The sequence below is a fragment of the Rhinolophus sinicus genome, linkage group LG17 (genome assembly GCF_036562045.2).
Source record: "Rhinolophus sinicus isolate RSC01 linkage group LG17, ASM3656204v1, whole genome shotgun sequence".
NCBI classification, from domain to species: Eukaryota; Metazoa; Chordata; class Mammalia; order Chiroptera; family Rhinolophidae; genus Rhinolophus; species Rhinolophus sinicus.
The window spans coordinates 22,591,797-22,663,885 of record NC_133766.1 but is presented as its reverse complement, the minus strand read 5'-3'; the positions used below and the strand labels follow the sequence as shown (position 1 = coordinate 22,663,885).

At 41.5% G+C, this 72,089-nt stretch overlaps 1 protein-coding gene across 3 annotated transcripts; it reads right to left on the bottom strand.

Moving 5' to 3' along the window:
- Positions 1–36,431: 36,431 nt before the first annotated feature.
- On the bottom strand, positions 36,432–65,204 carry NUCKS1 (nuclear casein kinase and cyclin dependent kinase substrate 1). 3 transcript variants are annotated; one of them, XM_074322358.1, is made up of 7 exons: positions 64,958–65,204; positions 47,831–47,880; positions 46,006–46,111; positions 42,851–42,906; positions 40,806–40,958; positions 39,359–39,508; positions 36,432–38,400 (listed from the first exon to the last, which is right to left on the bottom strand). In XM_074322358.1, the coding sequence occupies exons 1-7, from the start codon at positions 64,972–64,974 to the stop codon at positions 38,201–38,203; spliced, it is 732 nt and encodes a 243-aa protein (XP_074178459.1). In that variant the 5' UTR covers positions 64,975–65,204; the 3' UTR covers positions 36,432–38,200. The 3 variants fall into 3 exon arrangements, with proteins under 3 accessions (XP_074178459.1, XP_074178460.1, XP_074178461.1); XM_074322359.1 differs by having other exon boundaries at positions 37,219–38,400; positions 39,359–39,505; positions 64,958–65,199; XM_074322360.1 differs by lacking the exon at positions 64,958–65,204 and adding an exon at positions 60,203–60,225 and having other exon boundaries at positions 37,219–38,400.
- Between the last annotated feature and the right edge of the window lie 6,885 nt (positions 65,205–72,089).

Genomic DNA, 72,089 nt, shown 5'->3' with positions numbered 1-72,089 from the left:
TTTGACAAGAAGGGAACATTACAGGTGGGAGACAGAGAACAGGAGGTGGAGGCTGGCCTTGGGGTGGGGGACCCAGTTGTGTCTTTTCTCTTCCATGGAGTTTTATTAGGGTAGAAAGAAATTGCAGTTGCTGTAGATTGTTCACTTGACTACCACAAAAATCACAAGAAGACACCTTTGAAGGGAAGACCTAATTGGCTGTGGCCCTAGACTGGGCATTGGGGCACTGGGTTCCAATGCTGGCCCTGCCACTCACCAAGTGTGACGTGGAACAAGTCCCTGCCCTATTCTGAGCCTCTGTAAAAGGGATTGGCCTGATAATCTCTAAGGACACCTCCAGCTGGGAGACAGAGAAGAAAGGGAAATAGAGAAGAAAGGCAACAATGGAGCCCTGGTGGCCTGGGGAAGACAGAGTGGGTGCAGGAGAGAGCAGAGAAGAGAAAAATCAAGAATCTACCTTCTGAGTTACTAAACAAGTTCAACTTGAAAACTGGGAGCACGTACCCCTTCAGCAGGTGACCCTCTAGGACCCCAGGGGCTTCCCAAAGCCTTTGTCATACCCATTTGTGGCCAACAGAGAGACTAGGGTGGAGTCCTGGGTCCCTGAGCTGATGTTCCCCACCGCCCCAGAAAAGAGGGCTGGAGTCAGGGGGAGTTCCAGGTCAACTGGAAAATTACAGAGCCAAGACAGAGTGAATGGTGGTATTTTCCGGGCTTGGGGAAAGAGCACTGAGAGTAAGAGGGAGTTGTCCCCCCTCAGAGGAGTAGGAGCCCCCCTCTCCCCTCTCTGATTTTTTTGTCAGAGGCCTACATGCCTTATACCTTGTGAGCAAACAGTGTGGTCTGAGATCCTGGACCCCACCCAGCAGCCTGGCCACCTGGATAAGTGCCAGGTTACACCTCCCCAATGCAGTGACCCTTCTCTACCAAGCCAGGTGGATATGCTCTTCAGGCCGTGCCCCACACAGGGTGCTGTAGGGCCCTCTGCTAGGCAAATGCTCCCTCCCCCTTTTTCTGCTGGTATAGCCTCCTTGAGTAATAATAATGTGTTTCCCGGAAAATAAGACCTAACTGGAAAATAAGCCCTAGCAGGATTTTTCAGGATGACACCCCTGAACATAAGCCCTAATGCGTCTTTTGGAGCAAAACTTAATATGAGACCCAGTCTTATTTTCAGGGAACCATGGTAATAATTAACTACTACTGATTGTGCCAGGCACTGTTCTAAATGTTTTTCATGTATTAACTCATCTAATCCTTACAATATTCAGGCGATGGGTACCATTTTCAGGTAAACTGAGGTAGTCCCTCAGTCCAGTCATTATTCCCCCCAACACACACACACACACACACACACACACACACACACACACATGAGTCTCTGGGCTCCAGAAACAAGGCAGAGGCAGCAATCCTTCATTTAGCCTGGCCAGTGACTTCAGAGCCTTAGAGAAAGTCCCAGCACCCATAATGCTTCTTACAAGGTTGGGCCCTTCTGGGCAGGTAACAGCTTCTGTGGGCCTCGTTTTCCCACTAAGTCAGTGGTAGGAAAACCACCACATCCCTTTCCCTTCCTCTTCTCTCCCTCCTCTCTAACACACACACACACACACACACACACACACACACACACACCCCTACTCCCTAGCCACTTCCCATTTATAGGAAATGGAGGATGACGTGAGGAGCAAGGCTATCCTTGGGGATCTGCTAATAGTCTGGCTGGATATTGGAGAAACCAAAGATGCTGGCAAAAACGCATTAGCAGCTTCTGCTCTACCCTCCCCCCACAGCCCCTTACCATTATCCTTGGGATAAGAGCAAGTACCGTTCTCTTTCTACAGAATGAGATACCTAGCTGGGGCTGCTTGTTAGCCTGGAAGAAGGCTGAAAAGCCGTGCAGGACCTGGAGTTCCCATGTCCTCTCCTGTCTCCGCTACCCAAGGGCTGTGGTCCCCTGTGAGGTTTCTTTGCTTTTTTCCCTGCCTACCTCAGGGTCAGGGGTGAGCAGCCTTTTAAGTGTAAAAGCCAGCAGCAGGGCCAGTTCCTGGCTATGGACTTGGAAGGGGCAGGGATGGGTCCCTTGAACACAGCAATTCCATTTCTGGGATCAGAGATGTGTATGCGCAAGATGTTCATCTCATCATTCTTTACAGAAGTGAAAAAGTTAGGAACAATTTAAATGTAGAACAATAAACTATTGGCTAAGCAAATTATGGCAAATCCATATAATGGAACGTTATGCTGTGTGCTTTAAAAATGGCGATGACAGGGCAGATGGGTGGCTCAGTTGGTTAGAGCAAGAGCTCTGGGCAACAGGGCTGCTGGTTCAATTCTCACACAGGCCAGCGAGCTGTGCTCTTTGTAACTAGAATGAAGTCAATGAGCGGCTGCTGAGCTCCCGGGTGGCCAGATGGCTCAGTTGGTTGGAGTGTGGGCTTTCAACCACAAGGTTGCAGGTTGAACTCCTGCAAGGGACGGTGGGCTGCGCCCCCTGCAGCTAACAACGGCAAGTGGACCTGGAGCTGAGCTGCGCCCGCCACAACTAAGATTGAAAGGACAACAACTTGACTTGGATGGCGCTGATGAGTCCTGGGAAAAACACACTACTGTTCCCCCAATAAAAAGTCCTGGAAATACATACTGTTCCCCAATAAAGTCCTGTTCCCCTTCCCCAATAAAATATTTTTTTAAAAATGGCAATGACAGAAGAATTTTAATTGACTGGAGAAATGTTTATGATATATACTTACCAATGAAAATAGCCAGTTACAAAATAGTGGAATATACACAATGGGATATACATCTTTTTAATTAGGCATATACTAATGCAATGGTATCCTGAATGGGATCTTGGAACAGAAAAGGGACATTAGTGGAAAACTGGTGGAAACTGAATAAAGTCTACAGTTTAGTAAACAGTACTCCACCAGTATTAATTTCTCAGTTTTGATCATTGTACTATGGTTATGTTAACATCAGGGGAAACTGGTTGAGGGGTATATGAGAACTCTTTGCAACTTTTCTGTAAGTCTAACATTATTCTAAAATAAAAAGTTTTGTTTTTTCAAACTTTTATTTATTTAAGTGTGTTTTTCTAGGACCCATCAGCTCCAAGTCAAGTAGTTTCAGTCTAGTTGTGGAGGGCGCAGCTCACAGTGGCCCATGTGAGGATCGAATCAGCAATCTTGGTGCCTGAGCACCGCATTTTAACCAACTGAGCTAACTGGCCACCACAAAAATGAAAAGTTTTAAAAATTAGATTATGTGTTTATATATATAGAGACGGAGAGAAATAGAAGGAGGAGGAGGAGAAAGAGAAGGAGAAGGGGAAGGAGAAGAAGTGATTTAAAAACAAGACATAAGCAGAAGGTGAATACTGGTTTTCTACGAATGGGAGGATGATTTTTATTTGGGTGGCAGGGGTGAGTGCGGGGGGTGGGGAGGCCCTAGGGACAGGATCTAAGTTGCTTTTATAAACAGAAAGAAAAGAATCAAATATTATTTTTAAAGGGAAAGAATAAAATAAAATGAAGGAACGAGGAAGAAAAAGGATGAGAACTAGCACTGGGCTGCTCCCAGTGTGGACTCCTATACCCTATTTCTGTTCCAACGGCTGGAGTGAGAGCCGTCAGGAACCTGAACAGGAGAATTCCACCCCCTCCAGAGCCTCCTTAACTGAGAGGTTTAGAATGGTTTGGGTGAAGAAATAAGAGGAAGCAGCATTTGAGAAGGTGAAGAAAGAACTGGAGGGGTTATATCCACACATCTGACCATATTTCCTCCATCACCCAGCACTCCGTGGGCACAAAAGAGAAATTGAAACCACTGAAAGAAGACCTGGGTATCCGCATCTTCCCTCTCAAACCGCAAACTTGGGAATGACCATGGCCTCTAGTTCCCTGTGCTCCCACTGACTGTCATTCCTGGTAGGTGGAGCCTTAGAATTGCTGGTGAATGCAGCCCCCCACTAGGCGACTGAGGACAGGCCAATCTGAGTGGTGCCCCATGCAGGGAAGTTTTTAAAAACAATAACAAACACCTTCAAGGGTACGTCCTTCAGGAAACTTTCCTTTGACCATGAAAAACAGAAATCCTTCTACAAAGAGAACTTTCCTCTGGATTTAAACTTCTTTCTGAGTCCTACCCCTGGCCCCACTCAGGTCCGTGGGGAATCAGGAGAGAGATTAAAATTGCCCCCAAAGCAGAAGGATCCAGCCGAGCAGAGAGCAGAGGGTTTAGGGGTGGGAGGCGGGTGGTGGTGAATGCTGAGCTTGGTCTGCCGTGGAAAGCTGTTGGCTTTTCTACAGGGAACAGCAAAGTCAATGTCAAAAGGGAATGGCTTCAGGGGGCCAACCTAGACCAGAGGAGAGTCTCCAGGAGCCAGATCCCAGGAGAGTTCACAAGAGGCAGGTCCCAAGCAGCTTTAAACAGATTAAGCATGGGAGTGCGGGGCTCTTCAGGGCTTTCAGGCACGAGGTAAGGGATGAGCCTGGGTGAGCACAATAGTCTTGTCCAGCTCTGAGAGCCAGTGAAACCCATCCCACTCTCCTCTCAAAGGCCAGAACTGTGTTCGTTAGCCTCCCATATTTTGGGGGCAGCAGCAGAATGCTCTGAGTCAAGGAGCCTAGAACTGGAGCCACTCAGATTTAGAATCCGAAGTAACAGGAGGGATTGAAACTGGGGTTAGATACTCGATGGGATTGTTTTGGGGCATTGAGGCAGAGGCAAAAATGGTAATGCTGTGTCTCCCCTTTACGGGTTTCAGGAACGAACCAGACAATCTCCCTCCAAGTCTCTGAAAGGGAAAGACACTAAGTTAACGGGGCTAGGCTGTGAAATGCCTGGAGCAAGAAGGTGATTATGTGGCTGTGACTACCAGGGATTCTCCTCTGGAGCTGATGCCGGAGGGGTGGGGTGGAGAGTGGAGAAAGACAGCCAGAGGCAACAGCGCTCCCAGCTCCACAGCCCCACAGAGATCTCTCACCAACTAGTCAGTGAGAGGCTCTGTGCTATAGTGGAAAGAGTGTGGGCTCTGCAATCACAGACCCAGTGTCACTGACTATGCATCCAGGCATTCAGTTCTCATTCCCCAAACATTTAGTAAGTAACAGTTGGGAACCCGGCTTGGTGCTAAGACGTAGTAACTTCATGCCTGGGAGCAAGTCATTTAATCTCAGTCTCAATTTTTATGCAGAAAGCTTGTTGGGAATAATGCAGGTACTGCATCAGTAATACACTTAGGAGGAGAGTCTCAACGCATGTTTGTTCATTCTGTCTTATGTCCAGACTCCTGAATGAGATGCTGGTAGAGGATAGAGAACATACAAGGTACATCCTCAGCCCTCGTGGAGGTTACAGTCTTCTCAGGGAAATAGAAAGTGGTGCAAAAATATGATTCAGCAACAAGTCTGAAAGTGTGAAACACCAAAGCTACAAACCAACTCCAGAGGTCATACATGATTAGAGTTCAGTGGGACAAACCCAAGGAAACTGGGCAGAGTAGGGAAGTTCTGAGCCGGGGTTTTGGAGCAGGCATGCTGGTGACAGTGAATGATAATTACTTGTTTCTGTGCTATATACTTAGTGGCTTACAAAGCACTTTCACAGACATCATCAGGTTTTTTGTTTTTTTGTTTTGAATATCATCTCCAGGTTTGATTCTCACAAGTACCTCTAAGGTAGGCAGGTGACACCCCCCTTTACGGAGGGGGTAACTTGCCGAAGATGGCAGAGCCTGAGCCCTCTCATCTGGGTGTGCTCAGAGCCCTGCCGTCCCTGCCTGGCAGCAGAAGCCAGGGCTGGGCTCTCACTAAATCAGTGCTGCACCTTGGTGATGTGTTATTGCAGAGGCAGCAGGCCTGGGCAGAGCCCAGATCAGGAGGCTGAGGAGCTCAAAGGGGATTTGGTTGCTGCTGTGACTCCACAACCTTCAGAGTGGGGAAAATAGAGGGGTTAAGGGAGGGGCAATAGGGCGCAAGGGAAGAGGCTCCAAGGTCTTGCTCCCATTTCCCTGTAGCACTAGCGCGAGGCTGCAAGCCAGGATTGAAAGGGGAGGAGTCTTCTATACCCACCATCAAGTGCTCTCACACTATTTACTCAATCAAAGGCAAAGAGGGCCAAACAAGAGGGAAAACACTAGAACTGCAGCAAGAAGGGATGGGAGTCAGACTACAGGAGGGACTTCCTTGGGCATCTGCGGTAAGGTGTAAAATCTCTAACCTCCCTTCCCTAAGTGTCCCCCCAAACTCTCTAAGTTCAGTGCAATACAGCCCAGGGATAAGGGATGGGTGAGACGACTTGTGGTAGGCCCCGTCTTGGGGATTTCATGTTGGGGATCCTGCTGGCTGAGCAGCTTTTCCCATTCTGCAAAGGGTGGCCTAAATGTGCCAGGAGTTGTGGGGGATAGGCTGGGGTTAGAGTGACTTTTAGATAGGATTTACTAGTACCTGGGTATGTGTGTGTCTGGGGGTGAGGGGAGCTGATACTAATTTAAGTGGCTATAAAGCCATTCTCACGGTCCTGATGCAATGCTCAAGATAATAAGTAAGTGAGTAATTAGTAATTAGATTGTGAACTAACCTCTTGCCTCAGGCTATGGTACCACTTTTGCACAATCTGTCCCCAGGCCTGTGGGAAATAGAGGCACAGGGTTGAATCTAGGTATTGGGGCCCCCATCCCCCAGACTCTGTATTTCCAGAGAACAGACAGATTTGGTGGGAAACCCCCTCCCCCACCACTGGGCCCCAAGGCCAGGAAAGGGAGTAGAAACAAGCCACAGAATCTGTAGCCTAGATTTTGTTTGTTTGTTTGTTTGTTTTTCTTAATGAATTAATTTCAGAGTCCCTCTCAGGGCTGCCATGTTCAGTTGTACATGTTAGTGACTGAGTACTGTCTAGCCATGTTGGCCAAAAGATGCCTCCTTCATTCAGCGAGAAGTGAAGAGATAGAACGTGAGAACATCCGTCCCCCTGCCTGTCCAGAGCTGATGGTCCAGCAGGTGAAACAGCAGTGAGCAAGCAGTCACCCCGCCGTGCTTAACAGGTGGGTGGGGAGGACACACAGAGGTATCTGGTCTGGGTTTGGAGCAGGCAGGCAACGTTTTCCCTCCACCTCCCTTCCTGTCATGACAGCCCTTCTTGACACTCCTTCTATTTGTATATTTTCCTACCTTTTTTCTTCTTCTCCATCCCCAGTTACTCTTTATTGTTCAATTCTATTGTTTCCTAAACTTTATTTGGTTTTCTTTTCTTTACTTTCCATTTTAGAGTGCCTCACAAGGCTGCCATGTACAGTTAGTTATACATGTATTCACCTCACAAGCACAACCAAGCAAGGCTCCGGGCTGCATCTACCTTTTGCTAATTTTCATAAAAGCACTGTATGGGCTGGCAGTAGCCCTGGAACCTTTGGTGTACCAGGCACTGTGCCTGGCACTGAGAAATACTTCCCGTCTCTCCGTTCCTCTACTCAGTTGTCTCTTCTGCTCTTACCCCCGTGTTTATCCTATCCACACCCAGAGTAGGCTCTCTAGCGACTTGGTAGCATGTAAAGATCATGGACTCTGAAGTTACACAGACTTGGGCTTGCTGGCCAACTCTGCCCTTACTAGCGGTAAACTTGGGGCAAATGACTTAACTTTGCTGAGCCTAGATGGCCATCTGTAAAGTGGGGATAATAGTTCCCATCCCACAGGATTGTGTGAGAATCAGAGTGCTTAGTTTAGTGCCTGGCTCAGAACAGTAAATAATCACTGTTCCTTTTCTCCCATCCTCTGCCTCCCACCCCTAGCTCAAGACCATTGCCAGGTTCTGTTGCATAGCCCTGCCAGTCTGCGTCTGAGTCCCCATTGCATCAAAATAGCAGTCCCTTGTGTGTAAATGGCACCATTTGCAAATCACTTGCACAGACACCTCCAATTTGCCCTTCACCACTGAGTGGTGGACAGGAAAGATGTCAGTTCTGCGTTTTATAGGATGGGGATTACAGCTCTGGAGAGGTGACTTACCAAGGGCCTTGTGGCTCCAGAGTGACAGAGCTGGACTAGAGCCCAAGCCCATTCCCTTTGTGCTGGGCTCCCCAGGGGTCACATAGGGATTTCTAGAACTTCACCAACACCTTCTGAGAATAAAAACAGGGAGAGGCAGGTGCCACCTGAAATCCACACATTCAAAACCCGTCCTCCATCTTCCCAGCCCTGAGCAGATGAGGACGAGGAAGAGCGGTTGCACTGGCCTTGGCAGGAAGCAGACCACTGTCTCCATCTAACCGACACAGGAAGGCTGGGCCCTATCAGAGAGATGCTGCGATCAGACCACAAGCAGGGTGTGATGGGAGCTTGTGATGTGCGCCTGTGATAACATCTCCAAGTCCTTCCTCCCCTCACTCACATCTCCTAGATTGTGTATAACATCTTAGCGATAGAGACCTCCAGTCCCTCTAACTCTGCTTGAGACTTGCTATGTATAGGTTGTCTCAGAGTCACTCAGCCACTTTGGGCCCCGCTCACCATTAGTGTAATGGGCAGGCTCACTCTGTCCATTGGGACCATGTGGACACAAAGATCATAGTTCATTCCCATGAACGTTCCTTCCTGGGCTTTATGGTTTCAAAGTGGTTTCATGTACAGTGTGTCATTTGGTCCTCCCAATGACCTTGGGAGACAGGTGTTATTAGAGGGAAATGTAAACTTAAAGAAGTAGGAAGGGACTTGCTAGGGGCACATGGCCACTAAGTTTTGAAGCCTGGCCTTGAGCTCTAGTCCTCTGACCACATCTACTTCTAAGGGAGGTGACCCAAGGGGACAGAGGCTGCTGGGTGCTGGGACCTGAGCACATGGGAGCTAGAACAATACTCTGCCTCTGCTCCCTGAGAAGCCTTTGGTAAAACAGGACTTTTTCTTCCTTACAGGGAGTGGGGCAGTGCTGGGGTCTTGGCCCTGACCTTCTGGACTTCCCAGAGATGGTGGAGAAAGGACTGGGAGGAGGAAGGAGGCATTGGAATGGCACGCCTCTGAACTGTGCCCTTACCCTGGCTTAGGACAGCAGCTGGTGCTCCGGGCTTCCCGTTCATCCCCAGCACCCTGGCTTTGCATTTGCATTCTGATTCTTGTCCCTTCCTTCCACACCCTCAGGACTGTGCACACTATCCCCATCTCCAAGGTCACACAGCAGCCTCCAGGGATCTCATGGGCTCCATTGGCTGGCGTCTCTGCCACACGAAAGGAGAGCCTGTCAAGGTGATTATAATCTCCCCAGAGAGACAAGCCTATCATTAGGAGCAGACTTTCCACTTCCTCAAAGCAGCTAGCTCTCCTGTTTTTTTCTAATAAGACTACCAAGCTTCTGGCAGGCTGCCTCCTATATGGGGCCTGCAGTGTGGATGTGGAACAGCCTCTGGGAGGAGAGAGGGTACCTAGGGCTCCTCCCTTGGGTAGGTCATTGAGAGCTGATGTCCCAGGGAGATTAAGCCACTCTAACCACCCCACCTTACACCTTCTAGAAAAAACTAAGGGAAAAGAGAGGTTAGATGAGCTGCAACAGGGACTAGGGCTCCTATAGGAGAACACTCTGGGGGCTTCTTCCCCAAAGGGCTTAGCAGGGGTGCAGCTCTCCTCAGTCCCTCTCTGGACTCCAGGAGGCTGATGCTGTGTCTGGCCAAAAGTGAAAACAGGGCCTCCCAGAGCATACAGCAGAGACCCTGAAGAGGACGCGTGCCAGAGGCCACGCTGTTCTCCCCCTTGCCACCAACAGCCTCTTAGACAAGGCCTTCCACTTTTTAGAATAAACCAGGGGTCTGCACATTTTTTTCTATAAAGGGCCAAATCGTAAATATTTTCAGGGCCACACAATCTCTGTCACAACTGTTCAACTCTGCCCTTGCAGCACAAAAGGAGACACACAACACACAAATGAAAGTGTGGCTGTGTTCCAAAAAACTTTACTGATGGACACTGAAATTTGAATTTCATACAATTTCACGTGTCACGAAATAGTCTTCTTTTGATGTTTTTTTTTCAACCGCTTAAAAATGTGAAAAGCCTCATCACTCGCGGGCCATGCAAAAACTGTCAGTAGCCTGGAATTGGCCTGCAGGTGCTGGTTTTCTGTTTATTCCTCCATCAGAGTTGCCTTGTGTTTCAGCCTCCTTAAATGAAAAGAACGATAAGGTTGATTAAAGGAGTGGAGAAGAAAGTGATGTGTAATAGCACCCAGGCTCTATTTTACCATCTTTGGTAACCCTGTAGATTTATTTTTAAACCAGTGCTTATTCCATATTTATTTTGTGCTTTCACATAATTCTCTCATCCTCCCCACAATCTCATGAAGCCATCCAGAAGTACTTCTATTTGACATATGAGGAAAATTAAATTCAAAGAGGTAAAGTGACCTGTCTGGGGCTGCACAGTTAATATATAGCAAAGCTGAGATACAAACCCATCTTTGGTTTTCGTCTCTGTGGCTAGCGTTCTGCTCTCATTATGGGCCCTTTCTGCCGATGGCAACCTCAGGGGGATTCGTTAGCATCCAACACAATGCAGGGTAAGCCCCTTTCAGATGCTGGAGACACACCTGTAAATGGGACAGGCAAGGTCCCTACGTCTTGAAGTATATATTTCAGTAGGGAAACCACACAGTCTCATAACTAAATAACTTCACATGTCTATGAAGGAAGAAAAAGAAGATGATGAGTCAGAGGGCCTTGTGGGAGGAGTTGGGGAGGGAGATCAAGGACGGAAGGACCCTCTGAGGAGGTGACAGTTGAGTTGGATCCTGAAAATTAAGGAGGAGCCCATCCCAGGAACATCTGAGAGGAAAGCACTAGGAAAATGGAACAGCAGATGCAAAGGCCCCGAGGCAGGACCAGCCGGTAAGACAGGTGAGTGCAAGGAATGGAGAGAAAGCCAGAGCAAGATAAGGACCAGAGATGGGGTTGGATAAGTGAGCAGAAACCAGATTGTGTGAATTTCATTCTTGTGCAACAGGAAGACACTAGAAGGAGTCAAGCCTCTTGATCTAATTTATATTATTGTTTTTAAAAGAATTTTTATTAAAATATAGCTAGTGTACAATATTATAACAGTTTCAGGTGTACACCATAGTCATTCAATGTTTTCATACCTGAAGAAGTGATCACCATGGTAAGCCCAGCAACCATCTGACACCGCACCACATTATCGCAATATTACTGACTCTATTCCCTGTGCTGTACATTACATCCCCGTGACTTATCTGTTTTATACCTGGAAATTTGAACCTCTTATTCCCCTTCACCTTTTTACCTTCCCCACTCTTTAAAAATTTTCAACTACAGTTGCCATTTAATATTGTTTTATATTAATTTCAGGTGTACATCATAGTGGTGAGACATTTGCATAACTTAAGAAGTGATCCCCCTGACTAATAACCACCAAGCACTATACATAATTTTTACCATATTATTGATTATATTTCCTATGCTTTACATTCCCGTGGCTTGTACTTCTTAATCCCTTCTCCTTTTTCACCCCAACCCCCACCCCTCCCATCTGACAACCATCAACTTGTTCCCTGTACCTATGAGTCTCTTTCTGTTTTGTTTGTTGATTTATTTTGTTTTTTAGATTCCACATACAGTGGTACCTCGGTTTTCGAACGTAATCCGTTCCAGAAGACTGTTCGAGAAAGTAATGCAAAATGGATTAATCCGTTCCAGACCTTTAAAATCAACCCCGAAAACTGCAAATTTAGCATGAATTTTACTATCTAATGATACCATAGATCCATAAAATTTATGGCATTCGTAAACCGAAATGTTCGTCAACGGAGACGTTTGAAAACCGAGGTACCACTGTATAAGTGAAATCATATGGTATTTGTCTTTCTCTGTCTGACTTATTTCACTTAACATAATACCTTCCAGGTCCACGCATGTTGTTGCAAATGGTAAAATTTCATTCCTTTTTATGGCTGAGTATTATTCCATTGTATATATGAACCACATCTTCTTTATCCAATCATCTATTGATGGGCACTTATGTTGCTTCCATATCTTGGCTGTTGTAAATAGTGCTGCAATAAACATAGAGGTGCATATATCTTTTCAAATTGGATTTCTTTAGATAAATACCCAGAAGTGGAATTGCTGGGTCATAAGGTAGTTCTACAAGTATTTTTAATTTTTTGAGGAACCTCCATACTATTTTCTGTAGTGGCTGCACCAATTTGCAATCCTACCATCAGTGCACAAGGGTTCTCTTTTCTCTACATCCTTACTAAAATTTGTTGTTTGTTGATTTATTGATGATGGGCATTCTGACAGGTGTGAGGTGATATCTCATTGTGGTTTTGCATTTCTTTTTTTTTTTTTTTTTAAGATTTTTCTATTATTGGGGAAGGGGAGCATGACTTATTGGGGAACAGTGTGTACTTCCAGGACCTTTTCCAAATCAAGTTGTTGTCCTTTCAATCTTAGCTGTGCAGGGCGCAGCTCAGCTCCAGGTCCAGTTGCTGTTGTTATTTGCAGGGGGCGCAGCCCACCATCCCTTGAGAGAGTCGAGGAATCGAACCAGGAACTTTGTGGTTGAGAGCCCACAGGCCCATGTGGGAATCGAACCGGCAGCCTTCGGAGTTAGGAGCATGGAGCTCCAACAGCCTGACCCACCGGGCTGGCCCGTGGTTTTGCATTTCTGATGATGACTGATGTTGAGCATCTTTTCATAGTATGTCTATTGGCCATCTGTATGTCCTCTCTGGAGAAATGTCTATACAGTTCCTCTATCCATTTTTTTAAATTAGATTGTTCGATTTTTTGGTGTTAAGCTGCATGAGTTTTTGTTTGTTTGTTTTGTTTTGTTTTGCTGCATGAGTTCTTTATAAATTTTGTATATTAATTTATTATTAGATGTATCATTGGTGAATATCTTATCCCATTCAGTAAGTTGTCTTTTCATTTTGTTAAAGGTATCCTTTGCTGTGAAAAAACTTTTTAGTTTGGTATAGTCCCATTTATTGATTTTTTCTTTTGTTTCTCTTGCTCAAGGTGACATATCAGAAAAAATATTACTAACAGCAATGTAAGAGAGTTTAATGTCTATGTTTTCTTCTAGGAGTTTTATGGTTTTAGGTCTTCGTTTAAATCTTTAATCAATTTCAAGTTTATTCTTGTACACGGTGTAAGAAGGTGGTCTAGTTTCTTTTTTTCTTTTTGCATGTGTCTGCCCAGTTTTGCTAACACCATTTATTGAAGTGGCTGTCTTCACCCCATTGTATATTCTTGCCTCCTTTGTCATAAATTAATTGACCATATAGGCTTCGGTTTATTTCTGGTCTCTCTGTCCTATTCCATTGACCTATGTGCCTGTTTTTATGCCAGTACCGGGCTCTTTTGATGACTATAGCCATGTAATATAGTTTAATATCAGGCATTGTGATACCTCCAACTTTGTTCTTCTTTCTCAAGATTGTTGTGGCTATTTGGAGTCTTTTATGGCTCCATATAAATTTTAAGATTATTTGTTCTAGTTCTGTGAAACATGCCATTGGTATTTTGTTAGGGATTGCATTGAATCTATAGGTTGCTTTAGATAGTATGGACATTTTAACAATGTTAGTTCTTCCTATCCATGAACATGATATATGCTACCATTAATTTGTATTTTCTTCAATTTCTTTCTTCAGTGTCTTATAATTTTTCAAGTACAAGTCTTGTACCTCTTTGGTTAAATTTATTCCTAGGTATTTCATTTTATTTTTTAATGTAATTGTAGGTGGGATTGTTTCTTAATTTATCTTCCTGATAGTTTGCTATTGGTGTATAAAAATGCAACTGATTTCTTTTTTTTCTTTTTTCTTTTTAATTTTATTGGGTAACAGTGTGTTTTTTCCAGGACCCATCAGCTCCAAGTCCAGTTGCTGTTTTTGCAATTATTTTTAACCTTTTAATCTGCAATTACTTTTGCACCAACCTAATACATTCTGCTGCTGTGGGGTGAAATGCTCTAGAAATATCAATTAAATCCATTTGATCTAATGTGTCATTTAAGGCCACTGTTTCCTTGTTGGTTTTCTGTCTGGAAGATCTATCCATTGATGTCAATGGGGTGTTAAAATCCTCTACTATAACAGTATTACTGTCAATCTCTCTATGTTAGATAATATTTGCTTTATGTATTTAGGTGCTCCTATGTTGGGTGCATAAATGCTTACAAGGATTATATCCTTGTATTGATAAAGGGGTGGATCCCTTTATCAATATGAAATGCCCTTCTTTGTCTCTTATTATAGCCTTTGTTTTAAATCTATTTTGTCTGATATTAAGTATTGCTAATCCAGCTTTATTTTGTTTCCACTTGCGTGAAATATCTTTTTCCATCCCTTTACTTTCAGTCTGTTTGTGTCTTTCAATCTGGAGTGGGTCTCTTGTAGACAACATATGTACAGGTCTTGTTTTCTTACCCATTCGGCTACTCTATGTCTTTTGACTGGAGCACTTAGTCCATTTACATTTAAAGTGATTATTGATTGGTACATAGTTATTGCCATTTTATTATTCACATTCCCGTTCTTTGCCCCCCCCCCCGCCCCCATGAACCACCACTTCTTCTTCTTAAAGAAGTCCTTTTAACATTTCTTGTAATATTGGTATGATGGTGATGAATTCCTTTAGCTTTTTCTTGTCTGGGAAGTTCTTTATTGTTCCTTCAATTTTAAATGATACCCTTGCTGGGTAGAGTAGTCTTGGTTGTAGGTCCTAGCCATTCATCACTTTGAATATTTCCTGCCAATCCCCTCTGGCCTGCAAAGTTTCTGTTGAGAAATCAGGTGACAGTCTAATGGGAGCTGCCGTGTAGGTAACTAGCTGCTTTTCTCTTACTGCTTTTAAAATTCTCTGTGTCTTTAAACTTTGGTGTTTTAATTATAATATGTCTTGGTGTGGGCCTATTTGGATTCATGTTGTTTGGGACTCTCTGCATTTCCTGGGCTTGAATATCTATTTCCTTCATCAGGTTAGGGAAGTTTTCCATCATTATTTCTTCAAATAGGTCTTCAATTCCTTGCTCTCTCTTTTCTTCTGTCCCCCCGTGATGTGAATGTTCTTAGGCTTCATATTGTCCCAGAGGTCCCTTTATTCTAATTTTTAATTTTTTTTTCTTTTTGCTGTTCCAATTGGGTATTTTCTGCTATCTTGTTTTTTAAATCGCTGATCTGATCCTCTGCTTCATCTAATCTGCTATTGGTTCCTTCTAGTGTAGTTTTCATTTCTGAATTATTCTTTTTAATTATTTCTATGTCCCTTTTTATACATACTATCTCTTCATTGAAGTTTTCACTAAGTTCCTCAAACATCTTTATAAACAGTATTTTGAACTCTGTATCTGGTAGATTGCTTGCCTCCATTTCATTTAGTTCTTTTTCTGGGTTTTTCTCCTACTCTTTAATTTGGGACATGTTTTTTTGTTTCCTCATTTTGGCTGCCTCTCTGTGTTTGTTTGTTTTTGTTTTTTTTTCCAAGTCAAGTTGTTGTCCTTTCAATCCTAGTTGTGGAGGGTGCCATTCAGCTTCAAGTTGTTGTCCTTTCAGTCTTAGTTGTGGAGGGCGCAGCTCAGCTCCAGGTCCAGTTGCCATTGCTAGTTGCAGGGGGCGCAGCCCACCATCCCTTGCGGGACTCGAGGAATTGAACTGGCAACCTTGTGGTTGAGAGGACACGCTCCAACCAACTGAGCCATCCGGGAGGCAGCTCAGCTCAAGGTGCCATGTTCAATCTTAGTTGCAGGGGGCAGAGCCCACCATCCCTTGCGGGACTCAAGGAATTGAACTAGCAACCTTGTGGTTGAGAGCCCACTGACCCATGTGGGAATCGAACTGGCAGCCTTCAGAGTTAGGAGCACGGAGCTCTAACCGCCTGAGCCACTGGGCCGGCCCTATGTGCTTGTTTTTATGTATTAGGCAGATTTGCTATGTCTCCCAGTCTTAGCAGGTGGCCTTATTTAGTAGGTGTCCTGTGGGGCCCAGTTGCTCAGTCTCCCTGGTCACCTGTGCTGGATGCTCCAGGAGTGTCCCTTGTGTGGGTTGTGTGTGCCCTCCTGTTAGAGTTGAGCCTTATTGCTGATGGCACATCAGTGGGTGGGATTGATCCTCAGGCTTACTGTCTGTGAGGATTGGCCATGACCACAGCATACAAGCTGTTATGCAGCGGCCTGACACCGTGAACCATGATTCAACCCAGCAGGCCCTGGTGCCTGTTTGGGTATGCTGCCTGTGGGGCTCACTGGGTGGTGTTCTATCATACTTTGAAGCTGGCTACCAGGTATGCTGATTCTGTGGCCTCTTGTGAGGGGCTTCTGTGAAGTCCAAGGTCAGCCGCTTCCTATGACTAGCCTGGGGCTACCTGGTAGAAGCTACAAAGTGATCCATGGTTGGTCACTGCCTGTGCTGGAACTGGAAGTGCATGGGAGAGGCCATGCTGTGAACTGAAGCCAGCCATCACCAGTACCAGGCCTGGGCAGCTCAGCAAAAGGCCGAGGGCACCCCAAGGCCTGCCACCACCTGCTGGCTGTCCATAGGGTTCAGCCGCTGAAAGAGACTCGGGAGGTGCAGGAGCTGGGTGGGGGGCATGTCTCAGGGAGTCACCAGGGTGGGGCAAGTCGTGCTCACCAGGTTAATGCAGATTCAGATTTGATGCCAGTTCTTAGCCTTGGGCCACTCTGCAAAAGGCTCAGACCACACCAAGGCCAGCTGTCACCTGCCTGGGGCTTACAGACCCCCAAAAATTGTCCAAGAAAGCTTGTAGCATGGGCAAACACTGGCTGCCCACAGGCCACCAAAACAGGCTCCAAAGGTGTGCAGGTTGGGTAAAGCAGGGTCTCAGGGAGTCACCAGGATCGGGTGAATAATGTTCATCAGGTTAGTGCAGATTCAGATTTCGTGCCAGTGCTGAGATTGGGGCCACTCTGCAAAATTTTCAGAGCACACCAAGGCCAACCACTGCCTGCCTGGGGCCCATGAACCCCAGAGAGTTGTCCAAGAAATACTGTAGCGCGGGCCAACACTGGTTACCTGCTGGCTGTGAAAAAATCTCTGGTGGTGTGCAAATTGTTTGGGGTGGGGTCCTAGGGAGTCACCAGGGTGGAGCAAGTGGAGTTCACCAGGCCAATGCAGATTCAGATTTGACCATGTGAGGGAAAGGCTCAACATAGGAAAGATGGCATTCAACCACTGGCTATATCAGAGGAGGATGCTACCCAGGGAAAATGGCAGCTTTCTCTCCAGCCCTCACCCTAAAACTACACGACTCAGTCTCTCCCTCTATGTCTCTGGCACCTCCAGAACCACTCTGCCTCTGCCAGAGCCCAAGGCGAATGCCTGGGAGTAAGAGAGTCTGTGCACAGGCTCTTTAAGAGGATGCCTGCGTTTCCAGTTGCCTTCCATCTCACCCTGACAGTTGGAATCCCCTCTGATTTTCACAGCCAGATGTTGAGGGGACCCCTCTTCCCAGTACTGGTGCTCCAGGCTTGGGAGCCTGATGTGGGGTTGAGACTCTTGCTCTTCAGGGGGAACCTCTGCAGCTGAGATATCCCTCCCACTTCTTGACTGCCACACATGGGTATGGGGCCAACCCATTTTGTGTCTCCTATCCTCCTACCAGTCTCAAGGTGGCTTTTTATATCCTCGGTTACAGGACTTCTCTTCAGCTAATCTTCAGATGGTTCTCCAGGTTGATTTTTCTATAATTTAGTTGTAATTGCAATGTGGTCATGGGAAGAGATGAACACAGCATTTAACTATTCTGCCATCTTGACTGTACCCACTCTAATTTATGCCTCCCCCTTTAAAATTACTTTCAGGTGTACAAAGCAATGCAATAGTTAGATATTTAAACCCCTCATAAAGTGATAACTTACCCCCCAAGCTACTACCCCTCTGACATCTTATATAGCTGTTACAATACCATCTACCACCTTCCCTATCTTGTACTCCACATCCCGTGATGATATACACCTATATATTTAGTTATAGTTGACATTCAGTATTGTTCTACTTTTGCTTCAGGTGTATAGCATATTGGTCAGGCATCTACACACTCTATGACGTGATCCCTATGATAAGTCCAGTGCCCATCTGGCACCTTACATGAACTTTACAACATTGTTGATTATATTCCCCATACTGTATTAATTACCAATTTGTATTTCTTAATGCCTTCACCTTTTTCACCCTGCCTCCAATCCCATTTCCAACTATCACCTTGATAGATCTAGTACCTATCTGACATCATACCTAGTTATTACAATATTATTGAGTATATCCCTTATGCTCTACCCTACATCCCCATGACTATTATAAAACAACCAATTTGTACTTCTTGATTCCTTCCCCTTTCACCCATCCTTAACCCCCCTCCCATCTTAAAGAAGTCCCTCTACGATTCCTTGTAATACTGGTTTGGTGGTGATGAACTCCTTCATCTTTTTCTTGTCTGTGAAGCTCCTTATCTGTCCTTCAATTCTAAATGACAGCCTTGCTGGGTAGAGCATCTTGGTTGTATGTCATTGCTTTTCATCACTTAGAATATTTCCTGCCACTCCCTTCTTGCCTGCAAAGTTTCTGTTGAGAAATCAGCTGCCAGTCTTATGAGGGCTCCCTTGTAAGTAAGTAACTGCTTTTCTCTTGCTGCTTTTAGGATTCTCTCTTTGTCTTTAACTTTTGGCATTTTAATTATGAGGTGTCTTGGTGTTGGCATCTTTGGGTTCATCTTGTTTGGGACTCTCTGCGCTTCCTGGGCTTGTATATCTATTTCCTTTGCCAGGTTAGGGAAATGTTCTGTCATTATGTCTTCAAATAGGTTTTCAATTCCTTGTTTTCTCTCTTCTCCTTCTGGTACCCATATAATGTGAATGTTAGTACGCTTGATGTTGTCCTAGAGGCCCCTTAAACTCTCCTTAATTTTTTGGAATCTTTTTTCTTTTCGCTGTTCTGGTTGGGTGTTTTCTACTACCTTATCTTCTATGTCACTGGTTGGATCCTCTGCTTCATTTAATCTACTGTTGATTCCCTGTAATATATTCTTCATTTCCATTATTGTATCCTTTATTTCTGACTTGTTCTTTTTTATGGTTTTCATCTCCATTTTTATGCTTCCAATCTCTCTGTTGAAGTTCTCCCTGAGATCATTGAGCATTCTTATAACCAGTGTTTGGAACTCTGCCACTGATAGATAGCTTATCTCTGTTTTGCTGAGTTCTTTTTCTGGAGCTTTGTTCTGTTCTTTTATTTGGGACATGTTTCTTTGTCTCCCCATTTTGGCTGCCTCCCTGTGTTTGTTTCTATGTATTAGGTAGGGCTGCTATTTCTTCCGGTCTTAGTAGAGTGGCCTTATGCGGTAGGTGTGCCGTGGGATTCAGTGGTGCAGTCTTTCTGGTCATCTGAGCCACGCACTCCAAGTATGTCTCTTGTGTGGGTTGTGTGTGCCCTCCTCTTGTAGTTGGGCCTTGGTTGATAACTGCACATCAGTGTGAGGGACTGACCCTTTGGCTCACTGGTTGTGAGGACTGGCCTTGACTACAGTGGAAGAGTTGTTGTGCAGGGGCTGACCCTATGGCTCCAGCTTGTTTTGAAGCTGGCCACTGGGGCAAAAGCCCGAGGACCACCTTAGAGGGGATCCACTGTCAGTCTCTTCAGCCACAGCCTGTACCCCACCCAGGGCCACCCAACAGGAGCCAGAAAGAAATCCGCAGATGGCTGCCATTTGTGCTGTACTAAGAAGTGCCTTGAGAGGCCAAGCTGTGAACCAAGGCCGGCTGCCGCTTGTGCCAGCTTAGGGCTGCTCAGCCAGAGGCACAGGACGTCCTCAAGACAGATGCTGCTTGTCTGGGTTCCGCGAACCTTTGAGAGTCTAGGAACGTCTGTAGCTTGAGCCAAGGAAGGTGGTCTGCATGAAAAAGCGGCTGGAAGCGGCCTGGGTGTGCCTGAAAGTTGGGGCGGCCAGGTCTCAAATCACCAGGGTGGGGCGAACAAATGGCGGAGACTCAGATATGGTGGCTGCCTGTGTTTGTGCACCCGGAAGGGGGAGGGCTCAACAAAGAAACAATGGCCTCTGCCAGCTCCCCCATCCAGGAGAAAGCCACCTCTCCAGCCCCCTGTCCCAAGCCAGACAATTCAATTCCCTACCATTTGTCCCTGCCACCTTTCCAGCTGCTGCCACAGCACTGGAGCTCAGAGCGAGTGATTCTGTTGGTGGGTAAGTCCGCACATGCGGTCCCTTTAAGAGGATCGCCTGTGAGGGCAGCTGGACTCAGTCTCACTCAGTCACAATTTCCGCTGGTTTTCACAACCAGAAATTATGGGAACTTCTCTCTCCAGCACTGGAACCCTGGGCTGGAGTGGGGCTGGGATCTCTTGCCCTTCTAGGGGATGGGAAGGGACCCTCACAGCCAAAATAGCTCTCCTGATCTTTAATGGTCACATGCGGGTGTAGGACCAGCCTGTTCCGCGTCTCTGACCTTCCCACAAGTCTGGAGGTGGCTTCTTCTGCAAGTCCTTAGTTGAAAGGCTTCAGTTCAGCTTGATTTTAGGTGATTCTCAATAATGGTTGTTTTGTAGATTTGTTGTACTTTTAATGTCGTTGTGAGAGAAGGTAAACACAGCGTTTACCTACTGCGCCATCTTGGTTCCTCTCCCTCCAATTTATGTTTTTTGTTTGTTTGTTTGTTTTTAAAGATTTTTTTTTTATTATTGGGGAAGGGGTACAGGACTTTATTGGGGAACAGTGTGTACTTCCAGGACTTTTTTCCAAGTCAAGTTGTTGTCCTTTCAATCTTAGTTGTGGAAGGTGCCATTCAGCTTCAAGTTGTTGTCCTTTCAATCTTAGTTGTGGAAGGTGCCATTCAGCTTCAAGTTGTTGTCCTTTCAGTCTTAGTTGTGGAGGGCGCAGCTCAGCTCCAGGTCCAGTTGCCGTTGCTAGTTGCAGGGGGCGCAGCCCACCATCCCTTGCGGGAGTCGAACCGGCAACCTTGTGGTTGGGAGGACGCGCTCCAACCAACTGAGCCATCCGGTAGCTCAGCGGCAGCTCAGCTCAAGGTGCCTGTTCAATCTTAGTTGCAGGGGGCGGAGCCCACCATCCCTTGCGGGACTCGAGGAATTGAATTGGCAACCTTGTGGTTGAGAGCCCACTGGCCCATGTGGGAATTGAACCGGCAGCCTTTGGAGTTAGCAGCATGGAGCCACAACCGCCTGAGCCACCGGGCCAGCCCCCAATTTATGTTTTTAAAGATCACTTTGTGAGGTATGAGTTTGGCAGGGAGACGTAACAATAAATCCAGTGAAAAACGTGATGATGGAGGCAAAGAAGTTTAGAATAGAATGGGACATTTGCTGTGACCACTAGCGTGGCACGGAGGGTCCTGAATGAGGTTGGGATGGTTCCTTCTGATTGGTCGCACCCAAGGGGAACTCTGTCTCCATCTTCCTTCTCCCATCTCCCCTACAGCTACCCCACACTAGAGGAGGCAAGCTCTCTGAGACCCAAAGGGTCATGGGAGAGAGAACTGGCAAAGTGAGAAGACCAAGGCATTTGGGAGGGCAGTGGCCTATTGCCCCTTGTCCTCTCAAGTACTGGCTTCAAAGATCTGGCTCTTCCCAGAAACTCTCTGGTCTAAGCATGGACCTGGGAGGCATCAGAAGCAGGGTGAGTAGATGAAAACAAGGAACAGGGTGTCAAGAGCCTGCAATCTTTTCTTTCAGAGGAGAGACCAAAAAGGGAGGTAATCCTCATTCAAAAGAAACAAGAGTGAGAACAAGGAAATGAGGCTTCTATGTCTCCCTTTCCAGTGGCCCAGGCCTGGGGGGAATTCTATGATGGGATCGATAGGTTAAGCATCTTCGTCAGATCAAAGACAAGGCAGGAGAAGGGTGGTGCTGGGCAGGCAGTTTCTGGAAGGCGTTGGAGGTACCAAGGACTTTGGCTGCTTGGGGTTTGGGATTTGGAGGGAGAGGAGGGTTTGTTGATAGTTTACATGAGCTTGGCGGGGACGGGATCCTAGCCAGCATACCCCAGTAGCCATTCCAAAGAGGGACACCCACTGTCCATCTTAGATCTTTAATAAAGCCAGGAGAAACTCACCTTGAAAGTAGAAAAAACAGCCTAGCCTATTTAACCCAGTGGTAGTGGAACCAGTGACCCCTAGGAGCTGAACCCCATTTGCCCGGTCCTGCTCTGAGGTGACAGTGATGCTGCAGAGTCAGCCTGCATTTTATCCAGTCCACTGCTGAGTCCAACGTCCCTAACTTTGCTCAAATCCTGCCTGTTACTCTTCTGCTGCTATGCGCTTCCTTTAAACCAGAGTCCAGCTGTCTGTCCTGGTTAGTCCCACTCCAATATCTACTACGTGTCCCTTCCCTTCCTAAAGGGAAGGGAGGAAGGACGCTCACATTTATTCAGGGACTACTGTGAATCAAGAACTTGATATATCCTGTTTTACTCGTATTTATTCCTTATGACTCTTACGAGAAAGATATTTATCTTCATTTTACAGATCAGAAAGTGGAGTCTTAGGGAGCTTTAAGCACCTTGTCCAGAATACATAGCTGAAAAGTGGTGGAGGCAGGATTTAAGTCAGGTCTGCTTCCAAAGCCCTGCATTCCTGTGACTCCTTCTGTTTCACTTTACACCATCACATCACATGCCACTCGTCGATTGTTCTCATTCTCTTTCACCTGTGTATTGAGTTGAACTTTTGTTCCTACGTACAATCTTGCTCTCCTAGCTTCCCAGCTGCGTAACGCTAACGATGACCATGTGTCTGTTGACCAATCCTTTCTTCAGATGGTGCCTTGATTTTTGGTTTGTGGTTGAAGGCAACCACCATCATCCACCATAATTCTTGCATCCTCCCTCACCCCCATCTGGACAGAAGTGCCATAACAGATGGTCCTCATTCACTGCCAAAAAACATGGACCCAGGGTCCGCTGCGTGCCCACAAGAGGCTGTCGCTGGATAAAACACCACTTGATGTTCACATGAAGCCTAGACACGAATGTCCATAGGAGCCTTATTTGTAATCGCCCCGAAGTGGAAACAACCCAAATGTCCTTCGACAGGTGAATGGTTAAACAAACTGTGGTCCTGACCACGAATTACTACTCACCAAAAAAAGGGACAGAACTGATGCACAGAACAAGTTGGGCGAATCTTCAGGGAATTATGCTGACGGAAAAGCCAATCCCAGAGAGTCACATGCTATAATGACTCCTTTTATATCACATCATCAAAATAAAACTTCAGAAATGGAGCACAGGACAGTGGTTGCCAAGGAATAGGGATGGGTGCTGGCGGTGGGGGTGTGATTCTAAAAGGGTAACGTGAGGGGTCCTTGTTGCCTGCAGCGTTGTACCTGTTCAGAATCTGTATTGTGACGGCTCAAATGTACACAGGTGATAAAATGGTACAGAACTAAATACACACATGCGTGTGAGCATGCACACAAAGTGAGATGGGAAATTTGAATAAGATTTGGGGATTGTATCAGGGTCAATATCCTGGTCATGATATTGTATTATCATTTTGCAAACTGTTACCACAGGGGAAAACTGAGCAAATTGTTCAAGGGAGTTCTCTATTGTTATTATTATAACTGCATGTGAATTTACAATGATCTCCATAAAAAATTCAATTGCAAAATAATTAAAAAAGAAAGAAAAGAAAAAAGATGAGAGATTTCCTGTTCTCAAGTCTCTACTGTTACTGTGTCCCGTTTCTTTTCTCTGCCTCTTTTTCTAGCTCTGGGCTGAATGTAGTTGAGGCATAGTAAATGATTTTGCTCAGGGAATAAACTGCTGAATGGTCAGTGAAGGACCATAAATTCAGGTTAATCTTCACTCCTTTTCCTGATTTCCCAATCTCCTCAACTTTGACATTTTTTTGAAAGGAGAATTGTGTGGTCCCACACTGCCTGGCTCTCTCCCAGCTGACCAGCTTCCATCTCACTGTAGGTACTGAAGAGACTGCTGAACCTCTATGGGGTGTTCTCTGCCTCTCTCTCTCTCTCTCTGTCTCTCTCTGTCTCTCTCTCTCTCTCTGTCTCTCTGTCTCTGTCTCTCTGTCTCTCTCTCTCTGTCTCGCTCTCTGTCTCTCTCTCTGTCTCTCTGTCTCTCTCTCTCTCATAGTGGATACAGGAATGGTGCCCATAACCCTCACATTCTGGAATCTGCTTCATGAGTAACCTTTCTAGGGAAGCAGCAGCCCAGGTGTTTCCTGCCCTATAACTGCTCCCTCCGCATCCCCCTTCACCTAGTATAGTCCCTCTTGGGACTATTTTCTAAAACCAACTCCCAGGGACTGTGCTGATCGAGGGAGGCCCTGGGGGTTGAGGAAGTTCTTGCAGCCCAGTTCCAGGCCTCAGCCCATCTCCCCTGAGTCCCCACTGTGTCTCCCCGCCACACACACACCCCAGCCCCCAGCCAAGCTTGAAGCAGCCGGTTCTGTCCCGGCAGCTGTACACAGCAGGGGTGGAGACAGCCACACTCCCTCTCACTTGCAGGCAGCAGCTGAGGGGCTGTGAGTAAACAACTCACTTCCTCCGGCCTTTCTGACATACAGCCTGTACCCACCACCTAATCTCATCCTTTCCTTGGGTTTCCTTGAAGCATCCCTGTCACAGCCATGACCACTGTCAGGTTTGCAGGATTCTGCTGGAAGGAGGGAAGGTTCCCTGTCTGCAGCCTGGGCTGGGCCCTCCTGGGGGGGGGGGCAGGGAAGGCAAGGAGCTGCTGCCTTTCTTGTCCCTCCCATGACACCCCGACCAGGGGGCACCAGGGACTTGAGTTTCCCAGCTCAGCTGAGAAACGATTTCCTTTCATAAAGAGCCTGTAATTAGCCCGGGGAAACGGGAGGACCCCGGAGAGTGAACGTGTTGTCTGGCTACGTTGGCCAGAGACGGGCTCCAGAGAGATAAGAAGCCCCTCTTCCAGCCTCCCACCCTCCAAAGTACATAAACACTTGATACTCTGCCTGTTTCTCATACACACACATAGACCACACTTAAAAAAGAAACACTAGGTGCCCTAGAATATATGGGCAACCTTTGAAATCTTGTAGCACGCTGTGGTCAGGGGCAGGCAGATGGCTGGACCAGCCCTCGCCACGAGCTACTTCCTAGAGGCACTAACTACCTCATCATCCTTTTTTCCCCTTCAAGTTTCATGTTCACTTTCCATTCACCATCAGCTATTCCCTGCCCCTCCCATGCATGAGACTCCATAGGTCTGTCCTAGGCTGGCAAGTCTAGTCTATCCATCTAGACGTGAATGTAAATTCCAGGCCTCCCCGCCCCCACTCCCTACAGGAATCCACTGCAGCCTTAGGTGGGAGGGCTCAGTGGGAGCTCACACCGCTCTCCACCCATCAGTCCACATTATTGTAGTCCTATTTCCTAGGCAGAGCTCCCATATTAAATGTTTCATGAAGGGTGCTCGTTAACTATCATTTCCACCAGGCACCACCCCCACCACCTACCCGGGAGATCTGACCAACCAGGAGAATGTTGTTCTGAGGCAAGCTTGCTCTGTGCCTTTCCTGATGTTAGAGACCTCTGTCTGGCTCCATCCGCAAGCACCAAAATGTCCATAAAAAGGCAAGTATAAATAAACACATAGCGCCTGAAGCAAGGCACTGGGACTGGCACAGCAGATAGGCAGCCAGGAGCTTTAAAACAAGGGTGGTTCCCAGACCTTCTTCCCACCCCCTTATTTACCTAGGTTGCACCATCATCCCACCCTCAAGATAAAATAGTCAGAGAAATGTAAATTTCCTTCAGCAACAAGAATGCTCGGCCCTGTGTGCAGCAGCGGAGACTACTCCCTGCTTAGGCTGCTCGGTAGGCGGCTTCACTTCGGACCCTCACAACTGTGAGCAGCGGATGTTACTGAGGCTCAGGGAACGTGTGTGACTAGCTGATTAATGAAACCCGGGTCCCTGACTTTCTGTCTAGAGGCTTTTTTAAAATCATATTTCTTTTTAAATTTATTTTTGGTCAATTCCCTGCTCCCCAATGCTTCTGCTAGAGGCTAAATAGTCTGGGAAGCCAGTGAAGGGACCAAAATGCTATTGATCAGTGTAGACCTTAGTCAATAAAAAGGTTGCAAAGCATTGTAGTTGTCAGGCTGTGTGTTCTGGGGCACATTATTTAACCACCTCTGGAACTCAATTTTGTCCTCTGTAAATTGGGGATAGTGATATTACCTGTATCTCATGAGACTATTGTGGGGATTCAATGGTAGAAGGCATGGTAAATGTTCAAGACGATTCCTCGGACATAAGCTCCTGTTATTATTAAGACTTAATGTTGGAGGAAGAAGTACAAGTTAACAGCCAACGTGAGTTTTCCAGGGTGAGATGTAGATTATTAAAGGAGGTTATATGCTCTACTCAACATGAGAATCTGTGGTTTGTCAAAGACTTTTCAGGGTCCAGTTGTCTTTCCAGGAAGAAAATGAAAAAGAAGGAAAAACCAAATTCAAAATCAAGGCCTAAATTTGTAAGAAATTCAATAGCAGGCAGCATTCTTAAGTCACAAGATAAAAAGCACAGGTGCCAGAGAAGGTGTGTAACAGGGGATTCATTGACAAGAAAAGGGTCGGTTTTATCTCTGGTGTCTCCTACAGAGGGAAGAAGCACCCGAGAGTGAAGAAAATTATTTGCAGGAAAGACAAAGAAAGATGCAACCAAAGGATTTAATTGGTGCTGTTAAGCCAAACCCAGCTGGGTACAATAACTGGTCTGCCTCAGTAACGTCACCCAGGCCACGCTGCTTTTTCTAATACGAAGCAAAGGGTAAGGGCTTGGTCTAGCTGATCCTCTGGCGTGAGATAAATGAGCAATAGTTCTCCAACTTAAGTGTGCATGAGAACCAACCAGAAGGCTTGTTAAACCCAAATTGTTGGGCCTCGCCCCCAGAGTTTCTGATTTAATAGGCCTGGGATGGGGCTGCAGATTTTGCATTTTGAACAAGTTCCCAGCTGTTGGTCTGGAGATCACATTTTGAGAACCACTGGTTTGAAGTACTTTTCTACGGGCAGGCAAGGTGTGTCAAATTGCAGAATCTTAAATGTCCTGCTTTCTAATACATGTAACAGTTGCCTTTAGTTATTAGCCTTTTACTCTCTTTTATCACAAAAAGAAAATGAAGATGTGTATTCTCAATTAAGAATTCTATGTTGAAAACAGAAAACAAAACAAAACACCCCCAAACAAAGAACTCTCTCTTGAAAGTCTGACATACACCAGAACTGACTTGGCCTGTCAGGTGAGGAGAGAAAGGGGCTTCCAGAAGCAGGACTCCTTACTCCTCCAGCCAGTCCTTCACCATCAAATGCTTTCATATGGCGTGGTGGGGGCAGGAAGAAGGCTATTCTAGTTTTCAGCTAAGTTTTCTTTTAATACCACACTCTTTAGAGGGAACAAAAATCTAGTTCTCACGACCTTAAATGCCTGACACTTGTCCAAAATGGCTAATGAGGGGGAAGCATGTGTCATGCACATTAACAGAACTCAGTCATGGTAATTGGGTTGAGAAATGTGAAAATTTTACTATAGCCAAAATGACCAGTTTTATCTCCTTAAGCAAGATTACGTGACAAGAGGGGCTTTCAACTTCTGGGAGTTATCTTATCTAAACAAGAAGCACAAACGATTTTTAAAAATCGGATGGAACAGGGGATTACAAGATAACAGGCTCCTGACCAGAATTTCACTATTTACACAGCCTGACCATTACTCAAGTTATGTAAATCAAACTTGATTTTAAAGGCCTTCTCACTATCTGTTGAAATTGGGTCTTTCTTTCCTGAAGACTGAAGAGAATTTGTGGAGGAGGAGGGAGGCATCCATCTTGTAGCTCGTTCCTGGGGTTCAGTTGCCAAGATGCTGTTCGTCTATAAAAGGGTCTCCTGATAGGAGCCCTCCACAAAGTGTTCTAGTGACACTCCAGTATCAAGAGAACACAGGATATCACATGGCATCAGACAGTTCAGTTGACTCTCTGGGTTCTGTCCCTGATGAATAATGGCTCCAATAGATCTGTGGCTTCCTTTGTGGTATTAAACTTGAAAGACCAAAGATACAAAAATAGGGTGATTTATGCACCAAAAATATGCCACTGACAAGTATTTCTAATCAGTTTTCCAGTCCAAATGAGCATTCCTTCATTTGAAATATATATCCCATAACTAGGAATATAGTTTGTAACCAGTGGATGACATTTTTTTTCCTATGAGAAGCTAAAGAAATAGTCAAACTCCAATCAGTTCTATGAACTTACACTATCTTAAAAAAACCTTTCACTTGTGCAGATGACTTGGGAGTTACTGTCACTCTTCCCTCCCCTCTAAAGCCACTCTAAATTGTGGGCTGGTTAAAGTTTACCCTTTTGCAAGAGTGTTCTTACTAATAAATAACTCATTTGTACTTCAGAGACAAAGCTGAAAGGATTTCAGTTCTGCAGGAATGAGGTTTCCACAGGCGCCAACCTTGCCTGAAGGGACATTGCTGCTTGTTTGGGGCCAGTTGGCGTACAATGCCAACAGCAAGTCAGGTGCACAGACGGCTTCTTTCCCAGGCGTTAGGCGCACACAGCCTCATTCACTCTCACAGTGTCTCTTTGAAGCAGAGGATAATCAGTTGCTTATTATCCCCATTATATAAAAAGGAGACTCTGCAGGGGGTGGGGGGAGATGGGGAAGCGGGTGGGTAGGTGACTTGCCCAAGATCACCCTGTAAACCGATCTGCTTCACCCACCAGCCACAAAGCTTCTCTATGTCAAATATATGGTGATAGAAGGATAACTGACTCTGGGTGGTGAACACATAATGCAATATATAGATAATGCATTATAGAATTGTGTACTTGAAACCTATGTAGTTTTGTTCACCATTGTCACCCCAATAAATTTTATTTAAAAAATAATTTAAAAATTAAAAAAAAAAAGCTTCTCTAAAGCAGGTCACCAGATGAGGAAAGGCACACAGGGGTTCCAATAAAACAAACGAGGGCTACTGCTGTCGTGAGCATCACGTGCTAGTCTCAATTCTTCTGCTTAACACCTGCTGCACTTTTTATACTTGTACATACACTTCCTGGAATAATACAGTTTTAAATATCTCATGCTTTAGTGCCTTAAACCATACAAATATCCCAGAAATGGCAATATTCTGAGATCCAAACTCTAACTTAGACTCTTTTCCCTGCTGGGAAGTAAGACAAAACTCTTCACTAGGCCACAGGCCGCAATACCTGGTTTGAAATACAGTCACCATAATCTTCCTTGTCAATAAATATTGCTGGCTAATTCAGAGATGAACTGTAGAAGCAACAGATGTTCTACGAATTCCCATTTCCACTGTCTGGCATTATTAGTGTATCCCTACCTACGAAGTGCTATCAAAAGATACGGTGAAAGTTTAAATTAAAAAAAAATTATTACAGTAAAAGACACATTACCATTAATCCCCCTCAAAATACTCCCCCTTGCTTTGAACACACATGTCCCACCGTTCTTGCCACTTTCTGAAGCACTTCTGGAAGTCCTCTTTCTTGTCTTTATTTCATCCTCCATCATGACAACTCTCTGTGTCACACATCATTTCTGGTACGGCAATTTCTGTCAAATAAAAACATTACCGTGTGTCCTCATCCACCTTATTCACCGGTCTGGCATAGTGCGACTTCTGGCTCTTCCCCAAAGTCAAAATGACCACAAAAGGAAAACGTTTTGAATCGATTCAGGACATCGAGGCAGCCACAACAGCACAACTAAAGACATTCACAAAAGAGGACTCCAGAACTGCTGCAGAAAGTGGCAAGAACAATGGGAAAAGTGTGTTTGAAGCGAGGAAGAATATTTTGAGGGGGCATTAATGGCAATGTGTCTTTTACTGTAATTTTTTTTTTAAATTTAAGCATTCACTGTACTTTTTTCAAAATCACACCTCGTAGACTTAAGTCTCCCAGAGTGGGGCATCCGGTTCTCAATGACTGCTCAAGGCGTTGCCTTCTAAAGGAGAGTGAGTGACCATGAGCCAAATATTAGGTCTTATTGCTTCACTTGAGGGTGTGGGAAGAGAATGAGGGAAAAGCAGGATGAGAGAAGGAAAGAATGCTTTGCTGATGGCCCAAGACTGGCCCATTGTGCAAGGTCTAGGACAACAACTACTCTCTTTAACTAGGTGCTGTATCTCCTGTGTCCCTGAGGTTACCCCAGCAGTTCCCTACAATGGAGCTTTGGAATCTAATCTCTGCATTGTCCCAGGTTTACCAGGAAATGCTACATATCTTGTACTTGAGCCAATTGTGTGGCTCTCTACAGGACAGCTGGTTCCCCAACCACTTCTTAGGACTACCTGGTTCGTGTATAAACAATATATTTGCCTCAAAAACACTAACCCCATGGAAACTACTCATTCACAAAAATAAAAGAAGGAAGAGTGAGATAGTGGTAAATTAGGTCAGAGGCAGGAGGAAGAATAAACAGGGGGAGCTTGGCACCTGTAACTGAGACGTGGCATGCATTAGATATGAAGTCAGGTTACTGAAACCCCAGATCATGTTCCAAGATCTAAATAGAATATCAGTTGAGTCCTTCGTGACTCCTAAAGACATTCAGTATCTTATTTATAAAAGAGCTTTGCTATGTCATTATACTTAACCACTTTAGAGGTAAACCCATACTTTAAAAATGCTTAGTACATTATTCTATTAAGCTGAACTAGTGAACTACAAGAGAACCAATTTACAGTCACAAAGTGAGGATGCAGTGTATGTCATTGTCTCTGCATACTTCCTGAGGGAAAGGCAAGTGTTGTGCAATCTACTTTTTATTAATTTTATCACTATACATTCAGTTCGTTGTAGGTGAGAATAACTTCTTACCACATAACCAATCAGCTAATTACCAAACTGGTAGCTATCTTGTCCTAAAATTTAGGCCATCGTTTTTCTTGTTCCACTGACTTTCTACCTCCTTCAGAGCCTTACCTAACCCATCCACCCTGATCTCTTGTAGCCAGGAAAGTCCTGAGGACACATAGACTACATATTCCTGTTCCTACCCAAGTGTATCTATTAGACATGTTACATTCCACGTCGGCCAAGAAGTGGTCTCATACTTTCTAATAAGAGGACTGTGTGTACACACACACACACACACACGCATGCACACATTCAACTTAATAGCTAAAGCATTACCAATAATCGTTACATATAACCTTCCTTGATCTACTTATTTCTGATTTTTAAATCATTTCTGGATGCCAGCTTAGACCTAAATCAAGGCAAACTGTTACTTCCAACGTTTTAATTTATCATATTCTTAAGTAATTATTTGCTTTACTAGGATGGAAACTCTGGCTGCACCCTCTCACTCCCTGACCCCAGAATTAACACAACATGTATTTCACAATATTTGTCCAGGACTTTAATATTGAAACAGGGAGCACACCCATGAGTAATTCCTGCTGGTGGTCGGTAGCCCAGCCAGAGCATGTCAAACGGGTACCTGTCCATTCTATTAAGATAATGGAGGGAAGGGGAAGCACACCATCAAGATAAAGGAACACAAGGTACCACGTTACCTTGCAAGCAAGCCTCAGTATTCATTGTATGTGAACATGTGTCAGCGCTGCTTGTGCAAGACAAGACTATCAGCTGGAGAGTGATTTCAAAAGGCAACACCTGTTTCAAACTAGGGCCCAGAATTCACAGCTGCATTTTGAAATCGCAACATAAACGTACTGTCCTTTTGGGATGTCATCCACACAGCATTTGGGAGTTAAAAAAAGAGAACATAAGCAGACAGATGTGTATGAATCAAGAGATCCTATTTTGCAGTTAAAATCCAGAAAACATCACTGCTGTATACACTTGGGTGTTGAATGGGCACACTGATCACAGAACCTCTCCAACCCAAGTACATGGGTGTCCTGATACAGGACGCTGAGCCCAGGGGCAAATAGCTAAAAATGAGATGGGGCGAGCAAAGGTCCCAGCAGCTAAGCATATGGAGGACTAACACTGCCCTCTGCTGGCGGGGGGTAAGGGGTGTATAGTCAAGATCACTAGTGTTTTCCTGTAGTTACTATAAGACATAATCAGAAAGTAAAAGCTTTTAAATAAGTTGAAACTTCCTATCTAGAGACCACAGGAATTTTCAAGTAAATTTAAGTATTTAATGAGAAATGTTCTTATCTCCGTGGAAATAATTTTTTTCCCATTAAAGCTCTGATGTAACTCATTGAACTGGTTCAAGTATCAGATGCTAAAGAACAGGAAAATGTTCCAAAGGTTACCAGGAAGAAGGCTCAAGGCCCCATTTATACAAAATAATGGGAGCCGTGAGAATTTAAAGCGCACAGAACAACCTGATTCAAACCCGTGTACCACATACTAGCCACATCAAAGCACATCCTACCTGAACCAGTTTTGTACAAAATTGGAGGCACATCTGGCCCATTTCACACTTGTTGGGAAAACTGAATGAGGTAATATGTAAATAAACTCTTCATAAACTGCCAAGTGCTGTATAGCTAGTGTTAAATTACTGTATAGTAATGCTCAGGGGTAGGGAGGGGTCCAGGGAGCTCCAAATGTTCTTCCCAAATCGAACCTCTATGCCTCTGATGTTTGTCCACCTGGTTTTTGAAATCCTTTAAAACAGATTGTATTTCTTCAACATTTTACTGAAACAAAAATCTGGTATGTTAATCATAAAACACCTACATATTATGAGAAAGAAGGGCTGGTTAACATTCTTCCAAAGTCAACTTTGACCTGGGACAAACAACTCTAAGAGATGATGCCACGGAGGGCTAACAGCATGCAGAAAGCATTTAATTTCAAAGCCAAGTTGAGTTTACATGTTAACTAAATATTTGCATGACAAGGCAAGAACATAAACAAGGGGCAGGTTGAAAAAAGCCCTACAAGCTACATCATCAGCCCAATTCTAAATGAGGGATCTTGTAGCATTTCCACCACTTAAGAATATTTAACTCTAAAATTGCAAAGACAGTGTAGTTTTTATGGGTATTTGAAATTGAATGCTAATGTGTTGAGTATAAATATTATCCTATATTATGAGTGTTTAAAGAACTTTGCCCTCCACACTTCATAATCTTGGATGTGAACCCTCACGCACCACCGTCAATTCTTCCTTGACGAATCAAGTTAGTGAATCTGCCTCTTGAATCCAGACTCTGTGAAGTATTAATTACTCCCTTTGACTTTTGACACGACATGCTTTCTTTGTTACCAAAAAGAGTGATGGTCACTGTTAGCTTCTAAAGAATTCTTTCAGGAAGCAGTGCCCTCCCCCAAACCCCACCGCAAAGTCAGGTCGGCCTGGGGAGCTGCCAGGCCAAGGCGATCAGCTCTATAGGTCGGTGTATTTGAGTGGGAGTGTTACAAGAAGTACACAGAGCACACAGCTGGGTTATAAAAGCCCTTTTATAAAGCCATTTTTAAACAAAACAAAACAAAAAAAGTTTACAAAAGAAAAAAAAAGATACAGAAAAAGAATAACTTGTTTCATATGTCCCAAAAAGAGAAAAAAAAAAGAAAAATAAAGGGGACAATGCCAACATGCTCAACAATAAAGGGTTCATTTTTCTTATTTTTTAATACAAAATACAAGCAAAGGATACACATACTTAAAACAGAGCTCAGGAGCAGACACGCAGTCCTGGAAACCCTTCAATAAAAGAAAGCAGGGGTTGTTTTTTCTTTGTCTATGCAGATACATACAGACTGGGATATGTAAAAATTAAGTATCACAAAAGACCACCACACAAGTCTACCAATGCATGTTGCATCTATAATTCACGAACATGGTCAACAAAATCATGTTCACTTCGATCCCATTTCATTTAAATTAAAACTTTTTAAATAAAGTGGTTACATTCAAACTTCATCTTCCTTAGTACCACGCTGCAGATTCAGCACTGTTAAGGTATTGCAAGAATGCCCAACCCTCTGGTGTATGATCACGTATCTTAGCAACATTGCAGTATTAAGAAGAGGATGCCCTGGTCTCAGCTCGTGGACTTATCATTAAACACATGTGAGCAGGTTCCTCTTTCACACTTCCTGCTCACAACGTAAGATTAAGGACTAAAATTAAGGAAGACTGGGAATCTTAGAGCTGGCAAAATGAAGTCTGAATCAAGGCAAGCAATTATTGAGAACCTGGCTGCTGCTTAACCTGGCAAGTCTTTCCTTAAATCCAGGAACTAGGTGTATAAGGTTTGCTGCAACATGTTTATGGTAAACAAAACTAAGTAGAGCTCTTATTTACAAATCTGGTAACAAATACTTCTGGAGGAAAAAGAATTCACTAATTTCCAGAAGACAAAGGTTTGCCAGACATATACACACACTCTCTCACACACACCCACGCGATACTTCAGGGGGTTTTATACATGTTATTTAGGGCATAAGCTGAGAACTATACCCCTACACCCCATTGAAAAAGGAAAAAAAAATCCCAATTTTACTCTCCCCCCATAAATCTAGAAAACCCTCCCTTCACCCCTGATGTACAAAGTGTATGCACAATGGTGGCATTCCACCAGCCACACAAAGCATGCTCAAACAGATGTCACCAGTTCAGTCACTCCATTGGCATGGCAACAGGCAGGTTTTATGGGACTTTTCCCAATAGTGGTTAATACACAGTCAGCACCACTGTGAAATTTTGTGAATTAGGTTTTGAAAAAAAGGTGTAGCTTAGGGCCTTGGGATTCAAAGAGTCACTTTGCAACAAGTTTATCCCAAGAGAAAGGGAAAATGGGTTGCAGATTGAAATTTGGCTCCAGTTCGATGTCCAAATATTCACACGAGAAACTAATTCCCTTTCCAAATACAGCTCCAAGCACAGAAAAAAGGACAATTTTTTAACCTGAAGAGCAACCGGCTTGTCAGACTTCCTGTCCTGTGGCAGGAAATGTGCATTACTGGTTCAGTTTAAGTGTCTAAGTCAGAAGCGGGAAAGACCAGCTCCCAGGTTTCCTCCTTTCCAAACTGGGACGAGTTTCTGCTGCTCAGTGCAGCTACTGGTGACACAGACACTCCCATTCTTTGCAGCAGCGACAACGGCCACCAGAGCTGTCAGAAAGCTTTCCCTGTTGCTCCAGGCATTAACTTCTGCGCCTGCCTTTCTCCCACTCTCAAAGCATCTCCTAAACTGGTTTGCTTAAAGAAAAGCACTATCCCGTTTCCCCAACCAGTCCTCTAAAATCTACTTGTTATTTGAATGGTCACGGCTAAAAAACATATTTTTTCAAAGTATCCAGTTCTGTTTAGCAGACTATCCCTAAGAGTGGCAAAAACTTTACTGGATGGTAACTTCAAATTCTACTCCTGACTACTAGTTACTTACAAGAAAATGCTATTTGAACCAGTACCAAGAATAAGTGTTGAATTGAGGATTGAACCTAGGGCAAGCCAGTTATCGTGACAGAAAGATCAGTATCAAAGCTCCTTCATGGGAAATCAACTATTCTTCCAGATTAAAAGATGTTCACTCTTTACCTCCCTAAGGAGGACACACCCATTCATTTTCCTTTATGGACTCAGTAGCGAGTGAAGAAATGAAAGGGAGAGATGTTTTTAGGAAAGACAAATGTACCATTACTGAAATTAAAACGTATCCTTTGGGCCCACTCCATTTATTCCAATCTGTGGTGGGGAGGGCTAAAAGCAGCAGCAAGTTACAGATAGATTTAATAAGAATAATAGATTTAATAAGATGTAAGCTACCCTAGTAACTTACTATGTCTAGTTGTGTGTGTTGGGAAGTCTAGGGAAAAAAAAATCTTAAGAACTAGCATGTAGTGTCAGTCAGCATAGCTGCTGAAATCCATGTTCCGAGGTAAACCTAATAGAGCTAACACAGAGAATTCACTCAACACCAACAAGAACCATCCAAGTTCATGTCCCATTTCCTGAGCACTGCAAAACACGACAGTGAACGCTATTGCCATTTCACCAGAGGCACACTAGAGAAAAGGAGGGAGTTGGCAAGGGCGCTGCCGATGCCGCCGTAGCAGTTTATAGCTTGGAAGCTGTCCTGACATCACGATCAAGCCTGACTGGTGAGCACCTGTTTCCAGTTGAGACACCACAGCGGCCCTCCTATTTGCATGCATGATTTGAGGGGAAGACCAGAGTGTTTGAAATCATCAATACAAAGTGGAGAAAACAAAGGTCATTCAGAACCTGTCTCACTTGGGGACATAGATTCTTTTGTCCAGTCTAATAGAAATATATAACACATTTTTCAATCCCATGAATTAATTTTTTAAAAAGGGACCCCAAACAAAAAGCCCAACCAAATGCACACAAGTAACCCAGAAGACGAGATGGCCTCTACAGAATGTGCGCGGATCAGAGTTGTTAGTGCAGATTACTATATTAAATAACAGAGTAAGAGTATTCCTTAAAGTGTCTTAAAAATCAGAGTAAAAATATTCCTTAAATAACCTTTTGTTCTAGGAACATCTGCAAGAAAGCCATGTTGTCTGAAAAAAAAAAAATGCTGTAATTAAAAGAAAGTAAACCACACACATTAAGATATCCAGGAAGCAAATCTAGATAAAGGCAGGTTAAACTGCACTAATTTTTCAACTTCTTAGCACACGATGGCCCCTATCCTTTGCTTCCAGAAGTTCATGGTAACAGAATATGGAGAATCACACTTACAGATCTAAGCCGACTGCTCTCATAAGGCATGTAAAGTCTGTTACCAACTGCACATAGGCCTCCTGAATGTATGCTTTCTCTAGCCCTGCTGGGCCCCTTCAACTCCCACTTTAAGCAACATGAGCAGTAAGCAGGGGCACCAGTAAAAAGACAAAAGCAAACTGAATAGTGTGGAAGCAGCATTTAACACACTCCTATCAAGCACAGGATGTGAAGTAATGGAGCCAGGGCCAGGAGAAGGCATGTCCTATAGCAGGGCTGGTAGGCACCAGGGGACGGTGTGCAGCGGGGTCCTACTCAGTAGCAGGAAGCCGAGAGACGCACTGCATCCATCCCATGCTGCTATAAGGAAATGGGCAGATGCATATATGAACAGGAAAAACGTTCTATTCCCAATAAGAACTGAGCATGGTTCATGCGATCTTAATGCACATTTTATGGCATAAAAGAATTTCAATTGTTTTTATAAAGGAAACATCTCAAGTCTTTTGTGAATGAGTTTCACATTAACTGGTACTTTATTTGCTTAAAACCTAAACATTGTCAGTTTGAGAAGACATCCACTGTGATGTATAGTTCTTGCCATTTAAATCCTAGGGTTATTTTTTGACCCTTGGTAAAATTTTATCCAAGAAACAAGATACATATATATTTTAAAACATGAATCATTAGAGAATGAAATAGGAAATCAAGAGTGATTTAAGTTTTGGCGGCCCTTGTTTTTTTTCTTTTTTAAGTTCCTTAAAGAATGTAGCAGGAGAAAAGGGCCACTGGCTCTGAGTCTCCGAGATAACAAGTGATGGAAAAAATACCCCCAAAACCACACCCTCAAACAAGGTCAGGTAACCCCATTCCCTGTTCTGCCCCCACGGTAAAAAATATGGATACTTCTGGTAACAATTCAGAATGCATCTTTTCCTACCTGCCCCATCAGTGGAAGTTTAGTCATGATTTTTTTTAGACATCTATATTTGCGTATATAGATATATAAACTTGTATTAGATGACAACTGATTTTTTTTAAAAAGTCCAAGTAGAGAAAGAAACAATCATTTTAAACTAAAACCCTTCTATGTTTTTTGATTACTGCTCAACTTGCTACCATTTAGCAAAAAGCAACATTTCCATAGTGTTCATCTCAAATCTTACTGTTTTACAACTGTGGTATACCTTCCATTAAAAATAAAAAGATGAAGCAGTCAATCCAGTGATTAATTTGACATGGCTTTCATTGGGAAGGGGGGGGAGAGAGGGTGGTGGCAAAGAGAAGACTAATAGACAAAAAGGTAAATTAAACATACAATGGTTTCCTTAAAAAAAGAGAGAGAAAATGTTACTTTTAACAAAAGGAAAAAAAGCACTGAAAGCCCATGAGTCAAGCCATAGCCAAAACCATGTTCTATCTTAAGTAGGTTTTCTTTTTTTCCTTTTTCCCCCCTCTTTTTTTAATAAAATCTCTCCCCAAACCACCATCACTTTTAATCCTCCCCAGATGGGGCTTCATCTTCGGACCCTTCATCTCCGGACTTCTCAGGTGGAGGGCTTGCACATGTTTTCTTTTCTGGAGGGCTTTCTGGTTCCTCGTCTTCTTCTTTGGGAGAAGGAGTCTTTTCCTTTGAGGCCTTTGAAGCTGTGGGGCGGCCCACTCTCCCTTTGCCTTTCACAGGACTTGGCGTCACTAAGAGAAGAAAAGTACCAATGTGGAGAAGGGAAGAGAAGAAAATGTCTTTAATAAAAATCAGCTACAACCCCCGCCCCGCCCCATCCCAACCAATCTGTAAGAATAAAATCTATAAAGACAACACCCAAAACTTACTAAAAAATCATGGTGGACATGGTTTCCAGTCACCTTTGACCAGCATTGTAATGTTGTTAGCAGTAATCCTTATAATAAAGCAACAGGATGCTACAGAAACTGATCATTCTTAGTGGCTTGTGAAACTTAAAAAGTTGTTTATGTTTAAAAAGTGGGTCAAGAAGAAGAAAGGATATGACAATCTGAGTAGAAACGGAAGCCATCAAATAACTTTTGATAGTTCCAGGACTCCCAATAAAAGTGATGAATAAAAGGTTTAAAAATCACCAGTTTTATTTGCCAGAATAAAAAAAAGCAAATAGAGCTGTCTGATTTAATGACAAACTTAGCTCTAAGAAACTATCTGACAGAAACCACAAGGGCTCAAGGAAAATGAATGCACGTCGTCAAGTGTGGTTTTGTTCTGCTAGCACAGAGGATGATGTAGGGATCAGAACATAGAACTTAAATGTATTACGTAGGTATGCGTTCCCACAATTTCAAGTCTTCACTAGCTGCTAGGATTGGGATCTTGGTGGGGAAAAAAGGGCAGTAATGGCTACGTTGACGCAGTGTTTCTAACACCTTGCCTAACACGCTTAGGTCCTTCCTAAATCTTGCTTACGTACAAGAGCAGTGCTAAGCCAGCAGACTCGTAGTCGGGCTAAAGTCCTTATTACTAAATAGATGATGTTTCCAGGTGTAGAAGAGAGGATCCTTTCAGAATTAGTTTATTCTTGATCAACTATGTGGCCAATGCCAAGCACTAATGAAGAATTTCTGTAGAGAAAGTTTATTGGTTTTTGAAATTTTTTAAAGCAGTAATTTAATTTCAATTCACCTGTAGCCTTTAGCCTGGGTTTGGGCATTTTCTTTTCTTTTCTCTCAGGTTTGGACTTCTTAACCATCTTTTTGTTTTTCTTTTTTGAACTGCCATAGTCACTATCATCGTCATCTTCCATTAGAAAATCTTCATCGCTGCCGGAATCTTCTGAGAGGAAAGAAGAATTTCAACGTCCAACTTAATGAATACATCCTTCCAAGTGAACAAAAGGAGAGAGTGCACAGAATGACTGGAGGATGGGAGCTGGGAGTCAAACCCTCTTGGATTCTATCTGTAGCTGTGCTACCAATTTGGTTGGAGCTGTCACTGGCCCCACCTGTAAAATGGGTCTAGCATGCACATGAAGGTTATATGACTGACTTGTTTGAAGAGAAGCTTGAAAACAGAAAGAGACAGAATTTAATCTGAATAACAACTGAAGCCATCAAACGACTTTTGGTAGTTGTTATCATTTCCATATTGTACTGGTGAGACCAGGGAAATGAAACAAAACTGAGTTGGTGTGTTTGGCCCAACTATGAATAAATGAAACAAGAAAACTACATGTAAAACAGTAATACATGTAACTAATTAATCGAGTAACCTGTGAAACATCTAAATTCTGTTATTAACACTTTTTTGTCAGGAAAGGAGGTCTACATCATTTTCCACCAGGCTAAAATACAAATCTTAATCATAGCAATGACCATGTAACTCTTACTCTAACAATTGTTCATTAAGTATTTGAGTACAAATGATGGGCAGCGTAATCAAGAGAATCTTTGAACCTTTTAAAATATCAACAGATATCAAAACTGTCATCTCTGGGCCGGCCCGGTGGCTGAGGCAGTTAGAGCTCCGTGCTCCTAACTCCGAAGGCTGCCGGTTCAATTCCCACATGGGCCAATGGGCTCTCAACCACAAGGTTGCCAGTTCAATTCCTCGAGTACCGCAAGGGATGGTGGGCTCTGTCCCCTGCAACTAAGATTGAACATGGCACCTTGAGCTGAGCTGCCTCCCAGATGGCTCAGTTGGTTGGAGTGCGTCCTCTCAACCACAAGGTTACTGGTTCGACTCCCGCAAGGAATGGTGGGCTGCGCCCCCTGCAACTAGCAACGGCAACTGGACCTGGAGCTGAACTGCGCCCTCCACAACTAAGACTGAACAACTTGAAGCTGAACGGCACCCTCCACAACTAAGATTGAAAGGACAACAACTTGACTTGGAAAAAAGTCCTGGACGTACACACTGTTCCCCAATAAAGTCCTGTTCCCCAATAAAGTCCTGTTCCCCTTCCCCAATAAAAAAAAATCAAAAAGAAAAAAGAACAAAAACTAACTGTCATCTCTTCTAACAGTGAGTAATTTAAGGGATCGTTTGTAACACTTAGCATCCACAAAAATGCCAAAATAATCGAGGTCACAACCTACAATCATGACCAAAGTAACAAGCCAACTCTACGTACTCTCCTGGAATGGTGCCTCATCCTCTTCCTCTTGTTCTTCTTCACTGCCCACATCTTCCATGAGCATCTCTCTCTGTTTAGAAGCTGCTTTAGACGCTGCCTGCCGTTGTTGGCGCACATTTTTATGATCTTCTTTTTCATCTTCACTGTCCTCTGCAATATCAAAGTTATGATGCAATGATCCAAGAGTTTTATTTCACAGCTAACTAGAAAAGCCAGTATGGGATATAACCGGCAACTTTATTTCATTAAAAAAGGATAAAGTCTATCCTTTACAATTCCTACAAAAGAGGAGCTAAAATTTAAAGAATAAACTTGAATAAGATTACGTACCCCACTATTACATGTAAAATAACGTAGGCATGTAGTTTTAAATAATAATAAAGCAAATTTAGGTGTGAACACATGCCTTCCGTAACACACTTTAAACTTATATCATTGCTTTGCCCTAAAATTCTCAATTACATTTAAATATATGTTCACAGCTTTTAGAAACTGAAGTTAAGTATTTTTAAATAGAAGAGGGGAAGACTATCTTCCAGTTGTATTTATTCTAAGATACAAAACATCTGTAGATCTTAAAATTAGACAAAACTATCCTTTTCAATGAGTGACGTGTGGTCATTTTAATTTAGAGGGGATTGAGGGAAATCTTTAAAGCACATATTTAAATCAATTAGATTGTAATACAAGTTTATAAAAATTACTTTCATATACTATAGTTTGTCAATTTAAAAAAAATTCAACAGAGTTGTGTTTGTGAATAAATCTGGTCAAAGGGGAGGCTGCCGGCCTACTGGCTCTATCTAGATCAAGGTCTACTTGTGTTGGTCTCTACCTACAGCCCTTTGCCTGGACGTGAGACTCCCTTATTCTGTTCAAGTTTAGCTGTTTCTGTTCTGGAAGCATTGTAGTCCTAGAAGTCTTGCACTGGTCCGTGTTCAAGCATCCCTTTCACTGCCAAAAACCTCATCTAGAGACAAATAGACACAGGGAATAAAAGCTGACTTGGTAAACTCAAAATTAAACCTAGCTGGTAGGAGCTATGCTTAGTGCTAGTGCAGAGTTGTTTCTCTTGAGAAATGCTCAATAAACTAATAAATGCAAGAGATTCAAATTAAAGTGCATGAGGCAGATGAATAAAACTGCACATTATATTATTGTACCATCACTAGACAGTACAAAAGGTTAATACAATTTATTTTTCTGATTTCGACAGTCAGGTGGCAGACTTGAAAAGGAATGAAAGCAAAACAGCCCAGTGGAGCGCATTCAGTGGAACTCTGTCTACCCTCCACATATCAGCTAAATAGCAGTACACTTTTAAAGGGAGATCCAGGAAGGCAAATGCAGGGGACTGTAGGTCAAAACTAAAGTGGTTGGGAGCAATATGGAATAAACTCTCAATTCTTAGAAGGGTTCAATTTAAAAGAGTAATAATAAATGCCAACAATAAGTAATCAAGATTTAATATTTTCTTTGGCCATGGAGTATACTCATCAATTCTTTTAAATTAAAATTCTTGCAGACAAAAGTGTTCCCTGTAGCTACTGTTTCAAACGATTACTTCCCAGCTAAAAAAAGAGTAGGACTGAAACTAACCTTTGTTTGCTTTTCAACCCAGAGTTGATCACTCCCCTCTTTTTATGCCTCTATTTCACTTAGCATTATATATGTTCTTATTATTCTATTTAGTTTCATGCCTTTTATATGTTCATATAAATGGTTTTCAATCTTGACCATGCATAAGAATAATCTGTAAATACTTAAAAAAAAAACGAAAACAAACAAAGCCCCAACATCCCACCTAGACCTACTGAATCAGAAATCCTGGAGTGGGAAGGAGCATAAGTATGTCAAAAAAACCCCTGGATGACTGTCATAAACCACCAGGATTTAGAATCACTATAAGCTCTTCAAAGATGGGAACATCTGTGTAATGCCAGTATTTACAACAGCGCCAGGAATTACTATAAAACTGCTTATCAAAGTGTCCAATGAATAAATTGAGAATTATACCTATTACATTAAAAATTGTTTATTACCTGCTGAGTGAGAATCATCTTTCTTGGTCTTCACATCTTTTTCTTCTGAGTCCTCACTATAAGGGGAAGGAGTAAAATGTTTAAAAGTTATCAGATCAAAATCTAAGTGAATGTAGACCTCTGGTATCTGACTGGAGCAGAACACTGAAGAAAACGTCCTTTATACATAAAATATTCAGACAGATGCTGAGAAGTAAAGTTGCCTCCATTATTTCTCTATTTTACAGGGATGCTGGTGAATCAGCACAATTTTATCTACTTTGGGAAACCACTGCTTCCAAAGATCCCAAGGGAAAAAAGAAGGTATCTCAACATAGTCTGAAAATTTCTCACCTGTGGATAAGGCCTAGTTCGTAAGAAAAAAATTCTTTGTTAGAGGCAGAATATAAAACTACTACAATTATATAATGTCTCAATGGTGGTAAAGTAGGCAAATAAATGGAGAGCACCAAATACAGATGCAAAAAAAAATCTAAATTATTAAAGGAAATTGGAATTCAGTCATATAAATTAAAATATGCCTGAAAATTTATCTAAAGCAAAATGAAAATAAATCGATTAAGTATTTCTATATATCAGAAACATGAGCACATTGGCCTGTCCTGTATCACAGAGAAAATAAAGTGAGATCAAAATCACCACAAAGTGAAATAGGGAGAAATTTCCAAGTTTTATGAAACAATTTTAAAAGTCACAAAGATGCACATTTTATGTCCTCACAAATCGTAACTTGGGACTCTGGGTTCTAGTGTCTCATCTTTGTAATTAGTTTTATGATCTCAGGCAAATCATTTGGTACTCCTCTTCAGTGCTAAAATTTTATGATTCCATGAGAAATTCTGACAAATGAAAAAAGAAACTCTCATACATAAAAACTGCTTTCATAGCTTTCTTTTCTCTAACAGCAGGTCTTCTAAATCTCTTTTGGTATTTCCCATAATGTAGACCACACTCAAATGACAAACTACTGAACCCAAGATTACTAAATTAAGAGAAAACTAAACATATTTCTTTACTAAGCAATCGATCCAAGAAACACTGTAATTCTGAAACATGTGACTGCTCTATATAAATGTTTTTATGCCAAATAAGCATTTAATTCACAAGTCTTTGACAATGATAAAGAATTATATTATTTTGTCTAGTTCTTGAGTTTATAGAAACCATTAATCCTCGAGTCCCATTACATCAAAGTCAAGTAAAAGCTGAACTATCAAGTAAAGACCAAGAGAAAAATCAATATAATATGGTGTGAGGGAAGAAACATATAAGGCACTTAATACAAATGGCAGTAAAAGCTATATTTATTTTCAACCATTCCTGACACTTGGGAAAGAAAAATAAAACCAAATGACTATAACAAGGAAAAATTTAGGCTAGATACCAATTACATTGAGGAGACATTCTAAAAGGCCACAAAGAAGCTCGTTCCTAGAAGAAATGTAACTAACAAATATAATGAAAGTTCTAAGTTGGGCTGTTATATAAAACTGGATTAGAGATACACTGTGCAACTATGAAAGACTTGTCCCCATATTATAATTTTGCCTTATTTTTCCTCAAAGCCACGTTTCTGAAATTCTCCAAGAAAGAAAATACTAGAGGTTAGTGATACAAGCAAACAAAGAAAAATACTGTAGTTAGTATTTAGTATATATTTAGTACTACTATTTCTACAAATTTAGCATCCTGTAAATGGAAAGAATGGAAAGACTTCTCCCTGGGACTTTATTATAGTGATTTTAGTGCTTGAAGCTAAGTAGGTAACTAGTAAGAAATATTATTTCATATCGTTGAACTTCTCATATTTAAAAAATGGACTTCCGATAGCCGGTTGGCTCAGTTGGTTTGAGCACAGTGCTCATAACACCAAGGTCACCGGTTCAATTCCCATATGGGCCAGTGAGCTGCGCCCTCCACAACTAGACTGAAAAAAACGACTTGACTTGGAGTTGTTGGGTCCTGGAAAAACACACTGGTCCCCAATATTCCCCAATAAAAAGGTCTAACAGACATGGTTGCAAAACCTGTTTACCTATTTTTTTTTTTTTTTTTAAAGATTTTATTGGGGAAGGCGAACAGAACTTTATTGGGGAACAGTGTGTACTTCAGGACTTTTTTTTTTCAAGTCAAGTTGTTGTCCTTTCAGTCTTAGTTGTGGAGGGCACAGCTCAGCTCCAGGTCCAGTTGCCGTTGCTAGTTGCAGGGGGCACAGCCCACCATCCCTTGCGGGACTCGAGGAATTGAACTGGCAACCTTGTGGTTGAGAGCCCACTGGCCCATGTGGGGATCGAACCAGCAGCCTTCGGAGTTAGGAGCACGGAGCTCTAACCGCCTGAGCCACCGGCCCGGCCCCCTGTTTACCTATTTGATGGGTAATCTTGGGTAAATCACTGAATCTCTCTAAGTTAATACTACTTTCCCTAATAAAGGTGTTGTGAGAATTAAATGATAACGAATATAAATTAGCACATACCAGAGACTAGCACATATCATAGATGGTAGCTATCACCATCATCAAGGAGGTTTTACAGTTATGCCACACTGAGTATGAGAGTGTATGTATATACTGGTAAGAGCAGAGGTAAAAGTTATAATACCCTGGTCTCGTGAGGTAATTTTAGTTAAAATTACAATTTGTCTGAACTCATTTATAAAACTAAGGGAAAGGAAACTGCCCAAAATGATCCAATTATCTAAACAAAGCAGAACTGATTATAGACAGTAAAACTCAGCAGACTGTACAACTTAAAATTCTATAAGCTTTGGTAATGATTCTACCAGTGATTTGTCACTGAATGAGAAAGGTCCACTCATTATTTGCTATCGCTGCAATGAAAACGTCAATACTAACTTTAGGTAACAAATTACATACTTAATCTTTCTGCTTATGTACAGAGGTTTGGGTAGCAACAAAGGCATGCTTGGAGATCACCTTGGATTCCCGTTGAGTCCAAACAAGCCTCAAGACCTTAAAAAGGCTAACCTCTAGACTCAGAAGCACTGCCTAAGATGAAATATGCGAAACAACATTAAGTAGACCACGAGTGCCTCCCCAAAATAAATGAAGATTTCACCAATTTACAGATCAGAAAGTACCCTCATCTCAGAGTGGTAGACAGTGTAAGCAGGAACAAATTAACAATGCCTCTTACCTATCTTCCTGTGAATTCTTTCCAGACCGCCTCTTATTTTTAGCTTCTCGGGGAGATGATCGAATTTTCTTAGCTGGAGGACCTGAATCTCTTCCATAATCTTCATCTAAACAGAGCATTTTTCAAATTCAGTGAACCAAATTATGATTTCTACATGTAGAAATTACCATTGCACTTACGGAGATAATTATCTCTCATGCTCTTTAAATGGTGAGGGGGCAGGATTTCCCAAATAATTTTCTCTCATTTAAAAAAACAATAAATTCTTTTTCTGTCCCAGTCCCACCACCTTAACTCAATCATTTCCATTTTTGCATATTACCACTAGTTCTCTTGTCTGTTTTAATATATCTATAGCCAAATATCTCTTATCATTTTATATCCTACCCTTTTATTAAAGATTTCCACATTTCCACATCTTCATATTAATTTGAAAACTATTAGAGTAATATGGTTATATTATGAGCATTTTAGAATGTAAAGATCCCACAATCTACAATCCTAATACAATTTCTATTATCAAGTAAATTACTTTTAAATTAAAGTATTAAGTAGAGTACTCTGGCACTTGAGGAAAATACCTCCAATTTCAAAAGCCCTATAAAATTAAAAAAAAACTACCCCACCTTAAAGGTGTTTATTTCCAAAATGGTTTACTCTACCATTCTATATATAAGGGTGAGAATCTGGAAGTAGTCTGGAGCTTCAGCAATTACATGATGGACACATTATAAATTCTATTATGGAACAGCATACGACCATCAGTAGGAATTTTTCAAGTAACTTTTTCTTGTTTTAAATTTTTATTTATTTATTTATTTATTTTATTTTTTTCACTTTAATTAATTAATTTATTTTTAATTAGTTTCAGGTGCACAAGACAAAGCAAAACTTAGACGTTTATCATTTATATCCCTCACACTGTGTGATCAAGTAACTTTTAATAATACGAGAAAGACATTCGTAAGTAGGGGTGGGGTGGGAGAGGGACAGAACACAAAAATTCTATAGCAAGACTTCAACTATACATATTTTTTAAAAAGTTAAAAGCTTTTTCAATAAAATGGTTAAAATGGCCATTTGCTGGCTAAAGGAACTTGAGTCCAACCTTTGCCTCAAGTTTCCTTATCTGTAAAATGGAAATAATATATATCCCATTTTAACAGGATTGTTCTGAGGGATTAAATGAGTAAATGCAAACATTTAATAAATGTTAGTATTCCCTCTGGGAGATTGGATTATATGTTATTTTTTTACTCTTCTTCATACATCTCTGCATTTTTAAGTTTTCCCAAAGTGCACATATTATCTGTATAAAGTAATAATATTAGATTTAAAAAAAGAATAGTAAATGCATCTGGAAAATAATGAGATTATGGACATATTCTAAAGACATTTTATGGCTAACATTTAAGATACACTACTCATTCTATGATGAAATCAGTTTACAAATCAAAATTGTTTCACAAAATACTGTCATCTTAGTTATTTTATTATACAAAAACTAAAATATTCCCTATTATAAGGTAAAAGTTTTAACTGTGATTACAGCAGGAGATACATTAACTAATAAAGACTGCATCAGAATCATTGCACATTTAAACTTTGGACTCCAAAACCAGGTAAGAAAAAAATTATTCAAGTGTTTCTATCAATGATTTACTAAGGAAAAGTTAAAATCCAAGCAAGATCAACTTTTGTTTTGGGTGACACAGATCTTAATGTAATTTATATAAATAGTCCAAAAGCATAATAAAAAAGTACATAAGCTGGTGATTCTTGCACGAGTAGGGCCCAACTTATAATTTATTGAAATAAAACTTACCAGCATCATCAGATTCCTGAAACTGTGAATAATCAACGACCTTCCTATTTCTGTAGAAAGAAATTCTAATTAAGATCATTAACATGCATGTAGGACTTTCCTAAGATATTAGAACATTTTTTTCATGAACAGAATTTGAACTAGTTCTCTGAAAATTATTTTTCAGTAAGTCCTCACCTCAGCGAAAAAGCTTAACATTTTGTTACAAGAATGTGTTGCTTAAGCCAAAAGTATTTCAAATTACAATTCTTATATTGCTCATCTCAGTGATCGCTCAAATACTACTTTCCCACAAAACATCCTCCCACCTCCCCATATATATACATAAAACATCAAAATAAGCCAGTCCCATTTATATTTTATATGCAGAGGTATCGCATGTGCATAAACCAAAACTGTAAATGTTATTTTTTCTTACTGCTATATGTACATATACATGTATACCTGATAAACAAGGTTATTGCTGAGTTTTTTTCAAGGCAAAGTGATTTTTAAATTACATTATAATATACAAATTATGGTGACAGGGAGGGTGTTCCAATAGTTATTTACTGGCTAAAAATTCCCTCACAGACAGTGCCGTGTGAGCTGGTGCATTGTCGTGATGCAAGAGCCATGAATTGTTGGCGAAAAGTTCAGGTCGTCTAATGTTTTCACGCAGCCTTTTCAGAACTTCCAAATAGTAAACTTGGCGAACTGTTTGTCTAGTTGGTACAAATTCATAACGAGTAATCCCTATGATATCAAAAAAGGTTAGCAACATTGTTTTGACTCTTGATTTGGATGGAACCTTTTGGTCATGGAGAATTGACTGACTTCTATTGTGCAATTTGCCGCTTTGTTTCAGGGACGTACTGGTACACCCACGTTTCATCACCAGTGATAACCGCCCAAAACATGGTCTTGCCTCTCCAAAAGGTCCTGGCACACTTCGACTCTCCTTTGCTTTTGTTCATCAATGAGCTCCTTCGGGACTGTTTTTGCACACACCTTTCTCATGCCAAGATTTTCAGTTAAGATTTTCCTGTTTCTCTATGGATGTTTACTTGGTCTGCTACGCTTTTCACAGTCAGCCGACAATTCTGACACACAATTCGACAAGTTTTTGCAATGTTTTCATCAGTTCTGCTCGTTACTGGCCGCCCTGACCTCTCTTCATCAGTGACGCATTCTCTCCCCTCAGGAAAACATTTAATCCATTTGTACACTGCCGTTTTCTTCATGGCATTATCCCCATAAACTTGGACTAACATGGCCCTGATTTCACTTCCACTCTTGCCAAGTTTAACAAGAAATTTAGTATTTATTTGTTGCTCTACTTCAAGCTCAGACATTCTCATGACGGCACACAAAAACACTCAACAATAATGAACACCACTCAGCGAGACACCGTCACAGGTCAACATGAACACAGCTGTGAGACACTGATACACCAAAGTTATGAAACCTTACCGAGCTGTATGTACAGTGCTGCCCACGTAAGCGCACGGTGGCAAGTTCGCAAACTTAACTGTCAGACAGCGTATGTAGCACTTTTTCTAGGACGAGTTCGCAAACTTAATTGTTAGACCACGTATAACATACAAGTGTTAATGAACTGTTTATGTTACCAGTAAGGCTTCCAGTCAACAGTAGGTATTAGTAGTTTTGAGGGAGTCAAAAGTTATACTCGGATTTTTGACTGTATGGCGGTTGGCGCCCCTAATCCCCGTGTTGTTCAGGGCCAACTGTATGTTTTTTTTTGTAAGCTGAGTTTATATGTCAAAGATACCATTCTATTAGGAAAGTTAATTTAAAAAACATGACTGTTAATTTCAATTATATGATGTACCTAGAGTAGTTAAATTCATAGAGACAGAAAGAAGAATGGTGGCTGTCAGGAGCTGGGGTGGGGGGATGGGGAGTTAATGGTATGTATAGTTTCAGTTTTGCGAGAAAGAGTTCTGGAGATTGGGTGCACAACAATGTGAATATATTTAACACTACTGAACTGTACACTTAAAAATGGTTAAGATAGTAAATTTTGTTATGCTTCTACAATTTAAAAAAAGAGTAAAATAAAAATATTTTTTCTAAAAAAAAGTATTTTGGGGGGTTGGGGCGTGGGTTAGAAATCAAATGCCTACCATGTTCTAGCAAAATAGTGATTTTTAAATGACGGATGCCATGAGAAACAGTAAAATGATCATAAAGCAAAGATAATCATTTTCTGCATTACTTACAATCAAGGAAAATAGAACATGGAACCAAGTGAAGGCAAGTATCCAGAAGAGGGACTTTTAAGTCTTAATCTCTAATAATTAATGTATAGGTTGTGAAACTGCAGGCATAATTATTCCAGCTTATCCATGCTGGAAGGATCGCCACTAAAATATTGCTACAATTTCTGGGTACCGTAAATCAACAAATACATCCTATGAGACCATATGAAGAAGGGTAACTAGAATGGTGAAGGGTATGTCATACTAAGAACAACTGAATAATTTAGATTTTTAACTTGAATGAAGGAAAACATGTTAGCTACTTTACAGTTTTGAAACGAAAGCAGTAGTCAACATACCTGCTTGGCTTTGGTGATCAGATTAAGTGTGGGTTCAACGTAAAGAACTTTCTAACAGTTTGCCAATGACAGTTACATTCTTAGTGTATCACTAGTAGTGGAACACTCCAGAAAGGAATTATAAAGTACAGAATCTTTGTTAGTAGCAATCCTGGGTTCTGGTTCTAGAACTTCAAGCAAATCACTAGTTTCTCGGGGCCTGAGATCCTCCCCTGTTGAAACTGATAACCTAAGTTGCTGACAGATCTAAAATGTTACTCTACAAATTCAATAAAGTTATATTAAAGTTTAGTATTGCTGTATCATTTTTTTCTTCACTAATCTGAGCTTCCTGAAAGTAAGAACCATATCTTACACCCACATTTCTGGTACAGAGCGAGGTAAAAAGTAGGCACTCAAAGGTTTTCTGAACTTTTTGCTCTCAGGGCCAAATTTAAGGGCTCTGTTAGAAACCTAATTTTGTAAGATAGTTTACAAGATAATATCATCTCCTTAAATTCTCATCTCTTGCCACTTAACAATCAAGCAACCTAGGAACTTTGTTAATTACGCCAATCATACTGTTTTTTTACCACCTAGTCATGCTGATCCTTGGCCTAAACTGCTGTTCATATCAATCCCACTCCTACCGCGTTTCCCCGAAAATAAGACCTAGCTGGTCAGGCAGCTCTAATGCATCTTTTGGACCAAAAATTAATATAAGACCCGGTCTTATATTAGACCCAGTATATTACACATATGTTTATTATAACATATTACAATGTAATGTAATAAATATAATATTATATATTTTATAGACCCGGTCTTATATTATAGTAAAATAAGACCAAGTCTTATATTAATTTTTGTTTCAAAAGACACAGAGCTGATTGTCCAGCTAGGTCTTACTTTTGGGGAAACACGGTATTAGATACAGTCTTACCTCAACACCTTCCATCTTTGGTACTATATAATTTACTAAATGTCTGTCTTTCTTACTAAATTGAATTTCTTGAGGACGGGGTCCTCTCTCTTTCATTCGGAACACCAAATTCAAGAGATGTGTTTGATGAGTGAATGGACTTGGCATCTGCAAAGGACTTGGGGTGGGAAAAGGTATCAGTAGAGGATGTATGTGCCGCACTGCTCTTAACTACAAAGGAAAATTTAGTTTCTTCCACAGTGAAGAACTTGTTACTTTAAATCTAACAAATTAAAAAGGCAACTATTTAGTGTATTTTTTCTATCCTAGTTTTCAACAAGTACGACAAAAATGCCATGTAGACTACTCTGACACTATATAATTAAATTTTTCAAAATTAAATCAGAAGATCACTCCTTCCTTTGAAATACAAAATATTTTAACTTTCAATGTGAAAATGGCCAGAATTATCTTACATAAATGTTATTTATCACAAAAACTAAAACGTGAGTAAAGCAAAATACGAATATAGAAGCAATCTTGTCTTATGAGTAACTAGTAAAAAAAAAAATCAATCTAAAAACGTTAAAGAAGCGAAAGTATAATTTAAATAAAAGATCTGTGATAACAAGTTTCTTTCAATGTCATTGATTTATACTAATAGTTTAGTTCATTTCCTGCCTTCTAAAGCTGCTATTCAAATCATACTATTTCCACTATTGGAGATTTACTTTAGGCTTGAAATATTTTTGATGAACTTATTCCTATGTAAATTGGAAACTGACCAGATATATTGGGATAGACAACACTTAAGAGTAGTATTTAAGTCTAAGAGCATGGGAAATTCTACTCCTAGTTGAAAGCAAAGGAACATTCAATTCCTCAAAATTGAGGAATTGAATTAAATTAAACCATTACTTAAATTAAATGCCAAAGCTAAACTAACTCTTCAGTGTAAAATGAGCATCAACAACCAAACCTGGGAGGACAAAATGAAACTTCAACATAGCACAGAGGTTAGAAACACAGATTTTGGAACATTGGTTTAGATCCTAGCTCTGCCACTTACTACTTCCATGTCCTTGCGCAATTACTGCCCCTCACTGAACTTCAGTTTCCTCACCTGTGAAACAGGAATAACAATACCTATCTCTCAAGATTGTTGTGAGTGTCAAGTACACAACTATCCAATCAATTGCTGTTATTACTTGTAAGCACTAACTCATTCCACCCAGAATATCACTGCAATCTTGAACACTTAATTATTATTTGAACACGATTAAGTCATTGTTTTAAAATACGGATGTCTTAGAATACCGTGTTTCCCTGAAAATAAGACCTAGCCAGACCATTAGTTCTAATGCGCCTTTTGGAGCAAAAATTAATACAAGACCCGGTCTTATTTTAATATAATACCGGGTCTTAATATAAATATAATAGCGGGTATAATACCGGGTATAATATAATACAATACGGGGTCTTACATTAATTTTTGCTCCAAAAGATGCAGTAGAGCTGATGGTCTGGTTGGTCTTATTTTCGGGGAAATACAGTATTTATTCTAAAACCATTTAGAAAGAATGTCTTAAAAGATTTGTTGCTCATTTCATTAAAATGAGAATACCAAAATACCCCTATTATAATATTATTTCCAACTTTGTGATAAAGTTTGCAGGTTACCATTTAGGTCAGAGAAAGTGGCTATCTTAAAGCCACCATACAAGTTAGATCAATTTCTACCACTCAAATCAACTGGAGTTCCATCTAAACAAGTCTACAAGTTTACACTTTAGAAAAGACAACTGTAACCCAGTAAGAAAAACAAATGTTTAAATACAAAATTTGGGAATACAAAAACTTCAATTATGTGCCTGCTCTTATTTAAAAGCTGATATAATCATCTATTTAGATTCTAAATGTACCTTGGTCACAATGAACCAATTCTGGGATGATTGCCTGAGGGCTGCGATGAGAAGCTCCCACTTTTGTATGAAAGTGCAAAAAATGAAAGGTAAAGTGGGAAGCTAGACAAAGAACACTAAAAGAGTTGTTCTGCGTACCAAACGTTGATAACTCAAGCAGTTTAGAAGCAAAAGGATTTTTTTCTTTCACTCTTAATCATCAACTTCTTTCTACTACATACTGGTAAGTCTACCCTCCATATGCTTTTTCTTTCTTGTAGCAGCAACCATCTAGGACCAAAACATATTCCTGAAATGTGAAATATGTAAAACCAACATTCTGAAGAGTCAAGGATTACAATTATTTCAGATGGAAATTACCATACTTTGCGATGGTAGCATCTAACCTCTTAACTTTACAGATGAGAAAACAACTAAAACCACATAATCCAGTACTACTTTACAATAAACCTGCACAAAATATGGAGAAAAGTAACAAGCAAGCTCCAGGTGAGGAAGCAGAACTTTTAAACAGATCCACATTTAATTATTGACACCTTAAGTTTTATACCACTTAAAAAGCACAAAACCTTGTTCTCCAGGCAAACAGCTACTTAGACACCTTACTACTTTCTTTAGCTCAATCAAGCTGACTGTACTTCCATTTTTACCCTGAAGAAGTAAGATTGTTCTGGTAAATGCAGGGAATAACAAAAACCACCTTGCGAACTTTGTATAATTTAACAAGTTTCTCATTAGGCACTTGAAAGTGCATTGAGTTTTGAGAAATCCAACATAGCCAGCATAGCTCTTTTCACCAATCATCTAGGTGGTAAAAAAAACAAAAAACAAAAAAACCTCATTTCATCAGATCAATGAAATCCTGTAGAACAATGTTAATCTATAGGTCACAATCTACTACTGGGTCTGAAAAGGAATTTACTGGCATATAACCAGCATTTTAAAAGAAAACACAAATAGAAAATATCAGAGAAAACTGTACCTAAATAAACAAGCTTCTAAACTTGTTTCAGGTGTTTGTGTTCTTGTGTGTAGGAAATTGCAATGTAAAATTTATTAGAACCTCATCAAAAAAGTCTGAGAGCCACTGCTTTAGACTAAAAAGTGGATTGCAAAGAGATTTCCAAAGCTGTTTTTAGTTTTACCTTTACAAAAAAAACTTGTTATTGATCCATAGCCACAAAAATAACATCTTATTTAAATCCTGTATCTTTTTTTTTTTTTCAATCACTTTTTTCAAGCTTACGCACTCATAAAAACTGTCAGTTTGGAGGCCAGCGTGTGTGTGCTTGGGGGTGGGGGGGTATGGTGATAGGATGACGACACCAGATGGACTTTGGACAATCTAACCCAATCTTACCCTAAACTCATCCTACCAACAAATGTCCCTAGAAGGGAACGACTGAAAACCTCGCATGATCTCTCCCAAGGCAGCCTATGAGAAAACTCCAACAATGAAACAGTTCTCAACAGGTGAAATCTTCCTCTGAAGCCCACTCACTGTTTCTATCTTGTCTACGTCCTGGAATTACCATGGTCTAAATCTAACCTCTCTTCCACAGAGCAGCTCTTCAAATTTACGAGTTTCCGCTTTCTTCTTCTGGGGTTCCTTTAATGCTTCCTCATGACGTAATTCAAGCATCCTCAGGACCTCGCTGCTTTCCTACACATCACCTCAGATTTAGTCCCAATCTAAACAAAGTATGGTTTTAAAAAGGTGCGGGGGTAGGGGGTGGGGAGGCAGATCAGGGTTATGACCTTCCTCTTCCTATTCTATTCTACGCTTGTACTAATGCAATCCAAGATCTAAGGTATATTACTCAATCGACTGGATATTGCAATTACAATGACTAAAACCTCCTTTCCCAAAAATCCGAAACCTTTTTGTATACTGATACTTCACTTCGACATATATTTTTTATTTCCCAAATTCCTATTAGCCGCAGACTTCATCAGCAAAGACCAAGAACAAAGCCCCTAGGGCATCAGTGGCAATCTTCTCCCAGGTGGACATCAATCAGCCTTCTCTGGGGACGGCTACTGAGGCCCAAGTCCTTCCCAGTCAACTATCATTCTGCCTACATTTCTTCATTTTCCCCACAAGGACCTCATGTGAAGCTCTGTTAAAACTCCTGTTGAAAGAGAAACCCAGTATTTTAACAGTATTCTTTTAGTCTAATAAATTTTTTAAAAAGCACATGAGTTCATTTTAAATCAATGACAGTTAAGCTCTTTAGGAATAAACCTTCTTTGTTCACATAAAATATTCCCAGGAACCACAAAATAAAACACAGCTAATTAAAAGAATAACTTTAAGAACATAAATGTCTCATAATTTCAAATTTAAAAAATTTTCTCATTACACAATTTTTCAACTTGTATTTTGTCAAGATAGGTTTTCTAACGGTTTCCTGGTCAGACCAATTTGGATATTATGACCTCCTTAAACATGTTAAAACTTTGAAAGTCCTGCATTAAAGAAACCTGCTAAATTACCTATATTTTAAAAATAAAATTTGAATCAAATGCTTGATATCCCTGAAAGCCAACATTATGAAGAATGCTGATCTACGAGACTGTTTTTTTGTGAATCCACACTGACTTTTATCAATAATTACAACAGCAGTTACTATGTGCCAGACACTTCACCTAAATTATTTAATTCTCACAATAATCTCCCAAGAAGAGCTAAGTAACCATCAAGTCAATTTAATCTGAAAAATCTAATGCTCGGAAAGACTAAGTAACTTTATTACAGCCACAAGCCATGAACTGGTCAAGTTCATTTTCCAACTCAAGCCCATCCCACCCTACACCCTTACAGGGTACTGTGGACACTTGCCGCCTCTCAAACCCTTTCCTAAAGGTTCACAAATTAACTCCTATACAGCACTGATGCCATTCAAGTTTTTGCATATTAACTATTTCCCCCCCTTTAAAACTTAGGACATTTATCTATTCTTCTATCCCTCAAAGATTATTCATATGCCAAATTTTCTCAGGATGTAAGAATATTAGTTCACAGAAGCCAGGATACTTAATTCAGGGTGATTTCTTACAACTGCTTCATTTAAGTTCCTTTTGGCTAAGATATATTACTTAGACTGCATCTTACATCATTCTGTTATTTACTATTAAACATAAAATGTAAAAAGTCACAGGATACAAGAAAGCAAAACAACAACAAAAATCATAGGAAAGAGCTCCTAGAAGTGCGTTGACAAGTTTGTCAAATAGAAAAAGGAAGTTTGTTTTCTACAGAAAAACGAAGTGAAGTAGTCCTGAATGAGCCAGCCACATCTGTTTATTAGATGACTGTCACAATTCCCTACTAAATCTTTTTTAAAATCAACATGCTAATGTTTTCGCCCAGATGAATATTAACTCTTGTATGTCAGTCCTTATTCCCAAAACACATTCAGTTCCACCATATATTCTCCATGCAGGACACTATTTCGCTTAAAAGTCACACATAAATTTCAGTGAGTATAAGATACAGTTTTAGATAAATAAAATGGGCTAGATTTTTGCCAACAGAAGTTCAGTGCAAACACTATGCAATTAGGGACAGAGAAATCTCAAACCGGTGAAACTGAAAGGGTCTCAGATGTGCACATTACCAAGTAGAGTCCTGCCTGCAGTAAGAGAGGGTGTCAGAAACCTCAGTGGACTCTTCCCCAGTTGTTTTAACCCAATCACCAGAGACAAATCTGTAGCTCTCCAAAGTCAGGTTTATTGACTCATTACAATGAAGGCGACGGCAACATCAGAAGTGTGGAGCATCTTAACCCAATAGGAACACTTACAGGATTTGGGGAAGAGTAGAATTTAGGTGAAATTTAAATAAAGCAGTGCCTTGACAGGTTCAACGCACAATAGGACAGTGTGTAAAGCGGTCAACATTAAGTCTGGACTGCAAAGTGGATCTCTCATCCTCCTTCTTGGCAAAGTTAAGGTAGATGTGGAATTTTGTGTCTAGCAGCCCCTCCTTTGAAGCTCTGAAGTTGTATATTGACGCTGGTTCTCTGTCAAAAGGACTTAAGTTCTGACAAAAGTTTGAGGTTTCATTCTTACATCATTTCAAACAGCAAAGTTTCTGATGTCTCTGATCTTAGAGAATCATTATAAATCTTTACAGCTGCAGTCTACCAGTGGAAGACAGACTGCTGTGTCTGTTATCCCAGCCCAATGAAAAGCAAGGTGGACTTTTACTTCTCAATCAAGCTAATTTTTAGTTTCTCAAGTAGTTCATCTTTCGGGTCATTTTGTCTCTACAGATGCAATCTCCCTGAAGATAACTTTGCTTACTAGCAGGTAACTAAACACGTGCACAACTCAAACATAGATACTAAGAAGCACCTGAAGACATTTACCCAGTTGAAACACTCTTTGGCAACTTGTGGTCTCTGCACCTTAAGTATTTCAAAGACCCGTACTATAGCTATTTTTATAGTAATTTAAAAATACGGCAATGCAATTCTATTATCAGTTCCTCTTCCTAGAATCTAGACTGTAATTTTTAAAGACAAAACGAAGGGATGCCCCAGTTTGACCAAAGTGACCCTGTGGTAAATGTTTTTTCCTATTGTGCACAACATGGCAGCCTCCTAAACTGAGACTACCTCTAGATATTTCTTTCTAATCTAGAGTAATGAGTCACGTTTATTTCTATCTTTGCAGCCAAGAATTTAACAAATGCAAACAGAAGTAACAGTTCACAGCACACTCAGTAACTTCATTGTTAAGTTTCAGTAACCAAGTTTACAAGGCAACCATCTATCTGGCTGTGCACTCTAAACTTTATTAACCCCCGAGCGGTACCATCCACATGGACCATAATGTGGGGGGTGTCCCGGACTTACACAGTATGGTGGCCTTGTTTCGTATTTGAGAAAAACAGACCAAATACATAAAAATAATAAAAACAATCTCCCTTTCTTTATTCAAAATTATTGTCTCCTTCACATTTATTTTTAGAGCTGGAAGAAATCTAAAAAGCTTGGTAATTATAAAATGCTTTGTAAATGCAAGGTACTATTATTCAAGTGGAGTTCAACATCTTCATTATATAAACCTAAACAGAGATTTATATAATGAAACCCAAGTCTCCCAATACCCAGGGTTGATATCTCCCTCCAATAGTTTTATTGCTAATTGATTTAAAACAATAAAAACTCAACAACTTACCTTTGTTTGTAACTTTTGTCAAGTTCAATCAAGTCCATGTTTAATTAATCTTAATTTCCTTCTAACTGTAATGTACTGAGTGTTAAAATAGGTGTTGAATCTTTTCAAATGCCATGGTTTTTTTAGTCTTTTAATATGATAAATCAGTGACAGATTTTTTGTTCCTGGGACAAATCCTAATCAATCATACACAGAGGGTACCAAAAAAATGTATACACATTTTAAGAAAAAAACCCAACTATTAAAATTATGCTGATGATGGTAACCACATTGTGCATCTCTTGTAAATGCAGAAGTCAAACGTGACTTGTATTCATCTTTTGTTATCGGTATATATTACAATTTTAATAGTTTTCCTTTCTTAAAATGAGTATACACTTTTTTGGCACTGTAAATTTTAATATACATTGGATTCAGTTAGCTCACATTGTTTGGCAATTTTGCATCTATACTTCTACGTAAAACAAGCCCTTTAATTTTCTTCTAATATCCATTAAGTGGCTTTGGAATCTATTCACTTATTTTAGTCAGGGGAAAATGCCCTGTACTATGAAATGTGTAAACTTAAAAACAATGTCACACTCATCTAACATTCACATTTCTTCCCACAAAAGCGTCACACTGCTTCACTGCTTTTTCCTCTACATGCAGATGTATCTTCCTTTAATCCCTTCACATATTCTATTCCTTCCAAAAATTGTCCTTTTCCCAAACTCATATTAAAGCTGGTCTTCCCCACAAGTCATATTGTGAACTGTAACCCTCTCCAGAGATGGAAGTGAACTATTAACATTAGAAAGGGTAACACCTCACGGCAGTGTGTATCACAGCAAAGGTTACACTGGCTTTAGGTTGGCCACACTGGGATTTGAATTCCTGCTTCACCTCTTAAAGTTAGGGGAACAGGGCCTGTCACTTAATTTAGCTAAGCCACAGCTATCTCGTATACCTATGAAATAGAGGTAATTTATACCTCACTTGAAGAGTTGTTTCAAGATTTTGAAATATGTGTAAAGTGCCTGGCAGGATATTCTGGCACAAAGAATTGCTTAGTAAGTCGTAACTCAATTATTAAGTTTCAACATGAGTTTTTTTCTAAAACTGAAGGTTGAGAAAGGGACTTCTGTTAAAGGTCCAAAACCTCTAATCCACAATTTAGAAATTCAAAGTTCTGAAAACCACAAGTTTTTTTGTAACTTATTATGGTGGTAAAGCTGACTTGACATCAACAATGAGAGGCTTCTTAGTTTTCTTGTGTATGTGAAAATTAGTCAAGTTTTACTACAAAGATAGTCATATGGTTGACAGGAGCACTACCCCAGGCTCACTGGTGATGGAATATTAATATACAGTACAGACACCCTGTCACCTTTCTAAAATTTTTGAAAAAATCTGAACTTCCCAACATATGTGGCTCCAATGGTTTCAAACAAGGGATTGTGGGCCTGTAATACATTCTATGTGGAATGAAGTATCAGTAAATGTAAATGTAGTTGAAAGAACAGCTAAAACTCATGTCGTCTAAATCCAGCTTTGCTATATTTCGTCTACACTTTTTAATTCCTTTGGCTTCAAAGTCATCAATGGCAAATTGAAGGAACCGCACTTAATTTCTTAAGTTCTAGTGTTTTTTAAAAAAATAAAAAGTATCTCTGAAAATTATTTGAAATATTTAGTTGAACAAAGCTCCTATTTAAAACATTTGGGCTATATTTTCCCTATTTTCTATATAGTACTAAAAACCTATGTACCACGTCTGACAATTAGGTTCGCAAACTCATCCTAGAAAAAGTGCTACATACCTCATTGCTGAATATCACTACGGTCACCTTTGAAGTACTCCCCTTGGGAAGCTATGCACCAATGCCAGCGCCTAGTCCACCCTTCAAAGCAGTTTTGGAACTCTTCTTCTGGAATGGCCATCAAAGCTGTCGTCCTATCACCCTTTGATGTCCTGAATGTCATCAAAATGTCTTCAATACTTCCTTTATCTTCCGGTAAAGAAAGAAGTCATTGGGGGCCAGATCAGGTGAGTAGGAAGGGTGTTGCAATATAGTTATTTGTTTACTGGCTAAAAACTCCCTCATAGACCGTGCCCTGTGAACTGCTGCATTGTCGTGATGCAAGAGCCATGAATTGTTGGCAAAAAGTTCAGGTCTTCTAACTTTTTCACGCAGGCTTTTCAGCACTTCCAAATAGTAAACGTGGTTAAAACTGTTTGTCCAGTTGGTACAATTTCATAATGAATAATCTCTCTGGTATCAAAAAAGGTTAGCAACATCGTTGCAATAAGTTCACGAATTTGTCAGAATGTACTCACCACTGAAGAGATTACTAAATAAAAACCATTTGGCCATCTTCATGTCAAATACTTCTAGGAAGGACTGGTACCATGGAAAAAATGCCAGCTTTGTATTCAGAAATACTGGGTTCAAATCTTGGCTCTGCTTTAATAGTTCTATGACCTCGAGTAACATAGTCTTTAAGCTTATTTCATGTTACGTAGGATTTTTTTTTTTAAATCCTTACAGGGTTGTAATAAGGATAAAACAAGATAAAGTGGAAGCCTCTAGAAGTGACTGCTTTTTCAGTAAACATTTGTTCAGTAAATTACTCTAAAAACCACACTTTAAACACTGTACTATAATTTTCAGCTTAATTAACTACATATATGTTGGGAAATGTTGAATACTTAAGTATTGTTATAAAATTAACTCCTCACATTATTCAGGCTTTGCAAGTTACTAGATGAGGTATCTTTGAAGGCAAAGTCTACAGCAGAGTTTGTCTTTTTAGAGGAAAGTGACATGTAAGTAATAATAAAATGTACAGATCCAAGGTTAGTAAAAATCTCCCTCTCTCTCTCTCACACACACACACACACACACACACACCCTGGGACTAGAGAATAAGAAGAGACATAAGGAACCAGGCAGGCTAGCCTTAACATTTACTAGGACAATAAATGTTTAACGTCTTCCTGTACATACTGGGCATCATAAATCCCAAAGCTATCTTGAATTTTCAGGTTTCCAAGTATTCCCTTTAACTGAGGACTTTTCAAAATTAATTTTCTGGTAAGAGAGAATATGTCAATTGTTTAGAATCAAGATACGTCTCAAGCAAAATTCTCTTGGAAAAGAAAGCAATCTGGAATCTTGGGAAAGTTAGTAATTCTCAACATGATAAACATGACCAAAAAAAGGTAATTTTTTATCAACCTGCAAGAGCCTAGGCTATCACATATAAACTTTCAATGTTAAAGGTTCCTTGCACTCTCAAGTACTAAACAAGGCAAGATATCAAGTACACTTACGCTACAAAGGAAGGAGCAAATTTGAATGACTTGGACTGTTTTCAACACGGGAGGAGAATCTGCAGAATATACCAAGATGAATTTCAAGAAACCTGGTTTCTAGTCTGGGCAAGTCAGTAAATCTCTGAACTTTCTTTCTCATCTTTTTCTTCCTTCCTCACAAAGATGAATCATGAAAGCACTTTGAAAAGTTAAAGGTTCCATACACAATAACATCAATACTTATCAAGCAGAAGGTAAAGTGATTATTGTGAGTAAAGGGGCAGAGTGATGAGCAGGACCGCATGAGACAACTCTAGGTTTTAGGCCAAATCTTGGCATCTACTACTAGTGTGTGGTACAAGGCACTTAACTTGTGCAGTTTCCCCATTAAGTCCCTTGTAAAATGATGTTGCGTACATTTCTTTTTAGTTCCAAGACTGTGATTTTATGCTATAAATTTGAAGCCAAGGCCTAAGATATTTGAGCTCTCATTTATACACAGTGAGTCAGATACTGTAAAAGTTAAGGATAACAACACTGTATGAACAAAGCTACTTAGAAGATGTTACACTATCTATGGGAAACCCTGCTGGAGCTGATCAGTTCATTATTCCTTTCATTTGGAAACTGGTGTCAAGCAGCCATTTCTAAATCTTTAAATGCTTAGGTTAATATAAAAATGAATAATATTTATAGCAAAAATGAAAACACCAGAAAAACCTCAAAATTACATATAGGCTTAAAGGCAGAAACATACTCCAAAAGATGTGCTGATACTATTATTTTCCTACATGCTTTGTTGTTTGTTGTAAATAAGGCCGATTCTTCTGATATCATTGTCAATCAGTAATGTTTGTTAAATGCCCGCAGGTACACAGTACATAGATTCAATTACACCTTGAAACAAAAGCACTTCCCTAAGACGACTTTTTTATTGCAAAATTTAACAAACCACCCAACTCCAGTTTAATTATTTCTGCTTTATTATTGGTCATGAGTATAGTAAAGATTTTTAAGAAATAGTTACAAAAAGACTTTATCACTAAAATATATAATTAAAAATCAAGTTGCTTTGAAATTAATGTGAAAGTGACCAAAAAAAGCCCACAGTATATTAACTTCATTCATCAAATAGAAAAAAATAAACAGTTAAAATTACTTTTAACAACATATCGAACAAGAAAAAGAGTTGTGCAGAATTCCCAATGTCTCCAAAAAACTTATAGAATGTGCTTAAATACCACGGGTGCCAAAAAAATGTATACAAGTGGACACTTTGGTCAACGTTGCTCAAGTAGTAGTTTGCCGTAATCCGAAGTGTCTGGACGCTGCTGATAACCACTTTTGAGCACCTCTAGTAATCGCAGAAGTCAAACGTGACTTGTATTCATCTTTTTATTGGTATATATTGAGTATTACATTTTTAATAGTTTTCCTTTCTTAAAATGTGTATACATTTTTTTTGGGCACCCTCTGTATTTGTCTCCACCTGGTGGTATTAATAATCCAGTTTTCAAGTAAAAAAATGTTCTGTTCGTGTTCCAAGGTCTAAATGTGGAAACACAAACTCAGGCAGATAAGTGACAACAATAGTCATCCAAACCTAGTAAAACTTACTTCCAGAAGACAGAAGATCCAATCCAGATGAAATGAATCTTTATTATGATATTGTCTATTTGATCTGATCCTAAAGAAAATATTCTACATAAATTGATGAGATACATCGGTCAATTTTATGCCAAAAGAGTATGCATACATACTATAACCTGAAACATCTACTTAGATTCCTTGCCAAAAAGTTGGCAAAAGCCTTCCCGGTTTCGATGGTGAGTTATCAGAGATGCGGGTTGCAATTAGAAGGCAGAAAAGCAGTCAGGCAGTTAGCACTCTCCTCACGCCCAACCAGATCGCAGGGTGTGCAGTCCTATACCACCACCAGTTGGAGACGGATGGTCTAGTCAGGAGACAGAACGGTGTGGAACAAAACCCTTTCCGGGGTTCCAAACCTCTCTTTAGAGCTCTACGTCAAAATACTTCCGTTTCTCACAAAACTTGGAATGAAGAATGGGAAGCAACAACTGTTAAAACATTTAAAAAAGAAGCCTTTACCTGTCTATCCAGAAAACACTATGCGAAGTAGCCAATTCCTTACATCCAAAAACGTCACGGACATCACATTAAATAATACAGCTCTCCTTTTTAAGGCCACAACAGTGAATTAAGCCACACCCCTCTATAAATGGTACATTCCATACAATAGCCAGGAGGACGCTACAGGGCGAGTCCACCGTCCGCTGGGGAGCAGCGAACTTGTTGAAATGCTCAGAATAAAGTGTAACGGTTAACGGAATCCAGCCCCATTATTATTAATCGTATTCGGGGCAGAGAGGGTTACACAAACATCCGAGATGTGTCCGCCGGATGAGAAGTAGAGCTAGCGGGAACGAGAACCACACGGGATTTGGGCCGTTCTGTTAACCCGCACCTCGCGGAGGAAGGACATATCCCCGAGGAAGGACATTTCTGGTCGGAGGGCAAGGGAGAACTCGGGGGATTAACCCGCTCAGAACTCCGAGTTGGAGCAGAGGTGGCAGTCCTTCTTTTCCACCGCCCAGTTCCCAACTCTCACTTTTGCCAGAGAAGGAAGGACCGGCCCCGCCCACGCCCGGCCCGATCTGGGAGGCGGGGCCCGCAGCGACCCCCGAGGCCGGAGGCGGGGCCTGGCGGCAGTGCTGCCCCTCCCCCTTGGCGTGCAACACCCTGGGCTGCTCGAGACAGCTGAGGCCCCCAGGCCCCCAGAAGTGTGTGTGGGGGGTCAATACGGGCGCCTCCGCCCCCCAACACTCCAGGTAGGGGCCCCAGCCCCAGGCCGCCGATGTCTCCCCAGCGGGCTCAAAGGGGCTGGCCCGAGTAGGCGGGGCCTGGGTGGGGGCGCTGACTTCACACCCCTCCCCCTCCGGCCGCTCGCGGTTAGGGAACACCCCGCCCGCTCCAGTGCGGCGGGTGGGGGAGGCCGCGAAGCAGCCCGAAGCCCTGCAGCGGCGCGGGGAGGAGCGCGCATGGGCGCGTGGCCGCCACCCCCGCGCAGCCCCACGCGCCAGCAAGGCCCCCTACGCTCAAGGGCGCGCGCGGGCCCCGAAAGGGAGGCCGCGCGTGGCGGCGAGAGCTGACTCTAGGCTTGTGTCCCCCACTCCTTGACCACTCAAACCCCACCCCCCAACCCCTCCAACCCGTTCCAGGCCTCAGACTCCGCACTGACCTGACAGGCCGAGACATGTTCGCTGTCGAAACAGGACCGAGTTGAGAAGCCAAAGACCAGGACCCCCCCCCACCCCGCGCGCTCGGCGCCCCCCCCCAACTTCGGCCAAGGGGGCCGCTGCCGCCGAACCCCGAGCTGCTGGCTTCTCAAACTCTGTCGCTCCTAGGTCCAGGGCCCCGTAATCAGACGAGCCCCCCGCTCCCCCGTCTCTTCAAAATGGATGAATCAAACCAGCCGAAAATGCGCCAAAGCTGCCGTGCAACCAAACACACTAGGGCTTATGGGCTCCGCCCCTACACACCCTGTCATTGGCGGGTCCTGCCAGATGCGCCGAGCTCATTAGTCCGTTTGAATCATCACGTCTCCTACGCCCCGCCCACTTTCTGATAGGCTCCGCCTCCTCCGTGGGTTCCTGTTAGTCAAGATGCTCTGAGAGCGCACGGCCGCAAAACAAAAATGGTCGCTGGTCGGCCCGCCCCCTGGTTTCTACTCCAGAGTTGCAGATTCGTCTTGGGTCGCATCTTGGAACGAATAGAAAAAAGGGTTTATATAGGAGACAATGTCATTTAGTGTTAGTTTAATTATATTTCATTTCACCTGCCTTAATCATCTAGAAACTCCACTAATAGCGAAACCTGTGGGATAAGCAGCTGATTCGTCATTATGAGGCTGCTTCAGAATTGGAGGGAAATTCCATAGGTTCAAAAAATTTGACCTTAAACCCACAAGCCCCTTCCCCTCGCTTTCGCATTAGCCCACAGCGGTACAACCGCTGCTGGAGCACAGAGGCAGGATCATACTCAAGTAATAACTTCACCCCCAATTTCCGTTCTCCATTCTGGACCTGGAGGTCCACTTCAGGGTCATTAAAGCCCCTGACTCAGACATTTCTTCCGGGGGCCCAATGATTAGGAGCAAGAGCTCTGGGTCCACAAGATGTTTCGGTTTGAACCTCAGGTCCAAAACTTAATAGTTGTATAACTTTAACTCTGTGTCTCAGTTTTTTCATGTGTAAAATGGGGAACAATAGTACTTAGCTTATAAAGTTATTAGGATTAAATGAGTTGATACATGAAAAGCCTTTAGGACTATCTCTGGCACACAATAAGCGCTATGTAAGTGCTTGAAATGGCTAAATTCAATTTTTGAAAGATGACCTGATCCCTGGGTGGAAGTAGGTGGGACTGGCTCAAGACTCAAGTCAAATAATTTAGGTAACTCAGATCATTCCACTGGAGTCCATGAACATTTGTTGGATGCCTAAAACTCGGAGGCAGAGCTCAGGATCCCTATGGGAACAACTAAGGTTTACCCCGCCATTGTAAAAATAGACTTCTGTCCCTGCCACAGGCAACCTGTTAATAACCAACTGAAGATACATGCCATAAACAAACAAACCCATCACTGTCTGCCCCTGAAGTTCTTTGTAAAATCTGGGTACTCTAAGATAAGAGAATAGCACAGTATACCAGTGAAGCATTAAAGTTATCTTTTGCCTTTTCATGTCACTCCACCCTTTTTATCTGAATTTTTTCCCCTTTATTAGTAAAAAGATGCATTACGTAAATTAAGTACATAGCTCAGTGGCAGTAAGTACATTCACACTGTTGTGCAACCATCACCACCATCCATCTTCAGACTTTTTCATCAAATCCAACTGAAACACTAACCATTAAATACTAACTTCCCATTCCCTCTCTCCCTAGCCCCTGGCACCTACCATTCTTCCTTCTGTCTTTATGACTATTTGACTACTCTAGGAACCTCATATAAGTAGAATCAAACAGTATTTGTCCTTTGGTGATTGGCTTATTTCACTTAGCATAACGTCTTCTAGGTTCATTCATGTTGTAGCATGTATCAAAATTTTCTACCTTTCAAAGGCTGAATAATATTTCATTGTATGTCATACCACATTTTGTTTACCTGCTCAATTGTCAGTGAACACTTGGGTTGCTTCCAGATTTGGGCTATTGTGAATAATGCTGCTATGAACATGGGTGTACAAATATCTCTTTGAGCCCCTGCTTTCAATTATTTGTGGTATATGCACAGAAGTGGAATTGCTACATCATATGATAATTCTACTTTTAATTTTTTGAGGAATCTGCATGCTATTTTCCACAGCATTCCCAACAACAGTGCACAGGGTTCTGATTTCTCCACATCTTTGCTAACATTTGTTTTCTGTTTCTTTAGTAATAGCCATCATAATGGGCGTCTGAATATATTTTGACTAAGTATATTGTCAGCCATATTATTGTCAAAATGCCAGTGCAGACTGGGGTGGTACAGTGATCATGAGTGATTTTGTGGGAGGCTGTTTTATTAGGGCAGATTGCTATTCTTTTAGCAAATACCATTGTTTGGTATTGTGAGATGAAGCAGAGCAGTTCTTGTTACTCATTTATTAGGTAATGAAAGGAACTGGCCATAGTCAATATGTCCAGGCAGTTGTCAAGTTCAGCACAGGTCTTCCAGGCCTTGGCCTCATAGTTTAGTTCAAGGCCAATATACACATATCCATTGAATGAAGGCGCTTCCTCTTCCAAGGTGAGGGTCATATCCTACCTCTCTCCTCACCTCAACCTCAGTTAACGTCTTCCCTCCATTTGTTTATTCACGCAGTATTTCAACAAACACTGTCTCTTAGGAAGAAAGTAACTTAAGACTTGAACTTCTAGTTTACTTTTTAGTAAAGAATTATGCCTAAGAGAACTTGGAATACAGTCTCCAACGCGAGTTCCCTGTAGCCCATCCTCAAACTATCTGCCTGGGGCACCTGTTGCAACCACAACCAGTTTGTTGGAAACTGAAGAAAGACACTGATCATATGATAGGTTAGATTTTTAGAAGGGACATATACATAATAATACTATGAAAATTATGAAAACAAAACAGTCTCAGGAGACAGAAAAGCCAATTATTCCTTTTCCCTGGAAATGAGATTTAATGGCCACTTAAACCCAATGGTTAATTTCTCCTGTGACTTTAGTTATTCTCTGAGAAGTAGCCTTTTCCTTCTCCCCTGTATGTTAAAAGCCAGTGAGAAGTGACAGTGCTGGAGTGGTAGGCCTGATGACTCCTCCTTCCAGTCCCTAACAAAGACCATTTCCTTCAAGACTATGCTATGGTAGCTGAGAGTTTTATAAAAATGTTTGAGCCTTTACTGTGTGCTGGGCACTTCCAGTTCTGGGACCTCATGAAAGTCAGCCAACCAGGTCTAAAGACAGACACTGCTTCTGTTGACCACAGGAACACAAAAAGTCACCGCTCTTTAAAGACCCTTCCGGGAATTAAAGAAAGCTTCTCCTAGGCTTTTTCTTTTTCTTCTTTTTTTTTTTTTTTAACTTTTACCTCCAACCTGCTGACTCTCTGCCCCACCATACTCAGAAGAAAGGAAGGGACAGAAGAGCTGTGTGTCTGGTTAACATTTCTGCAAATCCAGAGGTCAAGGAGCCTGCCTGGAGATAGATTCATGGTTAAGAAGGATGCTCCCTTGCCCTCAGATCACAGCCAGATAAAGGTTGGGTCAAAATCAATTTAAACTTTTAAATTCATTTTCTGAAATATATAGTTCTTTGGCTCTAAACTTCCATCTTCCTCTCTACTTTTAGCCCCTTATCAGAGGTACTGTTTGCAAAAATCTTCTCCCATTCAGTTGGTTGCCTCCTCTCTACTTTTAAGAATGGTAAGAGCTAAGTTTAGGTGGATTTCTGCTACTAAAACAAAAAAGATGTACAACTTGGCATCTAGTTTAAATTGAAGGAAAAACACCCAAAAGACTAACACTTGTTTTGCTTGATACCAATAAAATCCATAGAAAACTTTCCCTTGTAACATTGAAGGAGACACTCTCTTATCCATCTAAACCACTGACAAATATTGTGAAGTGAACATTGCTGAAAGGGTGCCCCCACGGTAAAACAAAAAGAGCACTGAACTTGTAATCAAGAATATCTGTCTCACCGGCCCGGTGGCTCAGGCGGTTAGAGCTCCGTGCTCCTAACTCCGAAGGCTGCCGGTTCGATTCCCACATGGGCCAGTGGGCTCTCAACCACAAGGTTGCCGGTTCAACTCCTCAAGTCCCGCAAGGGATGGTGGGCTGCGCCCCCTGCAACTAGAAACGGCAACTGGACCTGGAGCTGAGCTGCGTCCTCCACAACTAAGACTGAAAGGACAACAACTTGAAGCTGAACGGCACCCTCCACAACTAAGATCGAAAGGACAACAAATTGACTTGGAAAAAAGGCCTGGAAGTACACACTATCCCCCAATAAAGTCCTGTTCCTCTTCCCCAATAAAATCTTAAAAAAAAAGAAAAAAAAGAATATCTGTCTCTGAGCACCATGATTTACTACGTAGGTGACCTTTGGCAAATTTCAAACTTCTGAGCCTCAGCTCCTTCCAGTGTAAAATGGGAATAATTATACCGGTCCTTACCTACTTCACAAGGGTCACATAATGACAAGAAAAAAATTGGCTCACTTGTGAAAGTAGCTTGTACGCTGTGTAGCACTGTGGGAAGCAGAATAGATTATGTGGTCTTCACTGAAGGAAAAACCCCCAAATCCAACAGCTGGTTTATTCCTCCGACAGAACACAACCATCCTTAAGCCCTGGGAACAGAGTTCACAAAGGCTGCCCACAGCCAGAGAAAAGGTGACAGTGAGAATGATGATAATCATCTTTCAGCACTGGGAATGTCCAAGGTGTTGTCACTCACCACTGTCTCCTAACCGTCCCTGGGAAACTGATCCATTTCAGCCATACCCAGTGTAAGCATGAGTCCACCAACTACCGCCAGCCTCTCTGCCTCTCTGAATTCCAACCCAGTATCCTGACTGCCTAACAGACATCTCCACATGGATGCCCAAAAGCTCAATTTATCTATGCCAAACAAAGCATCCCCCCTTCCAGCACTTATCTTCTCTCCTTTTTTTGGTGATCTGTGGTAGATATAACAGACAATGCATGGTGCTCAACCCATCCACACCGCTTCCATTATAAAGTCTAAGCGCTTTATACTAGCATTTAAGCTACTACCAGAGAGCTTTCTCAAGCACAAATCCAGTATCACTCTGCTTAAAATTTCTCCATGAACTGGGGAAAATATTTGCAATGTGTATGACAAATGGATAATATATTTAATATATAAGTACAAAGAGCTTTTATAAAACCACTAAGAAAAAGACAACAAAATAAAAACAGACATAGGATACAAATAGATGACTAACACAATAAAATTGACTAATATATTAAAAAATACACTCACTCATAAGAAAAAATAATTTGAAAAACTTACACTTCACAAATTGGTAAAGGTTGAAAGCAGTTTTGCTAAGGATATGAGTAAACTGGCCCCTCAGGCCCAATTGGTGGGAGTGTATATTGGTACAAACATTTTGGTGGGAAATTTGGCACTATATTTAAACTTAAGGTGTGTGTACTCTTTGACATACTTCTAGGGATTCCTAAAGAAGTTTTCACATAAGTTCATAAATAAATAAAGATGTTAGTTTGTGGCATCAAGAGAGGAAAAAGAAACAATCCGAACATCCATTAATAGGTAGCTGGTTTCATAAATTATAATACATTCATACAATCTTATGCAGCAATTAAAAGGAATGAGGTAAAACTGTATGTTCTTATACGGGGAGATATACAAGATACATTAAAAAAAAGGGGGGCGTGGTCAGATGGCTCAGTTGGTTAGAGCACGAGCTCTTAACAAGGTTGCAGGTTTGATTCCCACATGGACCAGTGAGAAGCAATGGCTTAGTCTTGGAGCTGAGCATCGGGTGTGCGGCCAGTTTGCTCAGTGGTTAGAGGGCGGTGCTCATAACACCAAGGTTGCAGGTTCGATTCCCACGTGGGCCAGTAAGCTGTGCCCTCCACAACTAGATTGAAAACAACGACTTGACTTGGAACTGAGCTGCGCCCCCTACAACGAGATTGAAAAACGATGACTTGACATGGAGCTGATGAGTCCTGGAAAAACACACACTGTTCCCCAGTATTCCCCAATTAAAAAAAAAAGACTGGTTGCAGGAAGCCATATATGAGCCTTTTTTTTTTTTCAGGGGGAAGGGTGGACATCTGGGACTGCATATGTAGAGAAAAACCTGGAAGAATATTCAAAAATTTCTATCTTCTTCTAAAACATGTCTGTATTATTTGAATTAAAAAAATAATTTTATTATTGGCCCTACTACCAACTAGTTGTGTAACCCCAGGCAAGTTCCTTAACCCCACTACTCCTCAGTGTCCTATCTGCGGCAGGCATAATAATGACCTCCCCAAAATGTCCATAACCTAATCTCAGGAACCTGTGAATATGGGGTGGGGAATTAAGGTTGCTAATAAACTGATCTCGATATGGGGAAATCAACCTGGATTATCTAGGTGGACCCAATGTAATCGCAAGTGTCCTTAAAAGTAGAGAGGTGGGCAAAAGATGTCAGAGTCATGAGATTTGAGAAAGACCTGACCAGTTATGGCTGGCTTTGAAGGTGGATGAAGGGGGCCATAAGTCAAGGAATGTGGGCAACCTCTAGAAGGTAGAAAAAGTAAGAAAATGTTTCTGCCCTAGAGCCTCTAGAAAGGAAAGCATTTTGGAATTAGCCCAGTGAGACCCATTTAAAACCTCTGGTCTCCAGAACTATAAAATGATAAATTTCTGTTGTTTTAAGCCATTTTTAAAAATGTACTCATGTTTATGTATTTTTCAACAAGAAAACTAAAAAAATAAAAAAATAAAAATAAAAAAATTAAACCCTTCTATAATTCTCCACTACAAGAGAGGTTCAAATGCCTCAGCATGGCCTACGAAGTTCTTGATTTGGCCCAATCTCCAACCTAATTTTCTCACAGTCCCCTCTTCCACCCCTGCCAGCTCCAGCCATAATGAACATCCACTGCTCTCTGAGCAACTCTGCTATTTACTGCATGCCCCCAGGCCGTTATTCACTTCATTCTGTCTGTCTAGAATGCATTTCCTCTTGTAGTCCTCCAGTTAGTAACACTTATCCAGCTCAAGTGCCCTCTCTTCCATGAGGCTTTTCCTGATCTCCCTCCTTACCGCCCCCCCACCCCCATGACTACAAGAAGTAGACGCGGAACTCCCTGCAGC

What these genes read in the sequence shown, in the direction of transcription:
- NUCKS1 (XM_074322358.1), bottom strand. An exon ending in AAGAATTCACAGGAAGATAG is followed by an intron (nt 42,907 to 46,005) that starts GTAAGAGGCATT and finishes TTCCCCTTATAG; the next exon opens with TGAGGACTCAGAAGAAAAAG. An exon ending in ACCCAGGCTAAAGGCTACAG is followed by an intron (nt 38,401 to 39,358) that starts GTGAATTGAAAT and finishes TTCTTCTCTTAG; the next exon opens with TGACGCCAAGTCCTGTGAAA.